The sequence below is a fragment of the Microtus pennsylvanicus genome, chromosome 1 (assembly GCF_037038515.1).
Source record: "Microtus pennsylvanicus isolate mMicPen1 chromosome 1, mMicPen1.hap1, whole genome shotgun sequence".
Taxonomy (NCBI): Eukaryota; Metazoa; Chordata; class Mammalia; order Rodentia; family Cricetidae; genus Microtus; species Microtus pennsylvanicus.
Window position 1 is genome coordinate 222381762 of NC_134579.1, and position 62161 is coordinate 222443922.

The 62161-nt window shown below is 36.8% G+C and overlaps 5 protein-coding genes and 1 pseudogene across 5 annotated transcripts; all 6 read left to right on the top strand.

Moving 5' to 3' along the window:
- The first annotated feature begins 12513 nt into the window (after window positions 1-12513).
- On the top strand, window positions 12514-13458 carry Or5i1 (olfactory receptor family 5 subfamily I member 1). Its single transcript, XM_075947236.1, has one exon. The coding sequence runs from the start codon at window positions 12514-12516 to the stop codon at window positions 13456-13458; it is 945 nt and encodes a 314-aa protein (XP_075803351.1).
- A 5139-nt stretch (window positions 13459-18597) lies between these two features.
- On the top strand, window positions 18598-19542 carry LOC142834604 (olfactory receptor 5W2-like). Its single transcript, XM_075947384.1, has one exon. The coding sequence runs from the start codon at window positions 18598-18600 to the stop codon at window positions 19540-19542; it is 945 nt and encodes a 314-aa protein (XP_075803499.1).
- A 5445-nt stretch (window positions 19543-24987) lies between these two features.
- On the top strand, window positions 24988-25935 carry LOC142842703 (olfactory receptor 10AG1-like). The gene has a single exon (XM_075959399.1). The coding sequence runs from the start codon at window positions 25000-25002 to the stop codon at window positions 25933-25935; it is 936 nt and encodes a 311-aa protein (XP_075815514.1). The 5' UTR covers window positions 24988-24999.
- Window positions 25936-34857: 8922 nt separating this feature from the next.
- Window positions 34858-35796, top strand: LOC142842704 (olfactory receptor 10AG1-like). Its single transcript, XM_075959400.1, has one exon. It carries the CDS (start codon window positions 34897-34899, stop codon window positions 35794-35796), a length of 900 nt encoding a protein of 299 aa, XP_075815515.1. The 5' UTR covers window positions 34858-34896.
- Window positions 35797-54143: 18347 nt separating this feature from the next.
- On the top strand, window positions 54144-55094 carry LOC142834664 (olfactory receptor 5W2-like). The gene has a single exon (XM_075947506.1). It carries the CDS (start codon window positions 54162-54164, stop codon window positions 55092-55094), a length of 933 nt encoding a protein of 310 aa, XP_075803621.1. The 5' UTR covers window positions 54144-54161.
- Window positions 55095-55509: 415 nt separating this feature from the next.
- LOC142834745 (olfactory receptor 5W2-like) lies at window positions 55510-56240 on the top strand (annotated as a pseudogene).
- Window positions 56241-62161: the final 5921 nt, after the last annotated feature.

The following is a 62161-nucleotide window of genomic DNA, read 5'->3' on the forward strand; positions in this document are numbered from 1 at the left end:
TTTATGTTTAATGAATGACAACTGGGATTTGTACACATCAGAATCTGCCTTCCCTCGTCTGCATTATTCAAATATAGTTAGTTAGGTATGTATTTTCTCCTGAGACTAATCACAGAAACTTCAGTAAAACTGAACTTTCAATTCTTTACTCTTTTTACCAAATGATCTTTGAAGCGTTTTATGAGAATTTAGCTAAAATTGTTATTTGCTATCATGAATCACATTTTTATGAAATAAAACTTCTAATGAACCCTAAACAAGGCATAGTTTGAGTTCCATGGCTTTTTTATTATTACTTTTATTTCTGAGACAGTCTTTTTTATCTGTAATTTAGAGAATTGTTACTAATTTTATCATTAATCAATATCTCATTTTTCTACCCTATCACCTATCTAATCACAATCTTTAAACTTGATTTGCATTTTTGGCAACTGACTTTCACTAAACTTTCATTGTAATAGAAAGCCAAACCCTGTTATAACGATCAGTACAGAGACGTTTGGATATTTAAATTTTCAAAGTCACTGGTTAACACAAAAGAAGTGTATAACTGGAGACACAGTACAGTATTTATTGAATGCATTTCATATTTTTGTCATCAGGTAACGCACACAGGGACACTCATGCACACAAAATCAGTAAATACAATGTAACAAGACATATCCAAAGACAAACTCTTTCTTTATATAGTATTTTTAGGGTGCAACTATCATTGTTTAACCAGGTCATGACAATTAAAAGGAGTAAAAGAAGACTTTCTGGAATAAAAGATGGAGGAGCTGACAGTGGACAATTCCAGAACACATCTGTTCATTTGTAATTATTCTTTTTACCCTAACATTGCTGGACTTCTTGACTTTGAAAACATCTCAGACCTACCCAGAGTGCCTCCATTTTCCAGGCTAGAATATTTATCCATTGAAACTGAGAACCTCAATCCAAAGATGCTTCACTCACACAATGGGCTTAGACAGTTTGCTCAAAAAGATTTGTACTGCAGGGCTACTTTGACACTTATGTGAACCAAGTGCTTGTTATTTAATGTCCACTGTTCTGTAATAGCATAAAATCAACTTGCTCAACAATTTACAATGTTTCCATGAAATTCAAAGTTTCTGAATTGAATGTGTTAAAATCACAATTAAAACTGGATGTGGTGGGGGCACATCTTTAATTCCAGTGCTCAGGAGACAGAGTTGGAGGACAACTAAAGCTACATGGGAAAAACCCATCTCTAGAAAAGGAAAATCACATTCAGTAAATACTCAATGAAAGTGTACATAGTGATAAAAATTTTATGCAAATAAAAGTATCAGAAAAATTTCTGCAAAAACAGTACCACATTTGAATTCAAAATGAAGAGTGAAATGAAAAGTTTGAGTATCATTAAAATTTAGTATAAAAGCACCTATTTTAATAACAATAGCTTTTTATTATACCACCTAATTTGCCAAGAACATTTATCATTCATATATGCACATTTATATAAGAAATATATATGTATATATACATATATATATTTTTATGTGTATGGGTGTGTGCTTACATGAGTTTATGTGTATCACATATGTGAAAGATTCTGTGGAAGTCAGAATAGGGTATTATAGTCCCTGGAAGTGAAGTTAAACGAAGTTGTGAACTGACATATGGGTTTTGAGAATCAAACATATGTCAGTTGAAAGAGTAGTTGTTGTGGGATTCTCTTGTACACTTTAAAGATTTGTCACTTGTATTGGTTTAATAAAATGCTGATTGACCAGTAGCTGGGCAGGAAGTATAGGCAGAGCGTACAGAGTAGGAGAATTCTGGGAACAGGAAAGACAGAGGAAACATGATGTATGCAGCAGAAGTATGGATCCTATTTTTGTATCCATTCCATTAGCCTGTGTATTTTTATAGGCAGATTGAATCCATTCATAGCAAGGGATGTTAGTGAGCAGTGATTGTTAATTCCTGATATTTTGCCTGGTTTTGTTGTTAGTCGTGGTAGTGTATATGTATGTGTTTTCCTTCTTTGGAATTTTATGGAGTGATTATTATCTATTGCCTGTGTTTTTGTGGGTACAACTAACCTCCTGTATTAGAGTTTTCTGTCTCTTACTTTCTTTAGTTCTGGATTTGTGGATAGATACTGTTTAAATCTGGTTTTGTCATGGAATGTAGAAGTTTTCTCCATCTATGCTGATTGAAAGTTTTGCTGGGTATAGCAGTAAGAGCTGTTTTCCAATGTTTCTTAGTGTTTGTAAAAAATATCTGTCTAGATCAATGGCAATGAGTTTTTGATCCCACTGCACGTACTGGCTTTGGGGGAGCCTAGGCAGTTTGGATGCTCACCTTACTAGACCTGGATGGAGGTGGGTGGTCCTTGGACTTCCCACAGGGCAGGGAACCCTGATTGCTCTTTGGGCTGAGGAGGGAGGGGGACTTGGTTGGGGGAGGGGGAGGGAAATGGGAGGCGGTGGTGGGAGACAGAAATCTTTAATAAATATAAATAAATAAATAAATAAATAAGATAAAAAAATCTGTCTAGTGCTGTAGGATAATGCTCTTATACACTGTAAAGATTTGTCACTCGTATTGGTTTAATAACACTCTGATTGGCCACTAGCCATACAGGAAATATAGGCAGAGAAACCAGATTAGGAGAATTCTAGGAAGAGGAAATTCACAGAGACAGTCATCAGCCAGACACAGAGCAAGCAAGATTAAAATGCCTCACAAAAAAAAAAAAAAAAAAAAAAAAAAAAAAAAAAAAAAGCACCATGCCACTTGACTTCACATAGAGAAATAAGCCTGAGAAACAGGCCAAATAGTTTATAATTAATATAAGCTTTTGTGTGTTTATTTGGAACTGAATGCCTGTGAGAACAATCAGACAGAAACTTCTGTCTACAGTCTGGGAACGTCAGGCTTTTGGAGTCTACTGAGGAGTTGATGTAATTCTGATAGGTATGCCTTTAGATACTACTTGCTTTTTTCCTTTGTAGCTCTTAAAATTCTGTCCTTATTTGGTATATTTAGAGACAATTTTAGAGACAATTACCTTCTATGTTTTTGTTGAATATGTTTTCTGTGTCTTTGAATCTATTTGTCTTCTTCTATCCCTCTTATTATTAGGTTTTGTCTTTTCATGGGGTCCCAAATTTCTTGGAAATTTTTGTTAGGAATTTATTGGGTTTAACATTTCTCTGACTGAGGAATCTATTTCCTCTTTCTTCAATCTCTTGTAATTTGTTGATGATGCTTGCATCTTTAGTTTCTGTTCACTTCCCCAGATTTTTTATTTTCAGATTTTTTTTTTGGTTTGTGTGTTGCTTATTAATTCTATTTCAGTTTTAAAGTCTTGAACCATTTTCTTTACATGTTTGATTGTTTTTGTTGGTTTCGTTGCTGTTGGATTCTTTGCTTTCTTTGAGATATTTTATTGATTTTGTCTTATTTTGTTTATATTTTTCCTTGACTTCTCCAAAGGAATTTTTATTTCCTCTTTAAGAGCCAACATCATCTTCATAAAGTAATTTTAAAGTTCATTTTCTTATGTGTCAGCTGCAATACAATGTTCAGGTTTTGCTGTAGTAAGATCACTGGATTCTGGTGATTCTATATTTCTTTTTCAGTTGTGAATGTATGATATGTGATCCCCCATTGTATGCTGTATGTTTTATTACCATTGTTAATAAAGAATTTGCTTCAGCCTGTGTCTGGCCAGAATAAAGCCAGGTGGGAAATTCAAACATAGATATATTGAGACAGTAGGTAGAATCAGAGAAGTGCCATGTATCTTCCAAAGAAGAAGGATGCCAGAGACTTACTGGTAGGCCACAGCCTCATGGTGATGAATAGATTAATAGAAATATGTTAATTTTGAATGTAAGAGCTAGCTATGAATATATCAAGGCTATTGGCCAAATAGTTTTGCAATTAGTGTAGTTTCTATGTGACTATTCAGGTCTGGACAGCCAGGAACTGAATGAGAAGTCTTTATTTACAAATGCATTCTTACTTACCTTTTCTTCTCACTGGTTGCTTTGTGCCTATGCATGTATTCACCATGCAGTAGATGGCAATTAATGAAGAAACCCTTAATTGGTCAAAATGCATAAAATAAGCCACTTTGGGTTTTTCAGTACTAAATATGACATACACATCACACTGCTCTCCTTCATCTTTACCATAAGAGAATGAAGAAAGATTGTAAGAACCAGAGGTCATGGATAATGACACTATGGAACAGTGTTTTCTAGACACAAGAAGGCAGATGCTCATATGAACATTTCACAATGAATATGACATTATGCAGAAGTCTGCACAAGCTCAAATCAATGCAAAAAATACCACTGTAAACAGATGAATGAAAAACCAAGTTAGCTGAAAACTTTTATGGCATTTGATAGCTACATAAGAGGTAGAATCTATTTTATTTAATGATGTGGATGTGATCCCTGACAGGTCAACCAAAGCCCTGGGAAAGCTCCAGTCTATTAAAAAAATAAAACCTGAATTTCATGGGGGGGGGAGAACAAAAGAAAATTAATTTTTTTTATTGAGCTATATATTTTTCTCTCCTCCCCTACCCTCTTCATCCCTCCTCTTTTACCCTCTTCGAAGATTCCTTCATTCATTATACTCAGGAGATCTTGTCTTTTTCTACTTTGCTTGTAAATTAGATTTTTGTTATCTAGGGTATCTGGAATTGGGAATTGTATGGTGTTTGTTTATTTGTTCATTTTTTGTTTTATTTCTGAAGGCCACTTATGAGTGAGTACATATTATATTTGTCTTTCTGATCTGGATTACCTCACTCAATATGATCTTTTCTAGATCCATCCAGTTGCCCACATAATTCTGTGATATATATATATATACATGTATGTGTGCTTATTTTTGTACGTGTGTGTGTATGTGTGCACATGCACGTTTGCCTCTGCATCTGACACTAGCAGTAGACTTTGTGTAGATTCTTCAACTATTTTTGTCTGAGTTTTTTCAGTCATGATCTTCCACTGAACCTGTAGTTCACAAACTTACCTAAGTTGGATGACTAACAAGCTCTAGAGTATCCTCACTTGTCTACCTCTTTAGCCCTGAAAAGATGCCCGGATAGGATATGCAGGGTAGAGAAGCTGTGGATGGAAGGACCTAGGGAAGTCTGTTCAAAATACATTGTATGGAGTTCTTTTTTTTTTTTATAGAGTTCTTAAATCATTAATGAAATCATTGCTTTAAAGAATCTTCAGCATACTGCTTGGTAAATGATTGCCTGATTGTCTATGGTTCCATCTAGTGTCCAAAACTTGTAAAAACACTGCTTTTGAGGCTAAAACAGTGAACTTGGGGTTTGTCTTTTCCAGGTCTGAGTAAAAGCTTACCCATGTGTTCCTTCTACTCACTTACAGACCTATCTGCTGATGGCTGTTTTCAATAATGGTCCTCATTTTCTAATTGTCTATCAGGGCTTGAATATGTACATTTTAAATAAGCTGTGTAAATAAAAGGACGTTGGGATTTTATTTTTTTCCACAAAGAAGTTAAACAAAACTGAAGGGACATTTTTATACTATAGTGTAATATGATTCTAAATATTTATACTTTTTTAATTTAAATTCATGTAACAAGAAAAGTATATTCGGCAAATATGTTTTAAATAGTAAATTATTAAACATTCAAACCATAAATAAAATGATTAAGTAAGAAAATGTTATATTTTTTTGTTTATAAATTTTTATTTATGTTTATATTAAATCGCCTGCACAGAGCTTATTATTTTTCTAAGTTATAATAGAAAGTTAATGTGTGTATTTAGAAAATAATGACTGACACAAATTTAGATTTGAGTGGCAGAAGTCAGAAATCTTCAATATTTAAAATTTGCAGGATGAATACAAGCTATGGGATTCTTGCTCTGAGATACAATTACACTGAGACTGAAGCTGAGCAAGATTGTCAGTCTTTTACTATAAATAGAAAGCTATTGAAATTCAGTTCCTTTCGTGAACCTATTATGGACTATGTATATCAGCCAATCAAACTGATGTATTTACTAACTGTGTATGAAAAGGTTTTATGTCAACTCCCTATTCTCAGAAAGTACTTGTACTTGACAATATTTGCATTAAGAGCTCCTATATTGAGGGTGTCCTATATAGACAATATAGACACATCAATATATGAAAAGAATTATGAATTTACAGTACTGATATTTTTCAGTAACATTTTTACTTTTTCTTGTGACATTTGAAATAATTTAGCTACAAAGATTAAAATCTTAAATATGTTGCTAACTACAAAGAACTTTTACGTATAAAAGACATTCTTTGTAAAATTGCAAGTTGTTAAAATTAATACCAAGACTAGGAAATACCTCAATGGCATAGCACACTTTGCTATCATGCTTGACTCCCTAGAGTTAGTTCCCAGTTCTAACAAGTAAAGCAACGGTAACAACCCAAATGTTACTGAGAGTGATAATTACTTCTTCAAATAATAAATAATGACAGTATTTCTCAGTAATCACTAGTGTATTTTCAGGAACACATATCCCAGTGGCAGTGACACCATTAGGGATCCACACAAGCCTTTGGAAAGATTCATCTGGGATCTCATTCATTCAACTCCCATTGGCATAAAAATATAGTAAAAGCCCTTAATTCCTGTGTGAAATTATTCATTTTGTCTACTAGGGAACTATCCTTTCCTTGGTAAGTCACTTTTGTGTGGAGTTAGATGGGTTTTCGTTGCATAAAAGTTAGGTTTTGTAAGTCTGAACAAAAATAAAAATAGGTGACTCAATGCAAAAATCTACCTATAAATTGCTTTTGTCTGCACAAATAGTATATTTTTTTCTGACAAGTATTGTGCAGTAATCTGTAACATTCTTGTGTAAATACATTTTTGGTTTCAAATAAGAAATTACCATTCTGTCAGTCTGATAATTTGACATATTTTATGCTATAATTGAATACAAAATTGCTAGAAGTGTATAAAAATTTGTGATTTTTTTTATGATTCAGTTGATATCTATTTTCTGAGGAGTTGAGACTTTTCTGTCTTCTGCTTCTTCTCCGTGTGCCTTTGACTCTTGGTATCATTTATCTTTTTAGACAACCACAAGGAATATTTTATCACAGGAGCGGCTGCCATTATTCCAGGAAATGAGAAAATATTTTCTGCTCTTCAGCCTGTCTCAATGTGATCTAACTATACATTCTGAACAACCCCCATGATTGTTACTCCTCCTGTCTTCGACTAAAAACACATTTCAATTTAAATCATTCCTGTTAACTTTTAGACTAATGTCTTTGTATATTATTTCAAGCATCTACCTGACAGTTGATATGAATGAGAATGTAGTTTTGTGAACTAATGCATTATACAACTTTGGAACAATTTTTTTATCTTAAGTTTTTTGTCAATTTCCCCTTTAAACTCAAATTTCCTATTTCTTCATTTTTACATCTACAAGAAAATTCAATTAGCTACACCAAAAATATTTGGAATTCTTTGTTATACTTGAGAAGCCTTAAACAACTTGTAGTTACTGTTGATAAAGTAGTGTCAGCATAAGTAAAATACAGTTTTCTACATGTTATTCTGTCTAAAGGGTAATACGTAGAAAAGATAACTAGAAAGCGGGTGAATTAAGACATTATAGATAGATGATAGACAGACATATGAAAAATTGCCAGACTGACAAATAAATAAGTAGATAATTAATTCTGTAATTTAATACAGAACCACTGAAAGATATATCATAGTAGCCTTATATATTATAATGTTTATTAAGTTTCACAAAGTTGGATAACGTGTAAGGAAAACAGATTATAACTTAATTTACATTAACTTAAATTTAATGTATTGCTAAAAGCAGACAAAACATAAGAAATTATTTCTACTATCTAGAGAAAATATGACACACCATCACACTCTGTTGATAAATGCATTTGAGTAGAACTTTCTGGTAACCAGCCATCTGGGCTTTGATGTACACATGTTGTGGGGATGTTTTAATCATTGAATGTGAAAAACCTCATCCCTATCATCAACACTTCCTTAGCACAAATTGTTCTAATAATGGAATAAAGTAATAATCCAGAATCAGCTATGTTCCATTTATGGTTTTCTTATACAACATCAATGTATTTGTTGACTACTTTGTTCATTTGTTTTACATTCTTCAAGACAATGTTCAAGATAAAGTACAGATTTCTCTTTTTTATTGAAAAAAAAATTTTCTGCCTCCTCCCAGCCTCCCATTTCCCTCATCCTCTTCCCGCCCCTCTCCCCCTCCCCCCACTCCTCTCCCCCTCCCTCTCCAGTCCAAAGAGCAGTCAGGGTTCTCTGCCCTGTGAAAAGTCCAAGGTCCTCCCCCTCTCCATCCAGGTCTAGGAAGATGAACATCCAAACTGGCTAGGCTCCCACAAAGACCGAACATGAAGTAGGAACAAAACCCCATGCCATTGTCCTTGGCTTCTCATCAGCCCTCATTGTCTGCCATGTTCCGAGAGTCCGGTTTTATCCCATGCTTTTTCAGTCACAGTCCAGCTGGCCTTGGTGAGCTCCCAATAGATCAGCCCCACTGTCTCAGTGGGTGGGTGCACCTCTCGTGGTCCTGACTTCCATGCTCATGTTCTCCCTCCTTCTGCTCCTCATTGGGACTTTGGGAGCTTAGTCTGATGTTCCAGTGTGGGTCTCTGTCTCTATCTCCATCCATCGCTAGATGAAGGTTCTATGGTGATATGCAAGATATTCATCAGTATGGCTATAGTATAGGGTCATTTCAGGTTCCCTCAGCTGCCCAAGGAACTAACTGAGGACATTGCCCTGGGCACCTGGGAGCCACTCTAGGTTCAAGTCTCTACCAACCCTAAGGTGGTTCCCTTAATTAAGTTATGTGATTCCCTACTCCTCTATCCAACCTTGTTTTATCCCCAATCATCCTGTTTCCCCAAGTTCCCCTCATCCTCTCCTTCTCACTTTTCTCTCCTCTTCTCCTCTTACCCCCATCCCACTCCACCCCCAAGATCCCAATTTTTTTGCCCAGCAATCTTGTCTATTTCCCATAGCAGGGATAATAACTATATGTCTTTCTTTGGGTTCACCTTCTTATTTAGCTTCTTTAGGATCACCAATTATAGACTCTGTGACCTTTATTTATGGCTAGAAACCAATTAAGAGTGAATACATCCCATGATCCTCTTTTTGGGTCTGGGTTACCTCACTCAGGATAGTGTTTTCTATTTCCATCCATTTGCATGCAAAATTCGAGAAGTCATTGTTTTTTATGGCAGAGTAGTACTCTAATATGTATATATTCCACACTTTCTTCATCCATTCTTCCATTGAAGGACATCTAGGTTGTTTCTAGGTTCTGGCTATTACAAATAATGCTGCTATGAACATAGTTGAACAAATGCTTTTGTCATATGATCGGGCATCTCTTGGGTATATTCCCAAGAGTGGTATTGCTGGGTCCAGGGGTAGGTTGATCCCAAATTTCCTGAGAAACCGCCACACTGATTTCCAAAGTGGTAGCACAAGTTTGCATTCCCACCAGCAATGGATAAGGGTACCCCTTCCTAAACAGCCTCTCCAGCAAAGGCTATCCTTGGTGTTTTTGATTTTAGCCATTCTGACAGGTGTAAGATGATATCTCATAGTTGTTTTGATTTGCATTTCTCTGATTGCTAAGGAGGTTGAGCATGACGTTAAATATCTTTTGGTCATTTGAATTTCCTCTGTTAAGAATTCTCTGTTCAGTTCAGTGCCCCATTTTTTAATTGGGTTAATTAGCATTTTAAAGTCAAGTTTCTTGAGTTCTTTATATATTTTGGAGATCAGACCTTTGTCTGTTGCGTGGTTGGTGAAGATCCCAGTCAGGAGGTTGCCTTTTTTGTCTTAGTGACAGTGTCCTTTGCTTTACAGAAGCTTCTCAGTTTCAGGAGGTCCCATTTATTCAATGTTGCTGCTGATGTCTGTGTTGCTGGGGTTATACATAGGAAACGATCGCCTGTGCCCATCTGTTGTAGGGTACTTCCCACTTTCTCTTCTATCAGGTTCAGTGTGTTCGGATTGATATTGAGGTTTTTGATCTATTTGGACTTGAGTTTTGTGCATGGTGATAGATATGGGTCTATTTTCATTCTTCTACAGGTTGACATCCAGTTGTGCCAGCACCATTTGTTAAAGATGCTTTCTTTCTTCCATTGTATACTTTTAGCTCCTTTATCGAAAATGAGGTGTTCATAGGTTTGTGGGCTAAAAACCGGGTCTTCTATACGATTCCATTGGTCGACTTCTCTGTTTTTATGCCAGTAGCACGCTGTTTTCATTACTGTAGCTCTGTAATAGAGTTTGAAGTCAGGGATGGTAATGCCTCCAGAAGATCCTTTATTGTATAGGATTGTTTTGGCTCTCCTGGGTTTTTTGTTTTTCCATATAAAGTTGATTATTGTCCTCTCAAGATCTGTGAAGAATTTTAATGGGACCTTGATGGGGATTGCAGTGAATCTATAAATAGCCTTTGGTAGAATTGCCATTTTTATTATGTTGATCCTCCCAATCCAAGAGCAAGGGAGATCCTTCCATTTTCTGGTATCCTCTTCAATTTCTTTCTTCAGTGCCTTAAAGTTCTTGTCAAATAGATCTTTCACTTCCTTGGTTAGAGTTACCCCCACATATTTTATGCTGTCTGTGGCTATCGTGAAAGGTGATGATTCTCTGGTTTCCCTCTCTGCTTCCATATCATTTGTGTATAAGAGGGCGACTGATTTTTTTGGAGTTGATCTTGTATCCTGCCACATTACTAAACGTGTTTATCGGTTGAAGGAGTTCTTTGGTGGAGTTTTTGGGTTCCCTTATGTACACTATCATATCATCTGCAAATAATGAAAGTTTAACTTCTTCCTTTCCTATTTGAATCCCCTTGATCCCCTTATGCTGTCTTATTGCTATTGCTAAAATTTCAATATTTATATGTTTCAATATCTATATTGAAGAGGTATGGAGAGAGTGGACAGCCTTGTCGTGTTCCTGATTTTAGTGGGATGGCTTTGAGTTTCTCTCCGTTTAATTTGATATTAGCTGTCGGCTTGCTGTAAATAGCTTTACAGATTTCTTTTACTTCAAGATTGAATCAAGTGAAATCATTCAAATACTTCGTGTTTTACCATTTAAGTATGCTGAGAGCACAGAAAATATGATTGACATGCTTCTCAGATACTATTTGTTTCATAGTACAATAAAATTGTTAGCTATTTTTGTTACTTGTTTTTATTCATGAAAATTCCAGATAAAGTTATTATAAATTAATTTATGACTAAATGTTGCCCAAACTTTATTGAGTAAACTACTTAGTATTTAGTAGTTATTGATTTTTGGTAAGCACTATTTACCAAAGTTACAAAACTAGATAATCAACATTATCAGCTTTTTTGATATATGAGAAACACTAATGGAATTATTCTAATTTTTTCTTACTGCTTAATGTTCCTGAAAACTGATTTAATTTCACTAATAATGCTCCTGTTTTATAGTTGGAAAATATAAGTGTTAACCTAGTATGGATTTTGTAATACTACTACATCAACACTTGCAAAAATAAACCCATGTGTTTTAGTTAGCATTAATATTGCTGTAGTGAATCACCATGTCCAAAACAACTTGGGGAAGAAAGGGTTTATTTATCTTAGACTTCTACATCATTGTTCATCATCAGAGGACATCAGGACAGGAACTCAAACAGGGCAGAAACTGATGCAGAGACCATGGATGGGTGAAGATAACTGGTTTGCTCATCATGGCTTGCTCATACAGCTTTCTTATAGAACCCAGAACACCAGCCAAGAAGTAGACTGATTCACAAGCAACTGGGCTCTCTCAAATAAATCACTAATTAAGAAAAATGCCTTATAGTGTTGTCTACCATTCAATCTTTTGGAGAAATTTTCTCCAAAGAGGGACCTTTCTCCTCTTCAATGACTCTAGCTTGTGTTAGGATGGCACAACACATCATGCCTGTACCTTAAATGTGTGGGGGTAGGGGAAGAACAAAAAGAAAAGGAAGTAAACTGTTCTATTTTTTTTTGATGCCAGAAGAAAGACATGAGATATCAATTTATATCAATATCAAATATAATTTTTCTTTTAACATTGTGTTTTCATCAATGACTTCATTCTTGGCATCTGTATACTCCATTATATTTGAGTACAGAAATGTAAACAAAAACATGCCTTGTTCTGGCTTAAAAAAGGAAAAGTCAGTCGTGCAGTGTCAAAAAGAATGGTGAATCAAAATACACAAAGTAGCCTTCAGTTTAATCTTTGACCAAATTCTGAAATACATCTCTCAGATATTGTGTTTGGAAACAGCTTGATCATAGACCTTTTTTTTTTTATTTAACTAGCCTTTATAAAATAATGAAATAAGCTTTTTCTGGAGTATTTCACTTTTCTGACCTGTATTATACTTTTAAGCTTTTACAGTTCTCCAAAAGAAAAAAGAAAAACTGCACCTGCATGGAGTTTACAATTGAAAACTATACCTTGGTCACTGAATTCATCTTGTTAGGTTTCCCAACAAAACCTGCACTCCAGGTTGTTTTATTCCTAGTGTTTCTGACATTGTATAGTATGATTTTAACAGGGAATATTGGCTTGATGTTGTTAATTAGGACAGACCCACATCTTCAAACCCCTATGTACTTTTTCCTTAGCAACCTTTCCTTTGTAGACCTGTGCTATTCCTCAGTAATTGTTCCCAACATGCTAGTCAACTTCCTCTCAGCAAAGAAATCTATTTCTTACATTGGCTGTGCTCTCCAGTTTTATTTCTTCTGTACATTTGCGGATACTGAATCCTTTATTCTGGCTGCCATGGCCTATGATCGCTATGTTGCCATCTGCAATCCTTTGCTGTACACAGTTGCAATGTCCAGGAACCTCTGCATATGGTTGGTCGTGCTGTCATATGTTGGCGGCAACATGAGTTCCCTGGTTCACACATCTTTCGCCTTTATTCTAATATATTGTGACAAAAATGTCATCAATCATTTCTTCTGTGACCTCCCTCCTCTGCTGAAGCTTTCCTGCACAGACACGTCCATTAACGAATGGCTGCTGTCCACATATGGGAGTTCTGTGGAGGTCATCTGCTTCATCATCATCATCGTCTCCTACTTCTTCATCCTTCTCTCCGTCTTGAAGATCCGCTCAACAAGTGGGAGGAAGAAAACTTTCTCCACCTGTGCCTCTCACCTCACCTCCGTGGCCATCTATCAGGGCACGCTGCTCTTCATTTATTCTCGGCCCAGCTCGCTCTATTCCCCCAGTACTGATAAAATCATCTCAGTGTTCTACACCATCATCATCCCAGTACTCAACCCACTGATTTACAGTTTGAGAAATAAAGATGTAAAAGATGCCACCAAGAAAGCTCTAAGATTTAAGGTACGATCTCAATGACAAGGACCACTTTAAGATTCATCTCGCTCCAACTGCAGGTGCCTAGGAGGGAACTTGCAGCAACATTAACAGCAAATGCACAAGTATTCAACTGAGACAACTGTTCAACTCTTATTTAATACCACAGTCATATGTAATCATAATCCCAAGACATGGTATACTTTAAAGAGTTCAAAGTGAAGTTGGGTGTTGCATGGTACATTTCTAATTCCAGAGTTCAGAAAACAGAGACAGACACAAAAGTACCATGAATGTACAATCTGAGGCCCTCTCCTCTCCTCTCCTCTTTTTCCTTTTCTTTCTTCTCTCTTTTCCTCTCCTCCCCTCTCCTGTTTTCTCTTCTCCTCTCCTCACCTCTCCTCTCCTTTCTTCTCCTTTCCTCTCCTTACCTCTCTTTTCCTCATCTCCCCTCTTCTCCCCCCTTTTCCTCTCCTCACTTTCCTTTTCTCTCCTCTCCTCCTCTCCCCTCCCCTCTCGTGTCTTCTCCTCTCTTCTCCTTTCCTCTCTTCTCCTTTCCTCTCTTTTCCTCCCCTCTCTTCTCCTCATCTCCCCTCTCCTCCCCTCCTTTTCCTCTCCTCTCCTCTCCTTGTCTCTTCTCCTCTCTTCTCTCCACCTCTCTGCTACTCTCTCCTCTCCCCTCCCCTCCTCTCTTTTCCTTGTCTCCTCTCTTCTCCTCCCCTTTCTTGTCCTTCCCTTTCCTCTTTTCTCTTTTCCTCATCTCCTCTCCTCCCCTCTTCTTCCCTTTCCTTTCCTCTCCTCTCCTCCTTTTTCCTCCCTTCCTTTCTCAGGAAGTGCAGCCTGCCTATAAAGTGTACAAGGTCTAGAAAATACCTCTCTAATTAAGGCCCAGTAAACTTAAGAATTCAATACAAAAGGAGAGAACCAAGACCTGTAAATGTCCTCTGACCTCCAAACTGGTATTCTGGCATATGTATGCCCAGACACATGAATACACACAAAACACACACGCATGAGAGAAAGAATGAAAGAAAGAAAGAAAGAAAGAAAGAAAGAAAGAAAGAAAGAAAGAAAGAAAGAAAAGGATAATTGTAAAAATAAAAAATACTATTTAGATAAGCAATATCCTTAGCAATTCAACCTCTCAGAGATGCAAATTAAATCTACAGTGAGTTTCAGCTGATACAAAATAATGACTATTTTCTGAACGAAAATAATAAATGCCTGTGAGGATGTGTGGAATTGGGAAAAATTATTAATTGTTTGTAGAATCATAAATGGGTACAGCCAACACAGAAAATGTGGAAGTTTCTTAAGAAGCTAAAACCAGAAGTAGGATCTGACTCATCATGCCATTCTTGGGCATACACCCAAAGGACTACAGCCTACACAGAAATACTTACACTGCATATCCATAGTAAATACTGCTGTTTATTCAAAAACATTGAAAAATGAAATCAGCATCCTTCCCCCTTATGAAAGAATAGACACTAAAAAGAGTGTATATATACAGCATGGAATTTTATTTTTGCTTTATAAAAAGCAGAATTCTAAAATTCTGGGAAAATAAATTGATCTGAAAATTAGTATGTAATAGAGGGTATCTTGGTCTCATAAATATGAATACTACATGTTCTCACTCAGAAACAGATTCTAGCTTATAATTTTGATATGCACATGTGTGTATAGATCATTAAATATCATAGCCTTCTCTGGCAGGAATCATCAAAGGGTACCTGGGAGAATGCATGAGGCTGAAGACAGAATCATAGAATAAACCAGGAGAACTGAAGGTCAATACTAAACAGTCCTGAGTTTATTTCTCAGCCAGCATATATACTGCAGACAAATGGTAGGAAAAAAGTTCAGTACAGATATCTAACCACCTCCATGCACTGTCCTTGTGAGGAAGCTCAAACAGGTGTTTTATCTTATTCAGCTAAGCAGCTTCTAAGGTCTAATGAGGAGTGCCTCTTGGTGGCATACACCCCAGCCCAAATCTTAATGGGGAAAATGTGCTCTTTCAACTGGGCAAAAATGCTTTTTCCTGTGGGTTAATCATAACTTTCTCACAGTCATCAATACAACAGTGACTAAAACAGTCTTAAGGTTTCTAGGTGAAAAAAAACAGAAAGTTGAAGAAGGAGTGTACTAAATGTGTAGAATGTATAACATCATGAAATTAATGTTGTCAGCATCTTCAATGGGGATAAGAACATGATATTGCTGTAGCCAGTGAGGTATTCAGTGTTTGTAAGTGCTTATTCTGCAAGCATGAAGAACTGAGTGTGAACCTACAGCATCATTTAAAAATTGTAAGGTCCTGTAATGCCAACACTGTAGGGCAGGTGCAGGTAGTCCTGAGAGCTCACTGCAGCCAGACTAGCCACCAATCTTCAGTTTTAGATTAAATTAGAGACATTTCATCCATAGAAAGAGAGTGCCAGGAAAATATCAAACACCATCCTCTGGTTTCAAAGGAGAGTCAATGGACAAACCCACAATATCAAACACACATAGACAATGACAAATAGTTGCACACACACATACCTACACACATAAGTACACATACACACAAATGAGCATGCAATTTCAAGTATAAAATGTGTCCTTAACATTGGCATTCATGATGATGAATTATTTAAATAACCAAAGAGCAACAAGAAAGCCCCAATAAATTGAATGACCACCATAAAATAGATTTGTTTGTGTGTACATGCACATGTGTGAAGAATTTAGCCATTAAAGGAAACATACTCTGTTGCATGTAAACACCGCTGACATGATAAGCTGAGTGTAAATATACAAAGTCTTTTGCAAGAGGCTACATTTTGCTTAGTTATAATTTTATGTTTTGCCCTATATAGGCAGCTACTTATCAACAGAAATGTGTGTTCCAGAGACTGCAGACAGCTCAGAAGGGAGAATGACTGCTAATGAACCTGAATTTATTACTGAAGCTTTAAGGAGTTTCTATAATTAAATAGTGTTGATGCCTACACAGCCAGTCAGTACACTGCTACCAAATAAGTTTTTGTTTTAAATGGGTGAATACTATGCTACCTCATTTTATTAAGAAATAAAACAATTATGTCAAAACTGACATATTTCTGAAATAATGGAAATGTAGTATATAGTACTACATAAAAGAAATGGGGAGGTAAAGACTGGAAGCTGTGTAAGTTTTGTTAAATTTCTACTTTGAATGAAGAAGTAAACCTTAGGCTATATTTTATATTTTTAAATAGTTAATAGTTTTCCTACTGATTTATATTTATTTGGTTACCATAATAAAGAATTAGCACTGGACTTACGACATACAATACAGACCCAGAATTATAATTAATCACACCAAAGCCTGAGGGAAATATTTTCAGAATCTGAAATCCCAAATGTCAATGGATAATATAAAATGCTACCTGCTTTATGCCCATCTGACAGAAACCTGTTCAACTAAGGTAAGTTCTAAATTTTCAGATCTAAACTATACAATATGTTTCCTAAATATCACCTTCAATAAAAAAGAATTTGTAACTTAGTCATTTATTTTACTTTCTTGGTTATTCAGTTTATGAATTTTTCCATGTAATGACTAACAATATTTATTTGCAGAGAACTAGAAGAATGTGACTGAACTTAATATAGCAGTAACAGAATAAAATGTTATTTTACTCTGGTCGCATGGCAAGGACATTATTTATAACTGTGAAAACACATGCATAAACTTAACAAATATTGATGTAAAAAGTATGTGCAAACAACGAACAGCATATTCAAATGGAGCCCATTTGAGACCATGCCATGACTTGTTAGGTCTAGAAAATCCCTCAAATGCTCTTCACCCACATTCCAACTTTTATATACTATGAAGGACAAAGAGATACATCACACTGCTGAATAAAGAAACAAACAGTCCATACACAGATAGGAGGAAGAAAGAGAAAGAGAGAGAATCAGACACAGAGAGGAGAAAAAGAGGTAGGGACAGACACAGAAAGGGAGACTGGGAGACAGAAAGATCCTATATGTGCCAGAAATATTTTTATGTATATTGTCCAATTTCCAGAGGTTTGGCAATTTATTAAATGATATTTATATTCTGAATGGAATATTTGTGCAAGTTCTATCAATCTTCGATATCTTTTCTGTGCCCAGACATGTACAGTCATAGACATTCTCTGTCTAATCCCATGGAGTGACAAATCACAATAGTTTCAAATATTATGCAGGGTAGGAAGTGCTAGATTTTGGAAAATACTGGTGGAGAACTCTCTTACTGTTTCAGTAAGAGAAGTGCCCTGGGCTAAATAGTTAAATACCTAGGAGCTACCAGAGACTCCATGGGCAGATGAAGAGAGCCCATGAAGCTAGGTCTTCCTTCTCTTTCTGCCTCATATGCACTACTATCAGATAAAGCAGGGATTGGTGAAACCCTTCAGTTACTGGTGTGTATGAGGTAGAAAGCTGCTAGGCATGAAGTAGTAAAAACACTGAATCTTTGTCAATTTCCAATATTATATATAATGATCTATTTTAAAATCAAGCTTAAGGCAATTGCAAAATAAAAGTTTGTTGTTGTTCTGTTTTTATGGCATATGACTTTAGTCAGAATACTCACCTGTGCATAGGAGACCCTTGGCTAATGAGAACAAGCAATAAGGAAACCTGAATCAGGTATAGTAACATAAAAAGCCTATTAGGATTATTCAGTAACCTAGTCTATATACTATAACTGGCAGAAAACTCTTCACAACCATCATGTTTTTTTTTAAGGAAAATAATAAGATTCCTTTTTTTTGTCACGTGAGTACTCCAAAACACAGAAGAAGGTCTGTTGCACTGTCTGTAATGCCATAATTCCCTGATGTCACTTTGAATTTAAAATAGTTCTGTCAGCCAAACATGTCAAAACGTGACTCACAATAATTAGGGAACTTGTAGAAAGCAGCGCGTTTCATGAATCTCAAGGAAATGAGATCAAATTTTCCAAACAGACTAGCTGAGATGTTAGTTCTTAAATCATTTAACCAAAGAGCATCTTTAAACTGACTGATGACTCTCTTGTAGTAAAATAGTAACATCTGAAGCCAATTGCATTCTGTCTTACAGGTGCATGGTTCATACTCAGAAAGCAAAATATACATTTTGCATCCTCTTGAACATTTTCTAAACTATTCAGAAATGCAAAGAAGAATGGAGAGGGAAAATTGCTCTGCCTTTACTGAGTTCATATTAATGGGAATTACCAACAACTATGAGGTAAAAGTGGTTCTGTTCACAATATTTCTACTGGTTTACCTCATTAACCTTGTGGGAAATCTTGGATTGATTTTCTTAATTAAAGTGGATACCCAACTTCAAACTCCTATGTACTTCTTCCTTAGTAACCTCTCTTTCTGTGACCTCTGCTATTCCACAGCAGTTGGGCCCAAGATGCTGACGGACATATTTGGCAATGACAAGTCAATTCCTTTTTTTGGCTGTGCTCTGCAATTCTTCATTGCCTGTACATTTGTAGATTCAGAATGCATACTGCTGGCAGTGATGGCCTTTGACCGGTACCAAGCCATCAGCAACCCCTTACTTTACACAGTGAACATGTCCAGCAACCTGTGCTCCTTCCTCATGGCTGGGGTTTATCTTGTAGGTGTGGCAGACTCTTTGATACACACAACACTGACATTCCACTTATGCTTCTGTGGGTCTAATGAAATAGATCATTTCTTTTGTGATATCCCTCCAATCTTACTACTGTCCTGCTCAGACACACAGGTCAATGAGTTAGCAATATTTACAATTTTTGGGTTTATTGAACTGAGTACCATCTCAGGAGTTCTTGTTTCTTATTGTTACATCATCTCATCAGTCCTGAAGATCCGCTCTTCTGAGGGAAGAGTTAAAGCTTTCTCTACCTGTGCCTCTCATCTGACTGCAGTTGCAATTTTCCAAGGAACTGTGCTCTTCATGTATTTCAGGCCAAGTTCTTCCTATTCCCTAGATCAAGACAAAATGAGCTCACTGTTCTATATCCTTGTGATTCCCATGCTGAACCCTCTGATTTACAGCCTGAGGAACAAGGATGTGAAAGAAGCCCTGAACAAACTGAAAAATAAAATATGCAATTAAATAACTATTTTAAGTTTTGACCTTTCTCATGTAGAGTCATTTTGTTTTTCTAAAAATTATGTCACATGAAAAATGAAATTTCATTTAATATTTACTTAAATGTATTTAATGAATTTAGTATTGATTTTAATGTCAAATCACAGAAAATTGATCTCCAAATGTTACAATACTTTCTTTTTAAAATATACTAATGCCTTTGTGTGTGCACATGTGTGTGCAGATATGTCCACTCACACATATATGAGTGAATGTGTATATGCAAATGTGCTGTTTTCTTATTTCTATTATTTAGAATTTATAAGACTGCATAACCCAACAAAATTATTTTATAGAAATTTGCAAGATAAAATCTTTTTGAATTTAACAGATATAGTAAATGCTCTATTAAATATTGTGTTTTGTCCTGGCCATTGTCTTTTTTCCTATTGTATCTCTAAGTCTCATCCTTGCTACCTACTTACCAACAATTCACAATGTATGTTTTTGTCCAAATATAATGCTATAATTGGATATGTAGTTAACACTTCAGAGTAATTATTGCAAAGAGTACCCTGTATCTTGACACACTTTTTTTCTCTTTACCACAAAAAGAACTTACCAAAATACTTGTGTAAAAGTTCACTATATTAACATTGGAACTGCTCACTTTTTATTTTAGTTTTACAAAGAAGTGTTAGTGATAATATTCATAAATTGGTTAAAAGGGAGTAATAATATTAAGAGACTCAAAAATTAGTACATCTGAAATTAAGTAAATGTAGTAACTGCTTTTGCATGAACTAAAGTTCCCCCTGTCCTCACTTCCTGTGCCTCAGAAAATGTCCATAAAAAATTAAGAGTTTCTTGTAGAGTTCAGAACTCTCCCTTCAACTGAAGAAACTCTGTTAAATAATAATTAAGTTAGATGATTTCTAGGATCTTTTGCAAGTATCCATTTTCTGCTTGGAATTCTCTGTTACTATAAATTTTGAATACATTGCTATATAAACTTCATTCTGTTTGTAACAATATCTTCCATAATAAAAGTGGTGGTTTGTCTGTGTTTGAAAGAATTGCATTTATACTCTATTAAGACTGAAATAATGGCAATGGTGATACCAGTGAGATGAGATAATATTAATTTCACAAAGTCAATTATTTTCCAACTTGGCCATGCAATAGCTTGTTAAATGGATTTAGAAATCCTCGAGAACATATTTGATGTGGATATTTCAATATTTTAATGCTGAAGTAGTTAAAGCTTATAAACTTAGTGAAGCATGTGGAATCATGTAGAAAATGACTACACTTCATTTTCTAACTAAATCTGATTTTTGACAATAAACATGTGTGAAATGTTCTATAATCACTGTCATACTAATTTGTATAACTGCATGAAAGCATCTATTCTTTCTGAACACGTCAAAGCAGAGTCACCCAAAAACACAATTGCTAGATACTTTTGTCTGAGACAGAGTTTCTCTACTATGTAGGCTGACTGTTTTGGAACTTAATGTGCAGACCAGAATAGCCCAGACTACACAGAGATCCTCCTGTCTCTGCCTCATGGATGTTAACGAAGGGAGCCACCATGCTTACTCCATCTCTAGCTTCTGCCTATGCAGAAATAGTGATTAAATACATTCTATAACATGTAAGAAATTTTCTCACGCAGAACCACTTACGGAAGAATAAAATTTCAAGATATTAATATTTTCACATACTACTTAAGAATTTTGAAATGCTGAAAGAAGCATGAAATTTGTGATGTGGGTTTTAGTTACCATTTCTATGTTGCAACAAGCCCTGTTTGCTTTATATCATAATCACAGATAGTATTACTAATTGTAAGATATCGTGTACCTTTTACTACACATTATCTTGAGATAAATTAATTTTCATTTGTATTGTGGAATGCTACACAATTATGAGTAAAATCAAAGTACCAGTACACAACATGGGGAAAGTTTACAGGGAATATTGTATCCAAGAACACAGACTTAAATGGAAGAAAATTGTGTAGTATCATTAATTCATAGCTCATAAAATACAGACAAAGGTTATAGATATATTGAGGAACATGTAAATAATATGCTTTAAAGCTACTTAATACATAATCTCAGATAGACACATTAGGAGAAATAACAGACTAATGCTTGTTCAGGGCTGGAGATTAGAAAGAAAAGGGAAGTGACAGGTTAATATGAGTAAGAGTTTGTTCCCATGCTGATGAAAGGTTCATGGACTGAGGGCGGTGTTTGTGGTTAGTCTGTATGTATAGCTTTATATATTTTCTTAATTTAACTATAAAGAAGGAAAATAAATAATCCCTAATGCTTTATATATAACCTAACTAGGGATTTTTTTGTTATCCTTGAAGATAGGAATGCATCTGTGGGAATTTTTTTTTTTACACACATGCGTGTATTGTGTGGCAAGAAGAGAGTATGGAATTCCCTGGAAGTGGAGTTACAGGTGATAAAGAGATGCCTTGTAGTGTGAACTGAACCTGGATCCTCTGCAAGAGCAGCCAATGATCTTAACCACTGAGACATTGGTAAGCCCTGAGTGAACAGGCTTAATCACAATTAAATTAAAATTGCTATAACTCTTGATTGGCATGGTGATCATCATGATCAAATAACTGTTCAAATGCTCAAAATGACAAAGAATGCAGTAATCTCAGCTCTGAATAAAAAAAATAATAATTGTTCTTGGTAAAAATGTTGTATTTTATCTCATTATAAAGAGCGTTTAGTTTATATATAATCAATATACTATTATAATAGTTTTAAAATTGATTTCAAAAGAATCACCTAAAAACACAAGAGATTAAAAATTTAAAAACCAATAAGTGGATGATGGGGAGGAGGAGAAGAAGAAAAAGAAAAAGAAAAAAGCATATACATTTAGTGTTTTGGATGTCATATCAACCTGTGAGTGTCAGACAAACTAGCTCATTTCAATTATAAAATGCAATAGGAAAGTAGATGTTCCCCAGGGTAGAGAACCATTAGTATTTAAAGAACTCTCTTTATTCTGACACTGAATATGTTGGAGAATGTAGATAGACTCTGAAAAAAATTATCTGATTTATTTTTTATTATTTCTCTCATTTTATAGAATCCAATTAAAGTAAGTAGTTTATATATTTTGTTTCAAAAATTTAACATTAATTACTTTTGCATATTACAATTTATGCTTACAAATGCATGTTTGCTTATTATCAGTAAATGATCTATAGTAATAGAATATTTTAAAATATGGATTTATTTTCTTTTAAAATTTCACAACCCTTATTCATAAATGCTCATAGTCTTCTGGTTAAAATTATTAAGAGATCAAATGAGGCCAAAAGGCAAATTACTTTATTATATCGGGAGCACAGGTACTAAAATTAGGATCAATATCATAATTGTGGTTTTCATCACAATCACATAAACACCAGCATGTATTAATAGGAACTGAGTTATTCATATACATAAATTTTTACATTTATCTATTCTGAAGACAGTATTTGTCAAAACAGTATTTACATAATACAAGAGAGAGATTACAGGATTTTAATCAAATTCCTGCACCTGCTAACAAAAGGCTTTCCTTTTGTTTGGTGCTTTTCCTGCATTATACTCAATTTGAAATGAATTGGAATGACTACATGAATGACATTAAATTGAGATATTGTAGGATACCTTAGGCTACATGGGCATTTTTTGAGTAAGTCACACTTGAAATCATATCATAGTTGTGTTACTATCCACAATCAAATGATTATCTAAGTAACTCAGTTATAATGCTGTGTGTGTAATGACACTCGTTTCTCCTAGTCTCATTTATTTTTCATTTATTTTTGGCTGGTACATTGCAATTATGAAAGTTTTGGGTACCATGCTGAGGTTTGATGTATGTTACTCCATAACATTAAAATTTGGAAAATGTTCTCTCCTTCTGAAGCATGTTTAATTATTATGTTTAACATATTCAAATTTTTCCTTAGGGTTAAGTTTAGCAAATGGTAAAATATAATTGACTATATTCACAGCTGTAGGATAGCAAAAACAACTTTTAATTTTAAGTACAATTTAGTTCCTGCTAATGAACCTTACCTTGTATCCCTCAAGTACTCGTTCTCCAAGGTTCTTATAAGTTATAAAATTTTCTCTTCTCTGAGACAATGTACACTGTTTGCTACAATGCTTTGAATCAAACTTTAATAAATAGAATTTAGGACAGTGGAAGACTATGGATATTTTAAGTAATTGCTTTGTCCAGAATATGGTAGACGCAATAACACCATAAATTCCTATTTAAGTTGTATGTTTGATGCATGCATCTAAGTCACTGCCTACACTTACATTCTTAGCAGATGATTGTTTATGTGGATCTCTCTTGCAGTGAGTTATTCCATTTATCCTCCATATCATTTATGAAATAATATGTAACAATATTGTTCCTACCAAAATGACTTTAGGAATACTATTTCTGCAAGTAATAATGGAAATAAAATCATTCTTCCAGACCTCCACTCCTATCCACTTAACATTCACAGACACAAATTTCAAAAAATTCATTGAGTAGGAGAGGTTTTGAATTCTAGCTGAAACCACATCTTACACTTTGTGGGATATAAGATACTAAACCACTTTTGTCAAATAATGTTTCCCACACACATTAGATGCAGACTTTTTTAAAAAATGCTTACAATGCCAGTCTGGATATAAGGAAATGAAAATATATGTAAACCTACCAAGAACATCCACATACAATAACACATCACAGAATGAACTAAAGGAAATGAATTACATTTGTAGGAATTAGTTAGTAGCTGAGAGGTTTAAGACAGTCACATATACAAGTGGCAGACGGCAATCTTTCTATAAAGTAAGTAAACATGTCTGGAATGTGCACCTTCCCCTTAGAGTTATTACTGAGATTTTCAACACGTACATCATTTCAGTCATTATCACTACTCACTAAAAATGTGAGCACAGTTTAAGTGATGGTTTTGCAGATTGTACATTGAAGTTTAAATAGTATTTTGTTGTATTCTGTTTGTTATTAATGCTTAAATAATATTTGATGTATTATATGTCTTACTATCAGTTTTTAAGAATCAAGCAACCTTATTCTGTAGATATTTAATCATTAAATTACCATAGACTGAAACTGGTGATTTGAAAATCAAATAAATATAAGCTGAGGGTCACAGAAAACATATTTGAGTAATGAGTATAAACTCAAGTAACCAATATTGAACATATTTCAAATTACCAATTATAGTCAGTTTAAGTGAATACTACAAATTTAAAAAATATAATTTCTTGAGAAGGACGAAATATGAGGCTTTGAATAGGCATTTGTTTACAGTGACAAATCTTATAGAGAATGGAGTAATAAAAATGAAAGGTATTCTTGGATTGTAGAGATGGAAACAAAGCTAAAGACAAATGATTCAGACTAACTAAATCATTTCCACAGATGAAGTTTGAAGCAGAAAGCAACATTTCCACAGTAACCCAATTTGTCCTGCTGGGATTCGCTTCACTTCCCAACCTCCAAGGAATTCTGTCTGCAGTATTCTCCATAATTTACATGATTATACTCATTGGTAATTGCCTCATAATATTAATAACTAGACTTGACCCTACATTGCAAAAACCCATGTACTTTTTCCTGGCAAATTTTTCCGCTCTGGAAATCTGTTACGTATCAGTGACTGTCCCAAGGATTCTGTTCAACATTTGGACACAGAATAGAAACATTTCCATGCTGGCTTGTGCCGTGCAGATGTGCTTTTTCCTAATGTTGGGAACGGATGAATGCTTTCTCCTGGCTGTGATGTCCTATGACCGTTATGTGGCCATCTGCAACCCTCTGCAGTATCCTCTGGTCATGAACTCGAGAAAATGCACTCAGCTGGCCACAGGCTCCTGGCTCAGTGGCATCCCAATCCAGATTGGCCAAACGTGTTGGATATTCTCTATGCATTTCTGCAATTCTAACCAAATAGACCACTTCTTCTGCGACATACCCCCCATTCTCAAGCTGGCCTGTGGGGACACTTCAGTGCACGAGCTGTCTGTCTATGTGGTTGTTATGGTGGTGGCTGCGCTCCCCTTCATACTGGTGCTTACATCATACAGCAAAATCATTGCCACCATCCTAAGGTTACCTACAGCCAAAGGGCGGGCAAAAGCTTTCTCCACATGCTCTTCCCATTTGCTGGTGGTGGTTCTGTTTTATGGGTCTGGTACCATTACTTACTTGAGACCAAAATCCATGCATTCTCCAGAAACTGACAAACTGCTGTCTCTGTTCTACACGATTGTGACTCCAATGTTCAATCCACTCATATACAGCCTTAGGAACAAGGAGGTGATTGCTGCACTGAGAAAATTAAAACTGCAAAAGTAGGGCCATGTGTTAGCATCAGATTGCTGTATTTCCTTGAATTACTGGTAACTAACACATTTTATAATGCTTCATCCTCATATTGAGAAGGAAAACACTTCCATTTTATAATGCAATTTTTAAACATATATTCTTATTCACTTTAGAGTATTTAGATGTTCATTAGGCAAGTTTACCCATCCTCAGTAAACCATCTTAGAAAAAAATATTTATTTTTAAAAGCAAAACTTTAGGAGACAGAGACCCACATTGGAGCACCGGAATGAAATCTCAAGGTCCAAATCAGGAGCAGAAGGAGAAAGAGCACGAGCAAGGAACTCAGGACCGCGAGGGGTGCACCCACACACTGAGACATTGGGGATGTTCTATCAGGAACTCACCAAAGCCAGCTGGCCTGGGTCTGAAAAAGGCTGGGATAAAACCGGACTTGCTGAACATAGCGGACAATGAGGAATACTGAGAACTCAAGAACAATAGCAATGGGTTTTTGATCCTACTGCACGTACTGGCTTTGGGGGAGCCTAGGCAGTTTGGATGCTCACCTTACTAGACCTGGATGGAGATGGGTGGTCCTTGGACTTCCAACAGGTCAGGGAACCCTGACTGCTCTTCGAACTGATGAGTGAGGGGGACTTGATCGGGGGAGGGGGAGGGAAATGGGAGGCGGTGGCGGGGAGGAGGCAGAAATCTTTAATAAATAAATAAATTAAAAAAGCAAAACTTTAATATTTCATATTTTTGTTTTAAGTATGCAGGTAGAATTCAAAATTTTACTTTCATACCTTAAAGTTAATAGGTTCTTTAACATATTCATAAGTATATTTTCCGACAATCTTCTATGGTTCTGAAGCATATAGAAATAACTTCCAGTAGGAATAGAATAACGAGTGCTTATTGAGTAAGTATGTAAGTGATGACTGAATTATCAGCAAGTCTTCCTGACACTCTGAAAAAGATCTGGAAACAACTACAGTTGCTATTTGAGTTTATTTATTTAAGCGATTCTGCTCCACTATGGAATAATTCCATTGCAATACCAAAGGAAAAGCTGAGACCCACATCCTTTCTCCTAATTAGTATGAGAACACTTTATGGTGTAACAACACTGTGAACATACATAATATTTTTTTCATTTATTTTCTCCTTTACTATAGTAACCCTAGATTACTTTACTATGAAGTTCTGCAGTTGTTGTTCTTGCTGCTGATGTTTTTCCTTTTTTTAAACTACGGTTCACAGATCCACACCTTGGCCTCTCAATGTTTACCAAAATGGATTCCCTAAAATTAAGTGTGAATGCAAGTACTTAGTTATTTCAAGATTTGCTGAAGTCCAAACAGTTATATAGTATCTGCAGATATGTGCTTTCTTCTTTTACCCCTGATTAGGGGGGTTGCTAAAATTATTCAGCCATTGAACAGCTTTGCATGGGAAAATTGAACTTCGAGCAACATAACCATTTATTTTCATTTATCTCATCCCAGATGTGCAAATATGCACCTCGTTTTGAAGGAGGTTGTGTCTTTTTCTAAAGTGGTGGCATTCTTGGTAAATTGCCCTTGCTCAGTCAATGACCTTCAGTGCATGTACAGACAAACAGCCAAGTTAAATTTAGTGCTAAAAGGATGGCATAAGAACAGAAGGGTGATGCTTTAGAAGGAGTAAATTGTCATCAGGTGTTTCCGGGGTAAGAGTGAATAATAGAATTAAAATAATCACAGAACATGTCATATATGTATGCAATTGGTGAAAGGGGCTGTTAAACTGAAAAAAAATAAAAATGAACCCTTTCAAAGATTTAATGCGATATTTATTTTTGCATTTCTGTTTCATATTAAAGGAGTAATTTTTAACAGATGGTAATACAAAATAGAATAAATAAATGCACAAGACCACACACATGTGTAATTGCACAGTAAAGTGACAATATACTTATGTATTAAAGCTTAAGCTCTTGAATCAGGAAAAATAGCTAAAAAATTGCAAAGTACGTCATCTAAAATATAACGCATAAAAGGAAATGGTTTAAGTGGTTATTAACAAAAGTTACAGAGTTGATTCCTAAGATAGCATTTCTTTAAACACTGGGAAATGTTTCAAAATTAATTATATAACAAAAGGAATGTTAACATAATAATATTTTCCCAAATTCCTAGTTACAGATGAAACTCCATAATAAATAAATATGTAAAATATTTGAATTTATACTCTACTACAAGTCTCAGAAATACCTAATAAAATATGATTATCATCATTAACCATTCATGTCCAAAGAGCCTTAATTAATGGCTGTAAATAGTGAAAAATAAATTACAAATGATAGACTCAAAACTGGAAAAATATATAAATTTTGTATATTGATAACCTTCAATAAATGTCTATAAAATGCCTCTTTAATATATTTGTTTCTGTATCTAAACTTAGTATTTTACTTCCATAAAACACTTCTTTGACCAGAGTAAACATCCTCTTTCATTGTGTTTTTGAACTATTTTCCACGTAGTTATGTCGACATAAAGATTTAGCATAAGTATTCTGTAATTTATATTCATTGCAAAATGAGAAAACACTACTCTGGTTAAATTGATCTGATTATTGATTAAGAGTGTCATTCAGTAATTTTTTGAAACTTTAGATTTGATGAACTGAGGGATACTAAAAGCAGAAATTGTCTGGTCCTCTGAAGTGGTGACCAAAAACTTGTTCTGTCTGTCAAAAAACTTTTTCTGATTGTTGTGGCTTTGTGACTAAATTTACAGAAGGAATAGTGTATAGATAGTGTGTATTTTTTCTCAATTTTTACACATAAAATGCATAATCGGCACATCTATTATCATCCACACTCTTTCAAAACTTTATAAAATGTTATAATGTGGGGAATAAAAAGGCCTGACTTGACCACAACCCATAGAATAGGAAGAGTCAGGCTGAAGATCACAGAGCTACCTCAATAATACTAAATCTTTGATACCTCTTTTATCAATGATAGAAAAATAAAAATAAATTATCTTATATTAAGGCATTTTATATTTGTCACCACTAGAAAGAATTTCTCACTTAATTCATAAATCACTTAAAGATATATGTTTAATTATTCATTCAAAAACATCACTTTTTGGTTTATTATGACACTGTTTATTCTCTGTTTTTTCGAGACAAGGGTTTCTGGTTGTCCTGGAACTTACTCTGTCCTGGAACCAGACTGGCCTAGAACTCAAAAAGATCAGTCTGCCTCTGCCCTCCAGCCCTGGGTTTAAACGCATGTGATACCACACACGGCACTGTTTACTATCTTAAGAGAAATAGCCAGGTGGTGGTGGTGGTGCAGGCCTTTAATCCCAGAACTTGGGAGACAGAGGCAGGTGGATCTCTTTAAGTTTAAGGTGAGTCTAGTCAAAAAGAGCTAGTTTTAGGACAGGCACTAAAACTGCTCAGAGAAACTTTCAAAAAATATGCATGTATGTATGTATGTATGTATGCAAAATCCCTGAGTTTTGCATATGCCGAGGAGTCCATGTAAATTCAAAATTTAGCAAACAAAATTAGTGTTACTGCTAAACTAAATTTAATGTCTAGGTCACAGTGAGTAAATACTAATGTATCTATGATAAATGATTAGAAACAAGAAATAAAAACCATCTAGAAAGCATGAAAACACCATTTTAATTGGGTTAATTAGCATTTTAAAGTCTAGTTTCTTGAGTTCTTTTATATATTTTGGAGATCAGACCTTTGTCTGATGCGGGGTTGGTGAAGATGTTCTCCCAATCTGTAGGTTGCCTTTTTGTCTTAATGACAGTGTCCTTTCCTTCACAGAAGCTTCTCAGTTTTAGGAGGTCCCATTTATTCAATATTGCCCTTATTGTCTGTACTACTGGGGTTATATGTAGGAAGTGGTCTCCTGTGCCCATGTATTGTAAACTATATCCCACTTTTCTTCTATCAGGTTCAGTGTGTTCAGATTAATATTGAGGTCTTTAATCCATTTGGATATGAGTTTTGTGCATGGTGATAGATATGGATCTATATTCATTCTTCTTCAGGTTGACATCCAGTTGTGCCAGCACCATTTGTTGAAGATGCTTTCTTTTGTCCATTGTATACTTTTAGCTCCTTTGTCGAAAATCAGGTGTTCATTGGTTTGTGGATTAATATCCGGGTCTTCTATCGGACATTGAGCCTATAATTCAGCATCCTAGAGAAACTAAATAAGAAGGTGAACCCAAAGAAAAACATATAGTTATCTTCCTGGAAATTGGAAGTAGACAAGATTACCAGGCAAAATTTGGGAACTTGGGGGTGGGTTGGGGTGGAAGTAAAGGGATAGGGGGAGAGAGAAGGGAGAAGGGGAGGATGGGGAGAGCTTGGGGGAATGGGGGTTGGGATGGAGGAAGGGTGCATATGAGAGCAGGGAAGAAGATATCTTAATTAAAGGAGCCATTTTAGGGTTGGCAAGAGACTTGACTCTAGAGGGGTTCCCAGGTGTCTAAGGAGATGTCCCCAGCTTGTTCCTTGGGCAGCTGAGGAAAGGGCTCCTGAACTGGCCCTATCCTATAACCATACTGATGAATATCTTGCATATTACCATAGAACCTTCATCTGGCGATGGATGGAGATAGAGACAGAGACCCACACTGGAGCACTGGACTGAGCTCCCAAGGTCCAAATGTGGAGCAGAAGGAGGGAGAACATGAGCAAGGAAGTCAGGACAGCGAGGGGTGCGCCCACCCCTGAGACGGTGGGGCTGATCTAATGGGAGCTCACCAAGGCCAGCTGGACTGGGACTGAAGGAGCACGTGATCAAACCGGACTCTTTTAAAGTGGCTGACAATGATGGCTGACTGAGAAGCCAAGGACAATGGCACCGGGTTTTGATTCTACTGCATGTACTGGCTTTATGGGAGCTTAGTCTGTTTGGATGCTCACCTTCCTAGACCTGGATGGAAGGGGCAGGGGGACCTTGGACTTCCCACAGGGCAGGGAACCCTGACTGCTCTTTGGACTGGAGAGGTAGGGGGAGGGGGAGTGTTGGGAGGGGGAGGGAAATGGGAGGAGGAGAGGACGTGGAAATTTCTAATAAAAAGAAAAAAAAGAAAACATGAAAACAGCATTTGTCTAAAGGCTGATGTTGTGTTGTCTGAGTGAAAGATAATAACTACAATACTTCAGTATTATTAAGTATAAGTCTTTATGTTTTGAAACTTTTAAAATGTTTAAATTATTTCAGTGTATTGTGTGTGTATATGTGTGTCTGTGTCTCTTTGTATATGTGCTGTTTGTGTTTCCCTGTCTCTGTGTCCATGTCTGTGTATGTATGGGGTGTGTGTGTGTGTCTGTGGTTTGTGTGTTTGTAAGGTAATTGTCTATGTTTCAGAAACATTGCACTTTGCTTAGTTATAGCCCATGAAGCAGCTCCTAACCAGAAAAGAGCTTTTATGCCTACCCATCAGTAAAAACTGAGCTTTAAGCTGGAACTTGTAAAATATAGCCAGATCATCATTTTCACTACTCTTCCATCGATGCTAAACGTCAGCCAGTCTCTTAACATTATATTAAATCCACAAAAAGCCTAAATTCTAATAAGTTTCAAAATTTTATTGTTTTTCTAAACTTTTTATTTTAAAGACATTGTTTTCTACATATATAAATTTCTGTGAAAGATATTTATACATTATTTTAAAGAACTGTACATAGTATTCAAATATTCAGGAGCTGTGGTGTCTTTTCCCAATAGCAAACAATATATTTTTGGAAATTACTTTTACAAAATGATGATAATCAACTACACAAAAAATTAAAAATTGTATTAATTATTTTAAAAAGATATAATATGTTGATGTTATCAAAGATCCCATTACTTGATAACAAAATTGTAGAAGTTGAAAATGAAATAGATTAGTTCATTTTTCTACCATCATCACAGGAACTCTTCTTTGTAATAGATGCTAATTAATAAAGACTTCCAAAGATGGCAACATGCATAAAATAAGGGGATGTGGAATACTCAGCTAAGTGAGATACCTACATCACACCTACTCCTCTGAAGATTGTGCAGAAAATTGTAAACTAAAAAGTTGACCTCAGAAGCAAATCATTCTCTTTTGAACAGAACAGGTCTGTAGCATACATGAACTCCTGGCAAATGGGACTGGGTGCACAAGATTTGGAAAAGGTCAAGACAACTTAACTTTCACTATGGAACAGGAAAAGCTTCATGAAGCCGGAACCCTATCTAAGACATTGGTGCCAATTAAAGGCTGCTGGGGAATGAGGCATACATTTATGTTTCAGGGATATACCCAGGCAGACATCTCATAGACATATACAGAAATACCAACATGACTCAGGGAAATAAGGGGGTTTGGGTTTTGAGAACAAAAAGTGGTGGTTGGGATGGGGAGGTTGGAGAAGAAGGATTGCAGAGAGGATCTGATCAAAACACATAAGCATGCACATCATTCTTAAAAATAACCTCCCTGGATATTATTTTGGTTGTTGTATTCTTCTCTGTGAGTGACAAGGAGAATTAATATCTCAGTTAGAAGGTTGCATGGGAAAAGAGTTGATCCCCAGGGTAGTGAATTTTATTACTTAAATGATATAGTTAGTTTATCCTGAGACATTTGAAAAGGCAATGAGACACTGTTTTAAATAAGTTTCATGAGCTGAAAACTATCTTTGCCTTTCTCATATTGAAGGCAAACAATAATGGTATGTATTATATTGTGTGTAGAATAAGATAGGTAAGTGTGAAAGGAAATGGAATAAATACAAGGTTATACGTACAGTATAGAAACACCAAAAACAATATATAATTATAGAGAATAAGATAAAAATTTAATGCTTATATTTGAAACACTGGTTGAGTCAGCAGACTAAATATAAATGCTAAGTAATCACATAAAAAATGAAAAGCACTCTATTGCAAATTAAGCTTGTATACTAAATATTACATCCTCACCAATATCTTCATTTAACTCTCAATATTTATTAATGAAATAATCTGTTTAAGAAATAATCAAATATTTTATGTATTTTAAATATAGAAATAAAATCTCCAAAAGGCACAGTTTTACATAACCATTAAGTAATTTAGGTAACGGGTATTATAAAATTGATTTATATCCTATCATGCTTATGTTAAAATGTTTACTTTGTTATTCATGTTGTTTTTCTCTATTAGTCTTTTCCTTAAATTGGAATGCATTCCTGAGTGAAGAATGGTGATAGTGGTGACAGGCACATAGAGAAAGCAGAGTCTGAACTTGAAACATTTGCTTAGCAACATCACCACTTACTTAAATTATAATGCTCTACCAACTCAGTTACCATATCTCCTATGAAGTGATCTATTTATCACTTTCTTCATTCTTCTTGTTATTTTATCTGATTAGCTAATCATATGAGTTCAAAGGAAGGAAATTCTAATATCATCATTTATATATTATTGTGATAAAATCAGGGTAAACTGTCAAACAAATATGCATATTTTTTATGATGACTATGTTTAAAACAGATTTTGTCTCATGCGTTATACAGCAGCACAATATAATTTTTTAACTCTCTGTTGTTCAACAGAGGTTTAGGTTTTTACTTTTTATACACCAATGAAAGATTCATGTCCATTGTCATCTCCTTCCATGGTCCCATATCTCCCTGTATCCTGCCTCCTGGCATTCTCTACTGCCACTATGGTGAGAATATATCTTAGGTTTTTCTCAATTTCTATCACAATATTCTAATAAAATTATAATAAAATTACAGGACACTGAGAATATTTTAACCAATTTATTATATTCTAGATTACTATAAAATTGAGTTTATACTTAATATGTTTTTGAAGCTTGTTCCCTTTTCACTGACCACACTAACATTGTGGACAAATGGTGATGAGGATTCTTCTTATTGTGAGCTACTTAGTTTTATTTTCCTATATTTCATAAGATTATATGATAATACAATAGCTCATAGTAAAGAAAAAACACATAATATACTACTTATACATGATTAAAGAGGAAGAAAATAATTCATCATATTCTTACTCCTATTATTTGATAATGAACAGAGAAACATATGTAAGATGTCCTTAATGTGCAACTGGCAGGGGTCAAACTTTCATCATGAACAGTAGCATGTTTTGGCAGACTATTGATGTGATATAAGCACTTTAATGTGTTAATAGTTTATCCAGTTGGTTAATAAATCAGCTCTGCAAAACTGTAAGCTATTTGTTACACATAATGTGTTGATAAAGCATAGTGAAAACTAACATTTTTAATCCATATTTATGCATAAACATCAGAAAAATAAAAATAAACACAAACACACATTAATGTGCACAAATACACACACAAACAAATACACACACTGTGACAATACTGAATGGAAAAAACATAAATATGATGACAGCGGGATTAGTGAGAATAATATTATTGAAAAAATTCAGATAAACACTAATGAACTTAAAAGTATAAACAATATTTATGCCTGCTGATCCTATATAGCTTGCACTTAAATGATAACAACTTTGAAAGAAATAATATTTAAAGGTATTTAATGGCTTAATTCTATTTTGTTTTGTATTGAAATTCTACAGAACACAAGCCTAGAAAATATCTTGAAGAAACCACAGCAACATCATAGGGCTTTTAGATATTGCATTTACAAATGAATTATACAATTTAAATCATGTATCCTATCAATGCAAAAACATAATAAAATATATATCAGAAGATGAAAATACATCATCTAAATCATCATTTATAAATTATGAAAATATATTTGATTATACTTTTTAGAACAATGGAATCTTAACGTTTAATTACTAAAAAGAGACTTGTGCTGTCAGAAAAGTATACATGAAGCTAATTAGGCTGAAATCAGAAGTGATGTCTATTTGTGATTTAACATTTTCCATAGGTGAAACATGAGGGACTCAACGCCATAGAAAATGTTTCAACAGTGATGCAATTTGTTCTGATAGGATTTTCAGACCTTCCCAATCTCCAAGGATTTATATTAGCAGTGTTCTCTGTTGTTTATATAATTATCCTGACTGGAAATTTCCTCATAATAGTAATAACCAGTATGGACCCTGCATTACAGAAACCCATGTATTTTTTCCTGGCAAATTTTTCCTCTCTGGAAATCTGTTATGTATCAGTTATTGTCCCAAGGATTCTGTTCAACATTGAGATGCAGGACCTAAGAATTTCAGTGATGTCCTGTGCCACTCAGTTGTGCTTCTTTCTTATTTTTGGAACTACTGAATGTGTGCTGTTGGCTGTAATGTCCTATGACCGCTATGTGGCCATCTGCAACCCTCTGCATTACATTCTGATCATGAACCCAACAAAGTGCACTCAGCTGGCAGTGGGATCCTGGCTTGGCGGCATTCCAATCCAGATAGGACAGACATGTCAGATTTTCTCCCTGCACTTCTGCAATTCTAATAAAATAGAACACTTCTTCTGCGACATACCCCCGATTCTCAAGCTAGCGTGTGGGGACACTTCAGTGCACGAGCTGTCTGTCTATGTGGTTGTTATGGTGGTGGCCGCACTCCCCTTCATACTGGTCCTTACATCGTACGTCAAAATCATTACAACCATTCTGAGGTTGCCAACAGCCAAAGGGAGAGCCAAAGCCTTCTCCACATGCTCTTCCCATTTGCTGGTGGTGGTTTTGTTTTATGGATCAGCTACTGTTACCTACTTGAGACCAAAGTCGATGCATTCTCCAGGAACTGACAAACTGCTGTCTCTGTTCTACACAATTGTGACTCCCATGCTCAATCCACTGATATACAGCCTTAGGAACAAGGAGGTGATTGCAGCTCTGAAAAGGTTATTTCTTAAGGAATAGTGCTATCCATTTTGTATAAATTGTCTTTGACTTTTGTGGTTTTGATTTTAGAGTACCATCTTAAATCTATTTATGCTTGTTTTGAGAAGGCAATCACTTTCCATTTTTGTATATTTTGCACTTAAATATTATGAAATTTTCATCATTTGTAAATGTACTATGCATATCATCTATCTTCAATGATCTATGCCTAGGGAAAATATTTTCTCAATAAAAATTTTTAATGTGGTTGCTTTTCCTCTGTGCAGAAAGAAACAAAATGTAGACTGTTAGTAGATTAAATTTAACATCAACTATTAGAAGCATAAATTCCAATCTGTGCAATAGTAGATTCTAGGTTATTAATTCACTGAGAAGAAGTTTTCAATTCACCTAACATTTCTTTATTTTCTTCCATGTAGGTACATTTAAGTACATCAGAAACATTTAATGCCTGTCACATAGTCATGTTTCTCCTTCATCTAATTATTTATATTCTGACTACTTGTGTGGTGGATTATATTTATTCATTCATGTCTCTTAGTCCAGAAAGTACAAATGTGTACATCTCTTTAATTTGGTTTTATATGTTTTAGTCATTTGCCATGATGAGTAAGAAAATGATCATGTAAATGAAATAATATGATGGTAAACATAATTTTTCTGTTCTTGGATTATTTTCTGAGATTTGTTAAAGGATATTAATTTAATGAGTATAGTTTTATTCCATGAAATCATATAACAGAATTATCATATTTGAGTAAAGTGTTGAATAGTCAGGTGCCTTTCAGATAATCTCTATGAGTAGAAAAGTCCTGATATTGTGCTCCCTTATATCATTCCTGTGCATCTATTTGAAATCACAAATAATAAACCAGGAAGAAAAGAATGATGAACATTTGATTAGCAACATTCTGGTGTGCTGGCTATATTTAGAAACATAATCCAGAAATTAGCAAAAAAGTTAACATAATCATAAGTGACATAGCCATCTTATCATAAGCTAATGTCACAGGAAAAATCATTGAATGACTATGCCACAATGAAACCAACTAGATAAAGACCATAAAAACGAATTACAATTTGATTAGAGATAGGGCAGCAAGCAAAATATGGGTCACCTAGAAATGCCAACACCTTATCTTTGAACCTTCCACATAGGCTATCTTGTACTACAAAAAATCCTTGAAGATGACATTAAGATTTCAACATCTTGCCACAAGCAGTTTATTCAAGAAAACCATGACTCAATTACAAGACCATAACAAAGGGGAGGGGAGAGTAAAAGGTGTTTGTGGAATTGTTTTTTTGCAATCTCAATAGACTGAGAACCACTATAAAAACAACACTTTAAACTCCATTTCAAATCACTTCCAAACACCATAGAATTTTTTAAAATTTGTTTATGCGTATCTCAAGTCTACAATATAGTGTGATTCATATTGTATTAAGTTAATACATAATACCACATTATTCTGCATCTACTAGCCTTTACTGTTTTATTTTTAGGACATACTAACAGTATTTTAACATTGGAAAGTTTTCTGTATTATCTTGATCAATTTTGTTATAGAAAAGAAAGAGTGAATAGGAGAAATTTCATGGATTCAAATGGCTCAAATAATAATAGTCAAAACATAAATCTGGAAAAAGATTCATTGATTATCACAATTTTCATTTAGAAATTAATATAAAAAGATATTCTGGTGAAGGCATTACTAGTTGAAATAAACTAATTTGCCTTTTTTATTAGTTCCCATTCTGACATTTATTCTTACATATTCACTACAACTAGATAACTTCTATATAACTTAAAACTCCACCTTTTCATATGTTATTTTCCATCCACATTTCACAGTCCACCTAAAAAAACATTAATTTAGACAATATTTTTTTGTTTTAATGAAATATATGTATTTATAAATTTATACAAATATAAAATAAGATTTTTATGAGTTTTCAGACATTCACAATGTTATCTATTCCTCCTTTCTCCCCTTCTTGCTATATTGACCATGATTCCTGTAAAAATCGGGGTTCGTTAGAATAAAACAAATGGGACATGTATATATAAAAGAGACTTATTAGAAAGGGTTATATGCTATGATCCTGCTTTCCCAGAAACAACTGTTTAACAGCAGAAGATCCTATAACTCAGTAGTTATCAATCCATAATACATGAAAATCTGACACCAAAGGCCTTTTATAATATAATTCTCTTTATACGTGATGTTATAATCAGAAAAGTTCCAGGGAATGAGAAAATTTTTTATAGTTTACAATGACTGAGTGGAAATAAGAAAATGTAGGTCCAAGTAAAGTTATATTTCATATTGAAGTAATGAATGGTAAGTACAGAGATATGATGGAGGAAGGTCATTGGTTAAATAAAAAGAAACTGCTTGGTCCCCCCTCATTGGTTAGAAGATAGGTGGGAGGAGTAAACAGAACAGAACACTGGGAGGAAGAGGAAGTGAGGTCAGACTCGACAGCTCTGCTCTCCGGAGCAGGCGCTTCAGAGAGAGACGCCATGCTACCTGCTCCAGGGAAGATGCACGCTATGAAGCTCCAACCCAGGATGGACTTAGGCTAGAATCTTCCCGGTAAGACCGGTGCTATATAGATGATAAGAAATGGGCTATTCCGGGTGCGAGAGTTAGCCTAGAAGAGGCTAGATAGGAATGGGCCAAAGCAGTGTTTAAAAGAATACAGTTTGTGTGTAATTATTTCGGGGCATAAGCTAGCCGGGCAGGAGGCTGGGGTTTTGGGGACTCAACCCCGCAGCCCCGCCGCTCCATATTACTACAAATGATGCCCAGACGTGTGGCTAACTGGGTCCACATAAAGCCTGAGACAGCTTGGGAAATAATTCTAGAAAAAAATGACAGCGTTGTGCATGGTTTCTTGGTAGCAGCACTTTCTCTGGTCTACTCTGCTTGCTAGAGGCAAGCAAGTGCCTCATCTAAGAGAGGCTTCCTGACTCAGCTTCAGCTGCAAAGCCTGCAGCTCATTAAGAGGTCCTGCCACGAAACACTTAAACGGTGTTGACAAAAAGCTGAACACATGCTTTTCGGTTTTCAGCCGTAGCAGAAAAAAAAAAGGTGCGCGTTTAAAAATGCCAGCTTTCTGGGCCATCCTGCCAGGGCAAACTCTGACTGTCTGAGGCAGGAGGGCTGGCTACCGAGAGAGGACTTGAGTGTTGTCTGTTGTAGCTTGCTGGCTGGCAGGGACCTTGAAACGCCATAGAGGTTGGCTATAACCATGGCTATAGCCAGTACCTCAGCCATGAGGCTGGAAAGCTAAGGAATGGGCTGGATCCAGCCGTCAAAGCCACGTCTTTAGTCCTACTGATATTGCTTGGTAAATTAAAGACTCATGTGGTCAGAAAAACAGAGATACAGTAAAGAGGGCGTCAAAGACAAAGAAAAATTTTAAATGATTTACAGTGTTAAAATATATGCAGACTAAAAGTTAAAATTCTTAAAGTAAACCTCTGTGACCTCAAGGTGTGGTAGCACACGCCTTTAATCCCAGTGCCTAGAAGGCAGAGACAAACAGATCTCTGTGAGTTCAAGGTGTAGTAGCAAACACCTTTAATCCCAATGCCTGGGAGGCAGAGACAGGCGGATCTCTGAGAATTCAAAAAGACAGCCTGGTCTACAGGGTTATTCCAGGTCAAAGATATGCACTCAAAAAGCAAAAGGTTAACCTAGAAATGTCACAGCTGAGATTCTTAAGCGCCTAGTGATTTAAAGGCGCAAATCAAAAGTGCTCCTGGATAGTAAAAAATTGCAGATTCACAATAGGACAGATTCAGACCACTAAATGAGTCACACTGTTGGATGAATGTACGTTGGCTTGGGAGAGAGAAGAAAAAGAATATAGAGAATAAAGTTAATGGTTTAAAAAGAAAAAAGTAAGAGTAAAGTCTTTAAAGAGACAGAGTACAGATAGTTATAGATATAAATAAAAATAAGCCACGTAAAAATGAAAAATTCACAAAGAGTCTGGATTATGTACATTGTGTTTTCTTTAAAATTTTTGACTGTGGGCCCCCCCCCCCCCGCCCTCTTTTGGCGCGTGGCATTGGGAGCTGGGTCCCAGTCCTCGGGGCGCCTGGGCGGGCTGCACTTCCTTTGTTTCTGTGGCCTGCCTGCACCAAGGAGGGTAGGCGCTTTGTTTGCAAGCTACCCAACGAGCACGGAGGCCTGATCTCTCGGCCCCAGGAGAACCAGCGTTGGGGTGAGTTTCTGGCCCGCGGCGCCAGCCAGGGACGGGGATCTCGGGGGTCCCTTGGCCTTCTGTCTTTCTTGGGCTCTCTGCAGGACCTCTATTCCCTGGTTACTGCCTCTTTCTTCCTGGCACACCCAGCTTCCGTCCAGAGCCCTCCCCACTTGCCCCCCCCTGCCCTCTTTTGGCGCGTGGCATTGGGAGCTGGGTCCCAGTCCTCGGGGTGCCCGGGCGGGCTGCACTTCCTTTGTTTCTGTGGCCTGCCTGCACCAAGGAGGGTAGGCGCTTTGTTTGTGAGCTTCCCAACCAGCACGGAGGCCTGATCTCTCGGCCCCAGGAGAACCAGCGTTGGGGTGAGTTTCTGGCCCGCGGCGCCAGCCAGGGACGGGGATCTTGGGGGTCCCTTGGCCTCCTGTCTTTCTTGGGCTCTCTGCAGGACCTCTATTCCCTGGTTACTGCCTCTTTCTTCCTGGCCCACCCAGCTTCCGTCCAGAGCCCTCCCCACTTGCCCCCCCTGCCCTCTTTGGGCGCGTGGCATTGGGAGCTGGGTCCCAGTCCTCGGGGCGCCTGGGCGGGCTGCACTTCCTTTGTTTCTGTGGCCTGCCTGCACCAAGGAGTGTAGGCGCTTTGTTTGCGAGCTGCCCAACCAGCACGGAGCCTGATCTCTCGGCCCCAGGAGAACCAGCGTTGGGGTGAGTTTCTGGCCCAGGGCACCAGCCAGGGACGGGGATCTCGGGGGTCCCTTGGCCTTCTGTCTTTCTTGGGCTCTCTGCAGGACCTCTATTCCCTGGTTACTGCCTCTTTCTTCCTGGCCCACCCAGCTTCTGTCCAGAGCCCTCCCCACTTGCCCCCCCTGCCCTCTTTTGGCGCGTGGCATTGGGAGCTGGGTCCCAGTCCTCGGGGCGCCCGGGCAGGCTGCACTTCCTTTGTTTCTGTGGCCTGCCTGCACCAAGGAGGGTAGGCGCTTTGTTTGCAAGCTGCCCAACCAGCACGGAGGCCTGACCTCTCGGCCCCAGGAGAACCATCGTTGGGGTGAGTTTCTGGCCCGCGGCGCCAGCCAGGGACAGGGATCTCGGGGGTCCCTTGGCCTCCTGTCTTTCTTGGGCTCTCTGCAGGACCTCTATTCCCTGGGTACTGCCTCTTTCTTCCTGGCACACCCAGCTTCCGTCCAGAGCCCCCCCACTTCGCCCCGCCCCCCCCGCCCTCTTTTGCGCCCAGGCGGGCTGCAGTTCCTTTGTTTCTGTGGCCTGCCTGCACCCAGCAGGGTAGGCGCTTTGTTTGCGAGCTGCCCAACCAGCACGGAGGCCTGATCTCTCGGCCCCAGGAGAACCAGCATTGGGGAGAATCAGCATTGGGACGAGCCAGGGTTGGGCACGGAGACCTGATCCCTTGGTGCCAGGAGAGCCAACATTGGGGAGGCCGCGTTGGGGAGGCAAGGAGACCTGATCTGGTAAAGAAGATCCATAAGGGAGTATTTGGAAGAAGAGATGGGCAGACGCCAAGGCAAGAATTCGCCCAACAAACTGAAAAGCAACATGAAGCCACCAGAAACCAGCGACCTCACAACGGAAGGACATGAACACCTTAATCAAGAAGGAGAAAAGATTGACTTCATGAAAGTGATTGACGCCCTTAAACAGCATGTAAAAAACGCCCTTATAGAAATGGATGAGAAATATAACAGAAAGTTTGAAGAGTTGAATAAATCAGTGAATGATACCCTAGAAAACCAAGGAAAAACAATCAAACAGATAATGGAAACAGTTCAAGACTTGAAAACTGAAATAGAGGCAAAGAAGAAAACACAAACAGAGGGCCGGCTGGACATGGAAAATCTAGGTAAACGAATAGAGACTACAGAAACAAGCATAACCAGCAGAATACAAGAGATAGAAGAAAGACTCTCAGATTCTGAAGATACCATAGAGAAAATAAACACTATGATCAAAGAAAACAGCAAGTCCAACAAATTCTCATCACAAAACATTCAGGAAATATGGGACACAATAAAAAGACCAAACCTAAGAATAATAGGAGTAGAAGAAGGAGAAGAAGTGCAGCTCAATGGTCCAGAAAATATATTTAATAAAATTATAGAAGAAAACTTTCCCAACCTAAAGAAAGATATACCTATGAAGGTGCAAGAAGCATACAGAACACCAAATAGGCTGGATCAAAAAAAAACATCCCCTCGCCATATAATTATCAAAACACAAAGCATTCAGAATAAGGAAAAAATATTAAGAGCAGCAAAGGAAAAAGGCCAAATTACTTACAAAGGTAAACCTATCAGACTTACACCTGACTTTTCCATTGAAACCATGAAAGCCAGAAGGTCCTGGATAGATGTACTGCAGAAACTGAGAGACCATGGATGCAAGCCCAGATTACTATACCCAGCCAAGCTTTTGTTCACTATAAATGGAGAAAATAAAATTTTCCAGGATAAAAACAAATTCAAACAATATGCAGCCACAAATCCAGCCTTACAGAAAGTAATAGAAGGAAAATCACTAACCAAGGAGTCCAATAATGACCACAATAACTCAGGCATCTAGAGACCCTTCATCAACACAAACCAAAGAAGGGATACACACAAACTCTACGACTAAAAAACAAATGACCGGAGTTAACAACCACTGGTCATTAATATCACTTAATGTCAATGGGCTCAACTCACCTATAAAAAGGCACAGGATAAGAGATTGGATAAGAAAACAGGATCCAACATTCTGCTGTTTACAAGAAACACACCTCAACCACAAAGACAGGCACCTACTCAGAGTAAAGGGTTGGGAAAAGGCCTATCAAGCAAATGGACCTAAGAAACAAGCAGGTGTGGCCATACTAATCTCTAACAAAGTTGACTTCAAACTTAAATCAATCAGAAGAGATGGAGAGGGGCATTTTATATTCATAACAGGAACAGTTCATAAGGATGAAGTCTCAATCATGAACATCTATGCCCCTAATATAAAAGCACCCACATACATAAAAGAAACATTGCTAAAATTCAAGGCAGCCATCAAACCGCACACACTAATAGTAGGAGACTTCAACACTCCTCTCTCACCAATGGACAGGTCAATCAGACAGAAACCTAGCAGAGAAATAAGACAATTAATGGAGGTAATGAAACAAATGGACTTAACAGACATCTATAGAACATTCCACCCAAATAGGAAAGAATACACCTTCTTCTCTGCAGCTCATGGAACCTTCTCGAAAATCGACCACATAGTCGGTAACAAAGCAAACATCCACAGTTACAAAAAAGTATTATTAACCACCTGTGTCTTATCAGATCACCATGGATTAAAGTTAGAATTCAACAACAAGGCTACCCCCGGAAAGCCCACAAAGTCATGGAAACTGAACAGCCAACTACTGAACCATACCTGGATTAAGGAAGAAATAAAGAAAGAAATTAAAGTCTTCCTGGAATTCAATGAAAATAAAGAAACAACATACTCAAATTTATGGGACACTATGAAGCAGTCCTAAGAGGAAAGTTCATAGCACTAAGTGCCCACTTAAAGAAAACAGAGAAAGCTCACATTGGAGACTTAACAGCCCACCTGAAAGCTCTAGAAAAAAAAGAAGCAGACTCACCTAGGAGCAGTACGAGACTGGAAATAATCAAACTGAGGGCTGAAATCAATAAAATAGAAACACAGAGAACAATCCAAAGAATCAATGAAACAAAAAGCTGGTTCCTGGAGAAAATCAATAAGATTGACAAACCCCTATCCAAACTAATCAAACGGCAGAGAGAAAATTTGCAAATTAATAAGATCAGAAATGAAAAGGGGGACATAACCACAGACACAGAGGAAATTCAGAGAATCATTAGATCTTACTACAAAAGCCTATATGCCACAAAACTGGAAAAGGTAAAGGAAATGGATACTTTCTTAGATAAAAATCATTTACCAAAGTTAAATCAGGACCAGGTGAACAATCTAAATAGACTTGTTAGTCGCGAAGAATTAGAAGCTGTTATCAAAAACCTCCCTACCAAAAAAAGCCCAGGGCCAGATGGGTTCAATGCGGAATTCTACCAGAACTTCCAAGAAGACCTAATTCCTATTCTCCTCAATGTATTCCATATATAGAAACAGAAGGGTCACTACCAAATTCCTTTTATGAAGCTACAGTTACTCTGATACCAAAACCACACAAAGACTCAACCAGGAAAGAGAATTACAGGCCGATCTCACTCATGAATATCGACGCAAAAATCCTCAACAAAATACTGGCAAACCGAATCCAAGAACACATCCGAAAAATTATACATTATGATCAAGTGGGCTTCATTCCTGAGATGCAGGGCTGGTTCAACATACGAAAATCTATCAATGTAATCCAGCATATAAACAAACTGAAAGAAAAAAACCATATGATCATTTCATTAGATGCTGAAAAAGCATTTGACAAAATTCAACATCCATTTATGTTAAAAGTCTTGGAGAGATTAGAGATACAAGGGTCATACCTAAATATAATAAAAGCTATATACAGCAAACCGACAGCTAACATCAAATTAAACGGAGAGAAACTCAAAGCCATCCTGCTTAACTCAGGAACACGACAAGGCTGTCCACTTTCACCATACCTCTTCAATATAGTGCTGGAAGTTCTAGCAATAGCAATAAGACAACATAATGGGATCAAGGGGATTTGAATTGGAAAGGAAGAAGTTAAACTTTCGTTATTCGCAGATGATATGATAGTGTACATAAGCGACCCCCAAAACTCCACCAAAGAACTTTTACAGCTGATAAACAGCTTTAGTAATGTGGCAGGATACAAGATCAACTCCAAAAAATCAGTCGCCCTCTTATACACAAAGGATATGGAAGCAGAGAGGGAAATCAGAGAAGCTTCTCCATTCACGATAGCCACAAACAGCATAAAATATCTTGGGGTAAACCTAACCAGGGAAGTGAAAGAACTATTTGACAAGAACTTTAAGGCATTGAAGAAAGAAATTGATGAGGATACCAAAAAATGGATGGACATCCCTTGCTCTTGGATTGGGAGGATCAACATAGTAAAAATGGCAATTCTACCAAAGGCAATTTATAGATTCAATGCAATCCCCATCAAGATCCCATCAAAATTCTTTACAGATCTGGAGAGGACAATAATCAACTTTATATGGAAAAACAAAAAACCCAGGATAGCCAAAACAATCCTATACAATAAAGGATCTTCTGGAGGCATTACCATCCCTGACTTCAAACTCTATTACAGAGCTACAGTAATGAAAACAGGGTGGTACTGGCATAAAAACAGAGAAGTCGACCAATGGAATCGTATAGAAGACCCGGATTTTACCCCACAAACCTATGAACACCTCATTTTCGATAAACGAGCTAAAAGTATACAATGGAATAAAGAAAGCATCTTCAACAAATGGTGGTGGCACAACTGGATGTCAACCTGTAGAAGAATGAAAATAGACCCATATCTATCACCGTACACAAAACTCAAGTCCAAATGGATTAAAGACCTCATTATCAGCCCGAAAACAATGAATCTGATAGAAGAGAAAGTGGGAAATACCCTACAACAGATGGGCACAGGTGATCGCTTCTTAGGTATAACCCCAGAAGCACAGGCATTAAGGGCAACACTGAATAAATGGGACCTACTAAAACTGAGAAGCTTCTGTAAAGCAAAGGACACTGTCACTAAGACACAAAGGGAACCTACTGACTGGGAGAAGATCTTCACCAACCCCGCAACAGACAAAGGTCTGATCTCCAAAATATATAGAGAACTCAAGAAACTAGACTTTAAAATGCTAATTAACCCAATTAAAAAATGGGGCACTGAACTGAACAGAGAATTCTCAACAGAAGAACTTCAAATGGCCAAAAGATACTTAAGGTCGTGCTCAATTTCCTTAGCAATCAGGGAAATGCAAATCAAAACAACTTTGAGATACCATCTTACACCTGTCAGAATGGCTAAAGTCAAAAATAACAAGGATAGCCTTTGCTGGAGAGGCTGTGGAGGAAGGGGTACCCTCATCCATTGCTGGTGGGAATGCAATCTTGTGCAACCACTGTGGAAGTCAGTGTTTCAGTTTCTCAGGAAATTCGGGATCAACCTACCCCTGGACCCAGCCATACCACTCTTGGGAATTTACCCAAGAGATGCTCTATCACATGTCAAAAGCATTTGTTCAACTATGTTCATAGCAGTATTATTTGTAATAGCCAGAACCTGGAAACAACCTAGATGCCCTTCAATGGAAGAATGGATGAAGGAAGTATGGAATATATACACACTAGAGTACTATGCTGCGGTAAAAAACAATGACTTCTCGAATTTTGCATGCAAATGGATGGAAATAGAAAACACTATCCTGAGTGAGGTATCCCAGACCCAAAAAGAAGAACATGGGATGTACTCACTCATAATTGGTTTCTAGCCATAAATAGGGGTCACAGAATCTACAATTGGCGAACCTAAAGAAGCTAAGTAAGAAGGTGAACACAAGGAAAAACATATCGTTATCCTCTTGTATAAGGGAAGTAGACAAAATTGCCGGGGAGAAAAGTGGGATCTTGGGGGTGGGGTGGGAAGGGGGTAAGGGGAGATGGGGAGAGAAAAGGTAGAAGGGAAGGAGGGGGGACTTGGGGAAACAGGAGGATCAGGATAAAGGAAGGTTGGATAGGGGAGCACGGAACCACAATCCTTAGTTAAGGGACCCACTTTAGGGTGGGCAGGAGAATTGACCCTAGAGGGGCTCCCAGGTGCCCAAGCTGAGGTCCCCAGTTAGTTCCTTGGGCAGCTGAGGATAGGGAACCTGAAATGACCCCATCCTAGCGCAATACTGACGAATATCTTGCATATCATCTTAGAACTTTCATCTGGCGAGGGATGGAGATAGAGACAGAGACCCACACTGGAGCACTGGACTGAGCTCCCAAGGTCCCAATGAGGAGCAGAAGGAGGGAGAACATGAGCAAAGAAGTCAGGACCACGAGGGGTGCACCCACCCACTGAGACAGTGGAGCTGATCTACTGGGAGCTCACCAAGGCCAGCTGGACTATTACCAAAAAAAGCATGGGATAAAACTGAACTCTCTGATCATGACGAACAATGAGGGCTGATGAGACGCCAAGGACAATGGCACGCAGTTTTGATCCTACGCAATCTGCTGGCTTGGTGGGAGCCTAGCCAGTTTGGATGTTCACCTTCCTAGATATGGACGGAGGGGGGAGGACCTAGGACTTACCACAGGGCAGGGAACCCTGACTGCTCTTTGGACTGGAGAGAGAGGGGGAGAGGAGTGGGGGGGAAGGGGACAGGGGTGGGAGGAGGGGGAGAAGAATGGGAGGAGAGGGAGAAGAGTGGGAGGAGGGGGAGGGAAAGGGGAGGCTGGGAGGAGGTGGAAATTTGTTTTTTTTTTCTTTATTCTTCTTTTATCAATAAAAAAAATGTTAAAAAAAATTGACTGTGAAGGAGCTAAGTACAGAGAGACATTTCATTATATGGGCTGCCAAGTGGAACCAGAACGGATATCATGAGGGTATGATTTCAGAATTTGGATCTAAGGATATGATGCTTTGGAAAGGAGTTTCTTATTTTGTTTTCACAGAGGATGAGACCCTGTTCATTTCTTCAATTCCGATTTGGTATGATGGACCACGTCCTCCTGAAGGGTTGCTGTAAACATCTTCAGAAAATTACTTTGCTCAACTGCCAACTGAGATGACCCTGGCACACAGGTTATACCATGAAAGACCTAATTAATGACCCCCCCATTTAGCAGGAAGCAGTTTGGAGAGAAAAAACTGCGCCCATGTTCCCAAATATAGTTTATAAATGTTATTTTACATTTAAAGGGGGATATAATATAGACATGAATAATTTGCATTAGTATAGATTTTGCTTTATTGATAGAGATTTACGGTCAATTTTGTTATATGTATAAATGTTTCTGATGTAACTTTTACTTGATAACTGTTTTGTTATATGTAATTTTGCTATGTTAAAGTTAAAGCCTTTTTTTTTTGTTTAAACCGAAAAAGGGGAAATGATGGAGGAAGGTCATTGGTTAAATAAAAAGAAACTGCTTGGTCCTCCCTCATTGGTTAGAAGATAGGTGGGAGGAGTAAACAGAACAGAACACTGGGAGGAAGAGGAAGTGAGGTCAGACTCGACAGCTCTGCTCTCCAGAGCAGGCGCTTCAGAGAGAGACGCCATGCTACCTGCTCCAGGGAAGACGCACGCTATGAAGCTCCGACCCAGGATGGACTTAGGCTAGAATATTCCCGGTAAGACCGGTGCTATATAGATGATAAGAAATGGGCTATTCTGGGTGCGAGAGTTAGCCTAGAAGAGGCTAGATAGGAATGGGCCAAAGCAGTGTTTAAAAGAATACAGTTTGTGTGTAATTATTTCGGGGCATAAGCTAGCCGGGCAGAAGGCTGGGGTTTTGGGGACGTAGCCCCGCCGCTGCTCATATTACTACAGAGATATAGGAAGAATTTAAGAAATGTAAATTCCAAACTAGTTCGTACTTTCAAAATTGTGAGAAGTTTATTGTGTATGAGTTAAATCTCAAACGGTAACATTTTAAGTTACTATTAGAACCAAGAGGCGATGACGATATAGGCCCTGCATAGTGGGACAAAACACCGGGTCCCCACCCCAACTGTCTCAGCTTATCTAGTCTGCCAGCAGGAGAGTTTTCTACAGGTAAGCTGCTCCAAAACACACCCCTTTCCACAAGATCCTACAAGCTACAAGCCCCATCCTACCCATAACTTGTCTATCCTCCTGAAACCTTGGTAGAACTCTGAAACACAGCTTTCTACAATACAGAGAGAATTTCTGCCTCACCTTCTCTATCCAGCCAGCAGGAGACTTTCCTGCAGGTAGGCTACCCCAAAACCTACCCTCATCCACCAGACCCTGCAAACTACAACCACCATCCTGGCCCCAAGCTCACCTATCCTCCTGCAAACTTAGTGGAACTCTGAAACACAGCTTGCTACAATACTGAGAGGACCAAGAGGTGAGTGACCACCACCCAGCAGCACACCCTACTTTCTAGGCCCTCCATAGTGAGGCAGAAATCCAGGCCTCTCCCACACCTGTCTCACCTTCTCAAGCCAACCAGCAGGGGAGTTTCCTTCTGAGAGGACCAAGAGAGAGGGCCAAGAGAGTGAAGAAGCAAAGCAGACCAAGAGAGCAGGCTAAGAAAGATCTTAGTGGCTCCCAGAGACACAGATATTTATTGTACAGAGCACACCAGGAATGAATGATTCCCAAAGACTTAGACAGCCACTGCAAGGATTGGACCAAGATGCAAAGACACTGCCAGCATCAACTGAAGGAAGGGATGGGTAGGTGCCAATGCAAGAATTCATCCAACAACCTAAAAAGCAACATGGTAACACCAGAAGCCAGTGGTCATACAACAGAAAGAATTATCATCCTAACCAAGAAGAAGCAGAAGAAAATGCTTTAAATATAACTTTATGAAGATGTTGGAGACCTTTAAAGAGGAAATAAAAAAACGCCCTTAATGAAATGGAGGAAATAACAAGGAAAAATTGGAAGAAATTAATAAATCCCTCAAAACCAAACAAAAAACATGAAAAAATAATCAAACAGTTAAAGCACACAGTTCAAGACTTGAAGAATTAAATAGAGGCAATAAAGAGAACACAATCAGGAGGAATTCTGCATATGGAAAATCTGGGTAAAGGAACCGAAGTTATAGAGGTAAATTAAAAGAGATGAAAGAGAGAATCTCAGGTGTTGAAGATACTATAGAGGAAATAAATTTATTGGTCAAATGAAATATTAAGTCCAACAAATTCTTAACACAAAACATCCAGGAAATCTGGGACGCCATGAAAACCTAAGAATAATAGGGATAGAAGAAAGAGAACTCCAGCTGAAAGTCACATGAAATATATTCAACAAAATAATAGAAGAAAACTTTTCCAACCAAAGAAGAATATTTCTGTGGAAGTACAAGAAGCTTACAGCACCAAATAGACTAGATTAAAAAAAGTCCCATTGCCATATAACAATCAAAATGCAAAACAAAAAATAAAGAAAAAATATTAAGAGCTGCAAAGGAAAAAGGTCAAGTAACATATAAAGGTAAACATATCAGAATTAAACCAACCTTGTCAGTAAAAGCCAGAAGGTCTTGGGAAGATGTGCAGCAGACACTAAGAGACCACAGATGCAAGCCAAGACTACTACACCAGAAAAGCTTTCAATCATCATCGATGGAGGAAACAAGATATTCCATGACATAACCATTTAAATAATATGTATCCACAAAAAAATCCCTGCTGATAGTAATAGAAGGAAAACCCCAACCAAATGAATATAACTACACACACAAAAACACAGGCAACAGATCCCCTCCCAACAACAAAACCCAAAGAAAGGAAACACACAACCACTATCACAGAAATATAACAGGAATTTAAAATCACTGGTCATTACTATCTCTTACTATCAATGGACTCAATCCATCTACAAAAAGAAGCAGAATATGAGAATGGATACAAAAACATGATCCAGCCTTCTGCTGTATACAGAAAACACACCACAACCTCAAAGACAGACATTATCACAGAAAAAAGGGTTGTGAAAAGGTTTTCCAATCAAATGGACCCAAGAAACAAGTGGGTGTTGCTATCCTAATATCTAACAAAATAGATATCAAACAAAAATCAGTCCGAAAATATGGAGAGGGACACTTTATACTCATGACAGTAACAACCCATCAAGATGAAGTCTCAGTCCTGAACATGTATGCCCCTATTACAAAAGCACATACAATGTAAAAGAACATTACTAAAGCTTAAATCACACATCAAACCCATATACTAATAGTAGGAGACTCCAACACTCCACTCTTGCCAATGGATAGAGTGAAACTCAACAGAGAAATTAGAGAACTCACAGATGTCATAACTCAAATGGACTTAACAGACATCTATAGAACATTCCATCCAACACAAAAGAAAATACTTTCTCTTCAGCACCTCATGGAACATTCTCTGAAATTTCCAAAATACTCAGTAACAAAGCAAACCTCCATAGATATAAAAAAATTGGAGTGTCTTTTAAGATAACCATGGTTTAAAGTTAGAATTTAACAACAATACTACTCTCAGAAATTCTACAAACTCATGGAAATTGAGCAGTTAATTATTGAATCACCACTGTGTCAAGGAAGAAATAAAGAAATTAAAAACTGCCTAGAATTCATTGAAAATGAAGGCACAATGTACTCAAACTTATGGGATACTATGAAAGCAGTGCTAGGAGGAAAGTACATAGCACTAAGTGCCTACATAAAGAAAGTGGAGAAAGCTCACACTAGTGACTTAACAGCACACCTGAAAGCTATAGAAGAAAAAGAAGCAGACTCACCCAGAAGAAGTAGAAGACAGGAAATAATAAAATTGAGGGCTGAAATCAATAAAATTGAAACAAAGTAACAATATAAAGAATCATGGAGACAAAAAAAAACCTGGCTCCTTGAAGAAATCAACTAGATAGAACTTCCAAGAAGAACTAATACCTGTATACCTCAAAGTGTTCTACATAATAGAAACAGAAGAACTCACACATCTCAGATCATAAACAACAGAGGAGAGGGTGCCGAACCTGTCCTTGCCCTGTAGTCAGTCTGATGAAAATCTTCAATATCACCATAGAACAGTCATCCAGCAACTGATGGAAACAGAGGCTGGGGACCATATCAGAGCACTGGACTGAGCATCCAAAGTCTAGTTGAAGAGTAGAAGGAGTGAGAATATGAGCAAAGAGGTGAAAACCATGATGTGTACACCCACTGAAACAGTCTACCTGAGCTAATGGAAGCTCACCAACTCTAGCAGCACTGGTATGGAACAAGCATAGGAACATACTAGTTCCTGTGAGTGTGGTGACAGTTACATGGCTCTGGCATACCAAGGGGGCACTGGTAGTGCCACCAGGATTTACCTTTACTGTTTGCACTGGCCTTTTGGAACCTATTCTCTTTGGATGTATACCTTGCTCAGCCTAGATATAGTAGGGAGGATCTTGGACCTTCCCCAAAGCAAGGTGCATCATTCTCTCTGAAGAGTGGATAGAGGTGGGGTGCGGGGAAAGGGGAAAGAATGGCAGGAGGGGGGGTGAGAACTTGGATTGGTATGTATAATAAAATAAAGATATTTTGTTTTCTTTTACAATAAATAAAAATAATTTTAAAAAAATAAAAAAGAAAGTTAATATTAATCTAATCAAAGATTAGGATATGGTTAAAAAAGAAAAATACTGGAAGGACATTGATCATAGTTAAATAGGGACGCATTTTAAATGCATTGTATTTCAGATTGTAATACAGATAACATTGCATATTATACATTATGTTTGTATCAATTATGTTTTAAAGTGCAAAATTAAATTTATTTCTTATTCTGAGACAGATCAACTAGCTAACTATCATAAAACTTAAGCTCAAGGTATGCCTAAAATGTTAATGTATTCTTTGGGGAAAATTCTGAAATAGAAATCTAATTAATTAAATGGTTTCATAACACCAAAACCTTAGGGAAGTAGTTTCAGAGATTTAAACCTCAAATTTTAACTGCATGAAAAAGCACACACTACCATTATTCATCTAAGATTGAACTGTTCATCTCAGGTAGGTTCCTGGATTTCAACATTTAAAGGCACAAAGTTAAAAATATTGATCTTCTTTGGAAAACAGTGAGAGCTACATAGATTAATCAATTTCTCTCTGCTTATATTAATACATTATGAAGTAAAATGGTTAAATGACAGTTTTTTCTCAAAAATAGAAGATTTTGCACTTAAATATGAGCATTTTACTCAATTTATCTTAATCTAAATTCATAAGAAACTCTCTGATTATTTGACCATCATGACAATATGAGAGTTACAGTCTTTGCTGGTGTTCTCTGTTGATGATTCCTTTAACAGATAATGGAGTACCACTTTCTAAATAACAGCATGTGATAATTCAACTTTACTTCAACACCACCAAATAAACCATAAGTAATACTGAGCCAGTGTAATGAAAATGGCTTTCAATGTGTATCCATCCCTGTTTCCTACTCACAAGATTTCATTTAAGAGTCCTATAAGTGCAAATCAATCACATATTAAAGAACACACAAAAAGAGCTCTGAAAATTTCATGTTTCTTTACACTCTTTTCATGTTTAAGATGTAATTCTTGACTTAAAAACTAAAAACAAGAATATATTAGTGTTAAGTCACAGATTTACCAGTTTTCTTTTCTTTTTTAAATATGCTTCTTTAAGTGCCCAAAGTCTAGATGTTTGTCTCTAGACAATTCTTTGGAAAAGACACAAAGACCAGTGAAAACAAAGCATATTATTGCAAGAAAATCTGATTTATTTCTTTGTTATCACATACTACAAGCTACATGGAATCAGAATACAATGATTTTAATTTTCATCAACCAGTGTCATAGACATCCATTGCTTTTAGAATTGGCAAATATTCTTTCAACCAACCATGATTTTAGAGGATCTGAATATATGTAATTAATATTTCTGCTTAGTTAATTTTTTTTCGAGACAGGGTTTGTCCGTAGCTCTTTTGGTTCCTGTCCTGGAACTAGCTCTTCTAGACCAGGCTGGCCTCCAACTCACAGACACCCGCCTGCCTCTGCCTCCCAAGTGCTGGGATTAAAGGCATGCACCACCACCGCCCGGCTTAGCTAAATGTTTTTAAATGCAATAAATGTCTAACATTTTATTTTATAGCCTAAAATCTCTTTGGATGATGTTTTTGTCAACATATTTTGAAGATCATGTAAGATTTCAGGAAATCAAAACATGTTTGCAAAGGTAATGGAATAGAGGGTCAAAATATTGAAAATGTAATAAGTACATTTTGCACAATAGTATATGGATGTTACATATCATGACAACAGAATCTTCAAACTATCAGGTATGTTCTATTATGATTACTATCATAAAGATCTATTTACATAGTAACTTATTGAACAGATTTTTGAACAAAATAAATCCAGAGAATGAATTATTTTCTTTTTTAGAGATAACTGAGAATGCACCTACTCAGTTTTGAAAATTATCTTAAAATTTACAAAATAAAGAAGAATGGATAGGGGAAATTGCTCTTCTGTGGATGAATTCATTTTCTTGGGAATTACCAATACTCCTGGTGTAAAGGTAGGCCTGTTCACCACATTCTTACTTGTTTATCTCATTACTCTTCTGGCCAATCTTGGAATGATCATTTTAATTAGAGTGGACTCTCAGCTCCACACACCCATGTACTTTTTCCTCAGCCACCTCTCTTTCTGTGACCTCTGCTATTCCACAGCAATTGGACCCAAGATGCTGGTGGACCTCGTGGCTGAGGAGAAATCAATTCCCATTGTTGGTTGTGCTCTGCAGTTCTTGACATTCTGTGTCTTTGCAGATTCTGAGTGTCTATTGTTAGCAGTGATGGCCTTTGATAGGTACCAGGCCATAAGCAACCCCTTACTCTACACAGTGAACATGTCCAGCATGGTGTGTTCCATGCTCATGGCTGGGGTTTACCTGGTAGCAACAACAGATGGTTTAATACATACAACCTTGGCATTCCGCTTATGTTTTTGTGGGTCTAATGAGATCAATCACTTCTTTTGTGATTTGCCTCCACTTTACCTCCTCTCTTGCTCAGATATACAAGTCAATGAACTGGCTTTATTTACTGTTTTTGGCTTCATTGAACTGAGCACCATCTCAGGAGTTCTGGTCTCTTATTGTTACATCATTTTATCAGTCTTGAAGATCCGTTCTGCTGAGGGGAGATTCAAAGCTTTCTCCACCTGCACCTCCCATCTGACCACAGTGGCCATTTTCCAGGGAACTATGCTGTTCATGTACTTTCGCCCCAGTTCTTCTTATTCCCTGGATCAAGACAAAATGACCTCATTGTTCTACACTCTTGTGATTCCCATGTTGAACCCTTTGATTTACAGCCTCAGGAACACGGATGTGAAAGAGGCTCTACAAAAACTGAAAATGAAAATGTGGTCCTAAACAACTCTGTCACATGTGCCTGAATGTTTATTTATAATGCTTAGGAATTTTTTTTTCTGGAAAATTGTAATGATGGCATAGATGGAAGTTGTAAATTATAGTTTGAACCAGTAAAATATGTATTTGTTCTAACACCTAAGTACATTAATGTAGTAGATATGAAAATGTTGCATGTTTGAATATATATGTATATAATACTAGTGCATAATATTCATCACTATAAAATTCTCTTGATTACCATAATTGACGATGTATATTTATTTTTGTTTGCTTTTTCTTATATTCTTCTCTCATACATTACATTTTGATCACAGTTTCCCCTCTGTCCATCCCCCCACACTCTCCTATACCCCCAGATCCACTTCTTTGTTTCCCTTCAATAAAACAGCAGGCTTCCCTGGGAAGGGTTAGGGTTATGGCTTATTTATTTTATCTCATTTATCTTATTATTTTTATTGAAAGTCTTGGATTTTTTGATCATTTGGATTAGAATGGATCACCAGCTTCACATGCCAATATATTTCTTCCTGAGCCACCTCTCTGTCTCTGATGATTGCTATTCTACTGCAGTTTGCCCTAAGATGTTATCGGACCTGCTTGTCAGGAGCAGTAATTCATTTTCTTTCCTTCGGTGTGTTATGCAGTTCTTCATCTTCTGCATCATTACAGATGTGGAGTGTATGCTTCTGGCAATGATGGCATTTTATCAGTAGAAGGCAATAAGCACCCCCTTGTTGTATGCAGGAGATATGTCCAGCCAAGTGTGCTACCAACTCCTGGCTGTGGTTTACATTGTAGGTATTGTAGATGCTGTGAAATACACAACATTGACATTTCGCTTGTGTTTCTGTGTGTCCAGTGAAATCAACCATTTCTTCTGTGATTTACCTCCACTTTAACTCCTCTCTTGCTCTGACATACAAGTTAATGAACTGAACTTATGTATTGTTTTTGATTTTATTGAACTGATTACAAAATCAGGAGTCCTTTTCTTTTACTGTTACTTTATCAGTCTTGAAGATCCACTCTACTGAGGGAAGGTTCAATGCTTTCTCTACCTGCACCTCACATTTAACAGCATTTGCAAGGTCCAGCGAGGAAAAGCACTGTCATAATATATTGAATACAGAGAGCAAAAATGAATAAATAAAATGTGATACTGGCTAACATAACATTGCTTGAGAAAGTACTATGTGGATAAAATTATACAAGTGCGCGAAGTCACAAACCCAAATGTACACACACACACACACACACACACACACACAGAGAGAGAGAGAGAGAGAGAGAGAGAGAGACCCACATTAAGACACACACAGAGAGACAGCCACACAAAAATCTCTTTTAAGAAACAAATGTCAGTCACAGATTTCCTTGTATGATAGTCTCAAAGAATTAAAATGCCCAGTCTCATGGAGTACTCATCACTTTAAGAAAAAGTTAAAAGAGAGAAAATATAAAATGAAAAAAATACTAATTTCAACTGAAAAAAATCTGAAGAAGTAGAAACCTGTGGATCAGCAGCTCAAGGTATAGATGACATAGATTTCAATCTATTGCTTACATTTTCTTATAAGAATTCAAGGATCTTGATTTTCTCTCCGGCAGCTTTGTCTACTTCCCATAGCCAAGAGGATAACTATATGTTTTTCCTTTGGTTCACCTTCTTACTTAGCTTCTTTAGGATCACCAATTGTAGGCTCCGTGTCCCTTATTTATGGCTAGAAACCAATTATGAGTGAGTACATCCCATTTTCATCTTTTTGGGTCTGGGTTACCTCACTCAGGATAGTGTTTTCTATTTCCATCCATTTGCATGCAAAATTCGAGAAGTCATTGTTTTTTACCGCAACATAGTACTCTAATGTGTAGATATTCTACACTTTCTTCATCCATTCTTCCATTGAAGGGCATCTAGGTTGTTTCCAGGTTCTGGCTATTACACATAATACTGCTATGAACATAGTTGAACAAATGCTCTTGTCATATGATAGGGCATCTCTTGGGTATATTCCCAGGAGTGGTATTGCTGGGTCCAGGGGTAGGTTGATCCCAAATTTCCTGAGAAACCGAAACCCTGATTTCCAAAGTGGTTGCACAAGATTGCATTCCCACCAGCAATGGATGAGGGTACCCCGTCCTCCATAGCCTCTCCAGCAAAGACTATCATTGGAGAGAAAATTGAGATCTTGGGGGTGGGGTGGGATGAGGGTAAGGGGAGATGGGGAGAGAAAAGGGAGAAGGGGAGGAAGGGGGGAACTTGGAGAAAAAGGAGGATTGGGATAAAGGAAGGTTGGATAGGGGAGCACGGAAGCACAATTCTTAGTTAAGGGAGCCACCTTAGGGTTGGCAAGAGATTTGAACCTAGAATGGCTCCCAGGTGCCCAAGTCGAGGTCCCCAGTTAATTCCTTGGGCAGCTGGGGATAGGCAACCTGAAATGACCCTATCCTATAGCAATACTGACGAATATCTTGCATATCATCATAGAACCTTCATCTGGTGATGGATGGAGATAGAGACAGAGACCCACACTGGAGCACCAAACTGAGCTCCCAAGGTCCCAATGAGGAGCAGAAGGAGGGAGAACAAGAGCAAAGAAGTCGGGACCACGAGGGGTGCACCCACCCACTGAGACAGTGGGCCTGATCTATTGGGAGCTCACCAAGGCCAGCTGGACTGTGACTGAAAAAGCATGGGATAAAACTGGACTCTCTGAACATGGCGAACAATGAGAGCTGATGAGACGCCAAGGACAATGGCAAGGGGTTTTGATCCTACGTAATGTGCTGGCTTTGTGGGAGCCTACCCAGTTTGGATGTTCACCTTCCTAGATATGGACGGAGGGGGGAGGACCTAGGACTTACCACAGGGCAGGGAACCCTGACAGCTCTTTGGACTGGAAAGGGAGGGGGAAAGGAGTGGGGGGAGGGGGAGAAGGGTGGGAGGAGGGGGAGAAGGGTGGGAGGAGGGGGAGGGAAATGGGAGGCTGGGAGGAGGTGGAAACTTGTTTTTTTTTTCTCATTGTCTCAATAAAAAAAAGATAAAAAAATAAATAAATAAATTAATGTAGTACTTTGTCATAAAAAAAAAGAATTCAAGGAAAAGGAGTATTTGGATAGAATTCAATGGTTAAATTGCTTGTTGTTCAATGATAAGGACCCAACTTTGGATTACTAGCATCCATGAAACAAATAAACAAACAAACAAATGAAAGTATATAAAATATTTGTGAGTACCCAAATGAAAAGTGATTTACTATCTTTTAACTTTTTTATTCTTTGACAATTTCATGTGGACTTATAAGTATAATATATTTGGACCATAGTCAACTCTCATTGCCTTCTCTCCCTCCATAAACAAATTTTTCTCCTCCCACCCCCCAAAAAATCCCTTCCTCTTTCCAGGCTCCTTTCTTGTGATTTTTCTGACTTTAATTAGAGCTTAATGAATGACCATTTGTGGGAGTTTTTTGATAGAGCATAAGAAACCAAGCATCATCTGTATCAGTGGAGAATATGACTCCATGTCCCCCAGATTTTATTAAATAACAACAGTTCCTCTGGAATTGTAGAAATCTTGTAGAGATATTTCATTTGTATTTTAATGAGTAAAGCTATCCTGAAGATCAGAATATAAAACAGCCATGCTGGTCAGCCTTACAGACAAGGCAGTGGTGACACACACCTTTAATCCCAGTAGTTCAACATAGAAACTAGGCAATAGTGGTACATGCCTTTAATCAGAGCACTAGAAAGAAATAGAAGATGGGAGGAGGCAGGTCTCAGCTGAGTATCATTCTGAGGATTTGTGGAGGCAGGATACCCAGTTTGGTCTGAGGTAGAGGTAGGAGCCAGTGGCTGGCTGCTTTGCTTTTCTGATCTTTGGGTTGAACCCAGATATCTGTCTCTGGGATTTTATTATTTATGCTACAAAACCTCACTTTGCCCACAAAGAAATGTTGACAGGCCCAGGTAATCACACGTCATATCTAGAACAAATCATTTCCCTACTCTTCTTCCCATCCTGTGACTCATACTTTTTTCTGTGATATTTCCTAAAACTCTGGGCTCAATTTTTGCCTGAGCACTCAACAGTCCTCCTTCCTCACCTATTTATTCACAGATGATTTTGTGGACTAATCATTGCCAACTATAATAAAAGTTTCCCAACCAAGACTGTGAGTAGCATAAATCCATCCATATAAATGTAATGATTTACAAAACAGCTTGACAGCATGTTCATGCAACCAAATAACAGTAGTTGACTCTCCCAGAGAGACTGTAATTAAAGTATTAAATTTCCATGTGTTGCCCTGTGTTTTTCTCTTATAATGATTGAAGACTGTTTTGATGGTCATATAAACTCATATGTTTAAATGAAATGGGTATGAACTAAGTGGAAATAATCCAAAGTTCTACAAACTGAGGGAAAAAAACTGTTAGGCTTTCACTATGTCCTATTGTATCTTGTTTTGTCTGTTTGGTTGTGGTCTGCTCTTCTGAAGAGAAAATGGTGAGGGGAAGTGGACCTGTGGGGAAGAGAAGACTAGGGTAGCTAGGACAAGCAGAGGGAGGAACCTACTGTCAATTTAAAAAAAATAAAAATTAAAAAATAACATCTATTGTCTATTTTAAATTGAATTTATGTGTTCTTTGTATATTCTGGAAACATTTTTCTGATGATAGAATGCTTTGTTTCTTTCTTCAGAATGTAACTAATCTTTTCAGATTCTTTGTATATTTTTCTCATGTCATGTATCATATCTTTTAATAAAACACAATTTACCTTGTCTCAGAAAAGTCTAGTATAAAAGGATCAAATTGTAAGTGTTATTTCCCTGAATTTATAGGTTTGATATTTTTTGATGTTGCATTGTATGGAGTTATTTGAAAATATTTATGACTTAAATATAAACTGAAAAATTGTCTAGACTTGTGTATGAATCAATGTTCTTTTACAGACTTTAACGTTCAAATAAAAATCCTCATCAGTTCTCCAGTTATAATATCTCTAAATTACATATTATCTTTACCACTGTTTTAAGGCAAGCATATTTGAATACTGTAGCAGTGATTACTGTGTTGAAAGCTTTAGTGATATAACTTTTTGTCTTTATCTTAAACCACATAAATGTCCTTGTTACTGGAATATCCAAATAGAAGAATGAAAAGGAGTTAGCATATCATTTGATTATATATAATACACATTGACTTCTATATCTTACTGTGAAAGTGAATTTAATATAGATATGTATACATGTGCTTTATTTTCTCTATGGATTATTATTGTAATACCCAGAAACACATTAAAGCATAGAACATTTTGAAATATGTACATTTTTATCTTTGTTAAGGAGAATTGTGTTGCTTGATAACCTTTTTTTTGAGCTGAAGTAGGGAAATCAATGGTGCCAGTTAAGTCATACAGTACTTGTAAAAATGTGTAATTTCAACATTACTGAAGTTGCCATAGTATCCCTTGGGGAAAATATCATCAAGGAATTTAATTAGCCATTGATGAATAAAAGAGTGTACCCCAAGAAGAGTTTTGTCATATTTATGCTCCAGTAGCATTCGAGTGAAAATAACAGGTCATCTACATATAGTACATGCATCACTGATGAAAACAGAAAGACTCAACTCAGGTATGTTAGTTTCTTTGTTCCATCCATCCTTCCTTTTTTCTTATTCATTCAATAATTATTTATTTCTATTTAATCATTTATTTATATTGAAATAATTCAGTTTTCTTTGAGAAACTGACATATTGGTATTGGGTAATGTGTAAGTGAATAACTCATGAAGTTAAACATAATACACAATCTAGATGACAATGATATCTTCCGGTTTGTACTATGTATTATTAAATTACTTCACTTGCTATTTGTATGAACATTTTAAATAGGATTTATTTGTTCATATTTATTCTGAAGTCATCAGTACACCATTAAATTACTTAACTTGTTATTTGTATAAAAATTTTAAGGATTTATTTGTTCATATTTATTCTGAAGTCATTGGTAAACCATTATGTTGCAAATCACTTTACAGAAGTAATATGCATGTAATATAAATTGTGTTTTACTAAATAATAAGACAATTAATGATACAAATCATCATGCATATATTAATTTCAGTTTATATGAAAGAATAGAGTAATTAAGTGCAACTACAGTTGAGTATAAAAAGTAAGAATCAGACTTCCATCTACATTCCAATATTTCTACATCAAAAGACAGACTCATGTTAGGGCTCTGACATACATATACACACAAAAGTGCAAATAAAAAGGAGATGACACTACATGTATAACTTCAGAAACTGTTAGGCATCTTTCCACTTATTTTGTAACAACCCTTCTAATCTAAGAACTAGTGAGAAGCAACTGTACTTAGTAGAATCTTTATTCTATCTTGCTTGATGTCATATCTTCTCATGATCCAAATAATTTATCATTTATAATTTGGAATTTGGTAAATTTAATAAATGGATTATTAATATTTTGACAAAGCAGTAAAGATAACATGTAGAACATGTCCTCAAAACATAATTGATTATTCAATAAAACCTTCACACTAAATTAACAGAATAATTTCCATTTATTAATGCCTATGCAACAAAATAGTGTTAATACTGTTAAATTCAAATATATTTCTTTTTTATTCTTTTTTCCCTTTTGTTCAAAATAGATTCTTTTATTTTTAATTAATTTATTGTTTCAAAACAAAACAAACGATCTTCTTTGATTTTACTTACCAATTCCAGTTCCCACTCCCTTTCCTTCCCTTCTCCTAATCTCATACTCAACCTCTCATTCACTCCTCAGACAGGATAAGGCACATTATTTTGAGGAAGGTCCAAGGCCCTCCCTACTATATCTAGGCTGAGCAAGGAATCTCAAATATATGTCTTAAGCAACAAATGTGCTCTTTTTATCAAACTAATGAATTTTGCTCCCTTTTACCTTCTGACTTTCCCTTATGTGATTTTATATTATTTTTAATATGGAGTCAATATTTAATTTATTCAAATATGTTGTCAAAGTGTGTGTCTGAATCATCAAGATA

Excerpts from the sequence above, each read along its gene's own strand:
- LOC142834604 (XM_075947384.1), top strand. The coding sequence starts at position 18,598 with ATGCAAAGAAGAATGGAGAGGGAAAATTGCTCTGCCTTTACTGAGTTC.
- LOC142834664 (XM_075947506.1), top strand. The coding sequence starts at position 54,162 with ATGGATAGGGGAAATTGCTCTTCTGTGGATGAATTCATTTTCTTGGGA.
- Or5i1 (XM_075947236.1), top strand. The coding sequence starts at position 12,514 with ATGGAGTTTACAATTGAAAACTATACCTTGGTCACTGAATTCATCTTG.
- LOC142842703 (XM_075959399.1), top strand. The coding sequence starts at position 25,000 with ATGAAGTTTGAAGCAGAAAGCAACATTTCCACAGTAACCCAATTTGTC.
- LOC142842704 (XM_075959400.1), top strand. The coding sequence starts at position 34,897 with ATGCAATTTGTTCTGATAGGATTTTCAGACCTTCCCAATCTCCAAGGA.